A 71634-nucleotide genomic window follows, 5' to 3' on the forward strand; every position below is an offset into this window, starting at 1 on the left:
TTTATTACATTTAATCAAATGAGAAAAAAACTGTATGTTTTGTCATGAATAATATAATATTTAATAATAATTAGAAAATGAATGTGAAAACTTTTCATTAATATATAGGCCTATAGTTTATTTTATTTATTTATTTATTCAATTTCTGCCATAAACATAAGAAGACAAAACAATTATAAAAGGAGGCACAGAAAGACCAAACAGGTGCTAAACACCTATGCTATAGTAGGTCAACCCATGGAGATCTCAGTTCGTGTTTATATGAAATGTTTTATATGGTTATAAAATGTTGTTGCAATGTGACTGTAATTATAATTGCACCTCTGTTGATTGGTAGGCTGACGCTGCAAAAGATATTTGTAACACCACTAATAAATATACTCAGCAGATCACATGTACGTGTAATCAACAATAAACGCTTTAATTCTTGTGACTGTATTGCTATTGGATACATCTTCTTCTGTCCTTGTGATACGATGTTTGACTGCTTGTTAATATACACACAATCATGCACATTTCAGGCTTTGGAAAAGGATAACATTTTCCCACCAAAACCAAACACTGTGATTGGTTTAACCAGGGAAGAGTTAAATTACATTTTAATTTAACTCTTCCCTGGTTTCACTTACACTATTCATTGTATGCAGATCCAACCTGGAACACCCTAGCAATCGCGCCGAATCAGCAGATCGTGACGCGTTTAGTGGGAACCGACAAGAAAAACTAATAGACGCATGACAATTCAACTTCCAAAGCGATCCGTCAAATGACGCGTGACGCATGACGCTTCGCTGCTTCGCGTTCGGTGTGCACAGGCCTTTAGTTGGTTCCTACCCACCAAAGTTGTTCTGCGTTTAGGGCATGTGATGTACCGTAGGCCTATTCTCTACTAGTTTTACAACGCTACTCATGCCAGTGAGGGAAAGGTGATGATGTGGGTGGTTTAACTGCAATAATAAAGATTTGTACATAATATACGGCGAGTGAAAACGCTAGCTCATTATCCGTTTAAAAAAAATTATATCCAACCTCTGCAGCACAGATTGAAAACAAAAATGGATCGAATTTCGAGTATAGAGTACTGTACTTGCCTTTACGACGCCTGAGGGAATAGACACTTGTGAAACAGAGATTGGAATGTTCCATTCATCGCAAATCAATACATTTGTATAATCGTATATTAAATCTATCAAAGTATTATTTTTTAAAGAAAATCGGCCTGTCTTCAACATTATGATGCTGTACTCTAGCTGTTCAACCAGTTTTCAGCTATTAAAAACAATTATCGTAGGAGGAGATAGGAAAATGCGAAGCCTCCTCGTATTTTTGTGGCGGGTATTTTTCAAGATGGACATCCATTAGACAGTGTATACCACGATCGGAAAACACCCCTATTTGGGGCTAATCGTTGAACCTAAATTCGTTTTAATCGTCAATAACTAATTACCTAACTCAATTTAATTAGTAAACAGGGTTACATCAGATGGTTAAAATCAGTACCGAAAGTACGAACCAACTTTATATACCATCGAGTAAAAATTCTAGAAATAAACCGAGATTTACCGAATTTTGCCCTTACGTAAATTTATATATAGATGATTGGGCTATTGATTTGTATGCACTTAATTTAGGACAGACTAACTTTTTTCGACATCCTGCACAGAAGCCTTGTAGTAAATTTGTAGTAATTAGACTTACAAATGTTGATTGATGGCCATATCATCTTTTTTTGATAGTTGACAGACTTGCTAAACAGAACAAAAGGTGCGGAGATGGGATAATTTACTGTATAACAGCAATTATTTTTTACCCCCGGTGTGTCATTTTTCAATAATGGTTGCCCAGGTATGGCACCTTTTTTTCTAGGTATCACTACAGTATATCTATAAACATTAAATATTTGTATTTGAGAACTTTTATTTTGTTTGTGGATATAATTTTTTTTCTTAATAATTTATATATAAATCTGACCTATTTACCAAAAGAACATAGTTCATACTTTGATACACCACCTGATTATGCAAATTATGTACTGCATTCTCTTGATTGGCATAGATAAAGTCCTTGAAATACTATATTGCTATAATAACTGTTTTCCAAAGCTTGAGATGTACTTAACGCTTTTATTTATTAAAACTCATCAGAGACATTAAATTGTATTTGATGTTTTTGTAAACAAGCCCTATAGGACTATATGGTCTTGATTGGCATACAATAAAATTACACTATACTGCTGTCATAGTACTTGGCTAATTAAATATAGGAAAATCGGCAAAGGAAAAGGAACATTAGAAATGATTTTTAGTTGACATGGCATGACAATGTGTAGTCTTCAAACATTTCACTCTCGATGAAATGACAAGAATCTGAGTAACTGACCTGAACTGACAGGCACACAAAAAATGTCGCCATAAGCTCAGTTCCTTTCAGTTTTGTTCTATTCATTTGGGACTGAAAGAAACTGAGTGCAATGAGTTTGTTGTTTCCATATCAGCTTACGTTTAAGTGTGTTATAATCATAAAGATAGAATATTTTTATTGGTTATATTTAACCATTATGTCAAGAAATAAAATGGTCAAAATGCGGCCATTTAATAATAACAATGTCTAGTACTATAGTAACGTTTTCATGCAAATAGGAATGACGAATACAGAACGGCCAGAACGAACATACAATCTTGACTTACTGTATTTCCAATGGGGTTGGAAAGTTTTTTTTAAATAAGAGAAAAAAAGTAACACAAAGTTTAAATTTGCAAATTAAATCATATTCCTGAGAATAATTTTTATTTACTGAAATTAAATCGTTAGTTTTACATGATTTGTTTATAATAAAGATTAATATTTGGATAATTTCATATTTACTCATGCGTAAACACCAGCTGAAAGAGCTCCACAAAGACCCTGAATTCTTACAGTGTAATGGATCTTAAGTTTTGTAATTGTACTATTGTTTGTACTGTATTTTGAATACGCATGTAAAAAATTGAATTGTGTCAATATTCATTTTTCTTTCAACATATACAGTAAACAATTTGCGGCATTTGACACAACCTTGATACTGGTGGTAGTTATTAACATACTTAATCCAGACATAAACTGCATTATAGCCTAACTGGACCATGGTACAGCAAACCAAGTAACACAATACCAAAAGCTATATCAACTGCAGGAGTTGTTGTAACTTGCACAAACTTGTTAATGATGGTAGTAGTTCCTTGATTTACAGGCTCCTCTTCAACAAGTATACTATTCTGGTGCTCACTAACTATTAGTTTATGTGTACTACATTGTTCATCTGAGCTCTTCTTTTGAGATATTTCATCCCCATCTTTCTTTAGTTCAATGTTTACTATTCTATTTCCCTCACTTATACCACTATTACAGTTCAGGTTACCATTTTCATGAACTTGTGTTCTAGAATTGTTATTTACATTTTCTGGTTCTTCAATTTCATTGATGCTCTTATCGGTAAACTTATCTCTCTTATCTTGATCTTCAACTTCTTTACTGGTAAACTTATCTCTCTTGTCTTGATCTTCAACTCCTTTACTGGTAAACTTATCTCTCTTGTCTTGATCTTCAACTTCTTTACTGGTAAACTTATCTCTCTTGTCTTGATCTTCAACTTCTTTACTGGTAAACTTATCTCTCTTGTCTTGATCTTCAACTTCTTTGCTAACATTGCTTGAACTAATCACTGACAGGTTACTGTCATGAGGTTCATTATCCAGTGATACTGCTGACAGTATACCTTCTGTTAATATGCTATTGTTTTGTTGCGATTGTTCATCATTGCATTCTTGCACATCAGAATCAGCAAACTGGTAATAATATATGTTAAATTGTATTAAATTGTATCAAGAAAAAAAAATATTAGATTAAAAATCATAAACTGAATATTTATGATGTGAATACGGAGAATATTTCATGAAAATTAACTGATTGACCATTTAATGAGGCGGAACCAAGCACAGGCAATCTCTCAGTAAATGAAATATACTCTATTCAACATTATTAGTTTCATAACACAGTACATATGATGATGTGTTAATTTAACATCATTAAAGTAAGTACATGTAAATGAGGATGTGTTAGTGATGAAGGAACATACTTCACATTGTAAAGTTTGTTGGTGCAGCGAAGATTGAAAATTGCGAGTTTTAAGTAAAGGCCTACCTCGTCTGAATTCAATTCATTTAATTGTTCATCTAACTTGCGTTGGTGTAAACGAATTGAATATCCAATCATAGCATACTGTATGACACGTGCTGCCTCATGTCGTCTCTTTACATCTCCCCTCACCTTCCAGCCTCTAAAACCTACAACATATCAATTACTAATTAGTGACTCGGCATCATAGCATACTGTATGACACGTGCTGCCTCATGTTGTCTCTTTACATCTTCTCTCACCTTCCAGCCTCTAAAACCTACAACATATCAATTACTAATTAGTGACTCAGCATCATAGCATACTGTATGACACGTGCTGCCTCATGTCGTCTCTCTACATCTTCTCTCACCTTCCAGCCTCTAAAACCTACAACATATCAATTCTAATTAGTGACTCAGCATCATAGCATACTATATGACACGTGCTGCCTCATGTCGTCTCTTTACATCTTCTCTCACCTTCCAGCCTCTAAAACCTACAACATATCAATTATAATTAGTGACTCAGCCTCATAGCATACTATATGACACGTGCTGCCTCATGTCGTCTCTTTACATCTTCTCTCACCTTCCAGCCTCTAAAACCTACAACATATCAATTCTAATTAGTGACAATTAGTGGCTTGGTTTGGTAACAGCATGATGCCTGCAAGATATTTGTCAAAACACTATTACAATCAATACCTGCTTGAATGATGACCACAGCTGCCTCTTGTTTACTTTTGGTTGCCAGGATCTTCCTCCACCACATCTGTATTACACCAGCACTTAAATTGAATTCCTTCAATCTTGCAACTTCAAGTTTATCCAACTAAATGAAAAATAACGGAATATAATAAATATACAATGATGCAGATTCTTACTTACTTTTTACACTGACAAGCTAAAAACAAAAAGCTAAAAGTATTATAATTTTGTGCTACAACTTTTTAATAATGTTATAAGATAGCAATCTTACTGATTTTCAATGACTTACACACATTTAACTGGGTAATAATTTTTAATAAAATGGTATTTTTTAAATTGTGTCAAATTAATTGTTCTTTTCTTTTTTATATTTATATACTTTTTTTAAAAAGAAAAATGCCTCAATTTTACATAAATATTTAGTCAATTATGGTGAATTTCCTATCTTATACTACAAAAATATTCCTGTAGCACTACTTTTAAAAATAAAGGTTTATTTTACGACACTCATTCAGCTCTACTCCAAAGGTTTATATTATACAGATATTGCCTACTTAGAGGTGAAATCCCCGAGGGAATGATATTTTTCTAAGGAACTAAATATTACATCTGTTATATTAAAATATGTAGCAAAGTTTAAGTAGACTTGGCTGGGTCGGCTAGCCTAAGTAATAAGACTGCCTAGTTCACATTACCTTGCCTAAGTAATAAGACTGCCTAGTTCACCTTACCTTGCCCAAGTAATAAGACTGCCTAGTTCACCTTACCTTGCCTAAGTAATAAGACTGCCTAGTTCACCTTACCTTGCCTAAGTAATAAGACTGCCTAGTTCACCTTACCTTGCCTAAGTAATAAGACTGCCTAGTTCACCTTACCTTGGCGAAAAATGACCGTATAAAGTCAAATAATTGCTAATGATTCCTTTGCCATAAAATATTCACTTAAACTAATTAAAATTTAATTTATTCTACTGCAAATATAAAATAATTAAATTATTATTAAACTACTTTTAAGTACCTGTTCCTCTCTTAGGAATATCTTTGTTTTTCCAAACAAAAAGCTTTTCATTTTATTTTCTTTGTCTGCTTCAGCTAAAACCAGATTCGTAATAACAGCACATTTACTTTTTGTATCCAAATCTTTGATATCTTCTGAGTTTGACCTTATTAATAATTCATACCTCTTAAAGAAATCACTGTACAACATTCTATAAGAAAATTGTCATTATCGTTCAGAATCAAGTATAACAAACAACACACTGGCAAGTATGTTAGTAGGTGTTCAAAATGTACAGTATCCACAGGGATATATATAGTATATATTATAAACATCACAGGCACAGAATAAATTCTATATCGCCGGGTGATATACTAAAATTTAATTAATTAAACAATAAAGATGAGGAAATCTGTGAGAATGAGAAAAAATTGCCCTCACTGAGATTCAAACCCGGAAACCTTCTGCTTGATATGCAAATATCCTAACCATTAGACCACTGGGGCTTTCATGGTATTGTTCAAACTAGATTGGATAGCAATAACACTCTCGGTGTGGTACGGCGGAACAGCACTAGTCCCTCAGTTGTATGCACACGCACTAGAGATCAAATTGATAGACCCTCATCTTTCAGTATATATATATATATATATGTAAGTCCTAGAGCAAGCTATTTGATTAGTAATAGTAAAAAATACAATAAAATACAAATTACGACGCACAACGATTTTGGTTTTTGCTTAATTATTCAATATCAGCGTATCAAAGGAAAACAAATAGCTGTAAGCTGACCTGGTAGAGAAGCCTTGTACTGATCTGAATTGTTTCAAGTTAACTTAACAAGGGTATCAACCAGTCATAGATGGGTGCATTATTAGTATAAAAAGAACACAAAACAATAGCTGTAAGCTGACCTGGTAGGGAAGCCTGTTGCACTGATCTCAATTGTTTCAAGAACACCGCAAGCACGTAGTTGATTTATAACATGAAGATTATCAAAGTTGTCTGGTTGACATTCAAGACTTGGTTTGATACAGCGGATGTAGTGAGGTGTTGTTTCATGTAAAGTAGCCATAAGACTGTCCAATGAATTCTAAGATACAATTGTTAGATTGTTACCACAAAGATTACATGTAAAAACTAAATGGTATCAACCAAAATATGTAAGTAAGTAAATACAAAATGAATTGAGGAAATATGTCTGATAATCAAAAAATAAAATATATATATATTATGTTACATTTTCAATAGAAGTAAAAAAAAAAAATTGTGAAATAATAATAATTTGAGTGATCTTGCAAATGTTTATTTGATTTATTTCAGCATCATAACAAACAATCTATATAATATACAGGAAACAAAATATGAAACATCAACAATATACAAAAACAGGGATGCCGAGGATAACCCATAAAAGTCCTTGTTTCCCTGTTTCTCCCCATTTCAAGAAAAAAAAAGGGTCAAGAAAGCAAAAACAACAACAAAGTAAAAAACCTATCTAAATTCTAAAGCAAGAGCTCGGTCTTGAAGCTATTTTTTTTATTGATGTTCCATACTAAATTCATCAAGATTCTAAATTAAGTTTTGTATGAGTTTCAATTTTCAGGATTCTGTACCTTAAATTTTGATACCACTGTAGAAGTAGTCTTTTTGCCTTTTGTTTTACTTGGATTCTGAAAAAAAAAAAAAAAAATTAACATATTTTAGGTTGAACAAAACTATTAACATAACTGACAAGATGCAAAGGCATTATAAATATCACACATTTATTCTTTGTTTAAAAGTTTCATGATGTAACATTGATGAAGACAGAACTTAAAAAGCAATGGATTTGAACAATAGAGAAAATGGTGTTAGTATAGTTTTAGTATGGTGTTAGTATGGTGTTACTACAGTGTTTGTTTGGTGTTACTAGTGTTAGTTTGATGTTAGTATGGTGTTATTACAGTGTTAGTTTGATGTTAGTATGGTGTTACTACGATGTTTAAAAACTAATGACAAGATCAATCACCTGTAAACTGGTAACATCAGCATCAACTAGTTGTTGCACAAACTTCTTGCTGCTCATTCTAAGCAAATGTACAAGTTCTGCTGGAATACCATCCTAAAAACATCAAATGATACACAATAGATCACCTTTTGAACTGCGATAACATTGTAGTTTGACACCGAGCCTTCAGCTATATAATAATATTGTATAAAACAACTATAAACTATTTGACTGCTGACCATTGTTTTTATTATTAATGACAGGCTAACCTTTAATTTGTTCCTATACACTATGTTGTATTCTAAAGTTAATAGTAAAATTGTCTAGTCCTTCCTCCTTGATCTCACTACAATTGTTTTGAATAAATGAGCTAAAATAGTTTAGCAAAAGCAAAAGCTTTTCCCACTTAGGTCGTGTATCCTCTTCTTACACAGGTGATAGAGCATTACCTATAGCTACAAACAGCCATTGATACATTTTCCTGTGGCTTTTATTTTCAGTTATAAGATTATGAGAAATGAGTTTAAACAAAGCAGATGCAGTATCCCATAATTGTAATGCTTTGAGAAACTATTTATGACCTTCTATCCCCTTTTTTTGTGAATATACTGTAAAACTGGCTTTCAGTTTTAAGTAGATTACCTTATTCTTTTCAATTAGACCATCCACTTGGTACGTAACTTTCTCTGCATAATGATGCACAACAAAAGCTGGTGATGTCACTGACATGTGTGCACGAGATAAGTTTGCACTGCTGATAGTGTCATGAAGAAACTCACCAAATGAACTTGGATCTGAATGTCTGTTTAACTTGCATTGCTATAAACAAGATAAACTTGCAATTAGTTCATAGAAAGTAAATGACATAATAACATGATTGTGATCTTAGATGGACAGTCTCCACTAAGCACAACAACTTGTAGTTTGCAACTGGTTGTGGTGCTACTGTACTTTTGCACCTAACTTGAAATCACTGGGCATAGGTCACTCACCATCACTGATGTGCAGCAGGTGAATATTTTTAAATTGGGGTTAAGCTTGAGGTGCAAAAGTACATCACCAGGTTTTCTAGTGTAAACTAGGCTCAAAAGTTCATTGTTTATCTTCTTACAAACAACAGTTTATTTTTATGGAAAGACAAACTATGGTTTGTAAGACAAACTATGGTTTGTAAGACAAACTATGCCTGTATGGTAAAAACCACTGTTTCTCAAAATGTCAAATTCAAAATACGAAGGAGTTATTATTTTACGACTCACTGTACTACGATTGAGAAAGGCAAATTCTCAATACATCTTTTTTTACAGCAGTTTATCTTTCAATAAAAAGACAAACTACAGAATACAGGTCTTTTCCAACCATAATTGCCGAAAAACTATGACAAATTATTTGTTGTATTTTGCTGTAGAATAGCAACACTTACTTGATTCATAAGTGCAAATATACTGATGTTGCCTTCAATAACATCAAGACATGTTTTATTGTCAGTAAAGTCTTCAAATTTCCATGGAATTCCCTCAGATTGACAGTCATCCTAAAATAATATAAACATGGCTGTTTAATCAGCAGTATAATTATGTTTATAAAGGTTCATCATTATCACTGTTAGAGAAAAAAAGTGAATGATAATTCTCATAAACTTTAATTATTGTTGTTATCTTAATTATTTTATATTATATTATAATTATACTAGTATTTTGATATTTTTTTTACAAGATTCATTTGATATAAACTAAAAGAAGTGCCATATTATTTTTCTTCATTTTTTTTTTAAATAAAAGAACTGTTGTTATTATCACTCTTATATGGTGCTAATAAAACACTGTTGCACCAACTGTATATTAGCATACTCTATATATAGAAAATAAGTGTGTTGGAATACCTGTTCTGCTTTGAGGAAGTTGTTCACAAAATGTTGCTGAAGCTTCTCATTTGCATAATTTATGCATAATTGCTCCAAACTGTTAAATGAAAAACTTTCAAATCCGTAGACATCCAGTAGACCAATGTAAGACTGCCAACTCCTGGCCATGGTACAGCCATTGATGAATCCAACGAGCCAATCAAAAACTCTGAAACGTTAAACCATAATTTAGTCACAGTCTTCAAAGCTAGTTTTTTTTTGGTAAAACCAAAGTGGGGTTGAAAAAGTTTGCATGTAAACATTTTCTCCTGTTACATACTAACTACATGACAAAGAAAGAAATTAGGCAGAAAGAAGTCAGGCCATGACAGCAAGAGAGATTAGGCAGAAAGAAAGAAGTCAGGCCATGACAGAAAGAGAGATTAGGCAGAAAGAAGTCAGGCCATGACATAAAGAGAGATTAGGCAGAAAGAAAGAAGTCAGGCCATGACAGAAAGAGAGATTAGGCAGAAAGAAAGAAGTCAGGCCATGACAGAAAGAGAGATTAGGCAGAAAGAAGGAAGTCAGGCCATGACAGAAAGAGAGATTAGGCAGAAAGAAAGAAGTCAGGTCATGACAGAAAGAGAGATTAGACAGAAAGAAAGAAGTCAGGCCATGACAGAAAGAGAGATTAGGCAGAAAGAAGGAAGTCAGGCCATGACAGACAGAGAGATTAGGCAGAAAGAAAGAAGTCAGGCCATGACAGCAAGAGAGATTAGGCAGAAAGAAAGAAGTCAGGCCATGACAGAAAGAGAGATTAGGCAGAGAGAAGGAAGTCAGGCCATGACAGCAAGAGAGATTAGGCAGAAAGAAAGAAGTCAGGCCATGACAGCAAGAGAGATTAGGCAGAAAGAAGTCAGGCCATGACAGCAAGAGAGATTAGGCAGAAAGAAGTCAGGCCATGACAGCAAGAGAGATTAGGCAGAAAGAAGTCAGGCCATGACAGCAAGAGAGATTAGGCAGAAAGAAGTCAGGCCATGACAGCAAGAGAGATTAGGCAGAAAGAAGTCAGGCCATGACAGCAAGAGAGATTAGGCAGAATAAAAATTAAATTAAATTGACTAAGTATTAGAGTTTGCATGTATGTATGTTTATTTTATTTTTGTGAATGTTTAAAGGTGTATGTACGATTTGCTGTGGGCAATCCGCCTCAGTGCAGCCCAGCATGCATGGGGAAGCAAATAAAAGTTATTGGATATGTACAACATCTTCTGTGGGTTTGTTTTGAATGTATAACAGGTCAGTAAATAGGCAAATACTGCACAACAAGAATCATTTTCAAAAGAGTAAATAGGTTTCTTTCATTACAAACAAATATAGCTTTAATGTTTGTAAAATACCTGGCATAGAGTAACTTTGCAAGACAATCTCTCCTTGTATGACATTCATCTTTTAAGCAAGGTTTCATAAAGACACTCTTTCTATGCTTGTGAGATGCAGTGATTTGTCGGAATGCAAGACATCTAGTTAAGGCATCAACATCAAGACCAAGTAACTGTGCAGCAGCATTAACATATGTGGTGTCAACTCCTGATGAAGCAACACCAATAGTACAACAATATGATATATTGAATAATTAGTAAATTAGAAAATCTCTCTTTGGCTGAAATATTTTATCAACATTTTTTGAAGATGGAGAAGAATATTAATAAGATTATTTAAGATTTTAAAATGACATAATTATTAACGATATTTTTTGTATATATTTTTTGGGCAACCTATCGTAATATTAAGCTATTCCTTAGGTCTGTTTTTAGTTATTTTTCATATATTATATTATGGTAGAAATAAAAACAAATTAAAAAATACTAAAACGATATATAAACTGTTGATAGAATATTTTGAATCATAAAAAAATGCCAATTTACTTTAGATTTAAAATTCTAATAAAATTTAAAAAAACAGTATTATAAATATAAGCTATTAAAACTTTAAGGTCGGAACTACTTTAAGCTGAACTATAAATACTGTATGCAATCTTAAAGGTTGCAACTACTTTAAGCTGAACTATAAATACTGTATGCAATCTTAAAGGTTGCAACTACTTTAAGGTAAACTATAAATACTGTATGCAATCTTAAAGGTCGCAACTACTTTAAGCTAAACTATAAATACTGTATGCAATCTTAAAGGTCGCAACTACTTTAAGCTAAACTATAAATACTGTATGCAATCTTTTTATTGGTATAATACAGAAAATAATTAAACAGCATAACCTTTATATCATTTACCTTGTTTTTCAGAATCAATTTCACATGGTCCAGTGACATCATCATCACTAATAAACTCTACATTTCCAAGATGAAGTATACCACTTAGAACCTACAAATAAACACATTTCAAATACAATTCAATAATTCAAAAATAGAATTATAACATTACTATTAGATTTATGTATAAAAAACACCACAGTCTATTAAAACACATATTTATATACTGTACTACTAGGTAAAAGTTCACTGATGTTTACTGTCCACATGTGCTGGATTAGTTAAACCAAGGCATCTAAACACATTGCTTTGGTTCAGTTAGTTCACTGATGTTTACTGTCCACATGTGCTGGATTAGTTCAACCAAGGCATCTAAACACATTGCTTTGGTTCAGTTTAGTTCACTGATGTTTACTGTCCACATGTGCTGGATTAGTTCAACCAAGGCATCTAAACACATTGCTTTGGTTCAGTTAGTTCACTGATGTTTACTGTCCACATGTGCTGGATTAGTTGAACCAAGGCATCTAAACACATTGCTTTGGTTCAGTTAGTTCACTGATGTTTACTGTCCACATGTGCTGGATTAGTTCAACCAAGGCATCTAAACACATTGCTTTCGTTCAGTTAGTTCACTGATGTTTACTGTCCACATGTGCTGGATTAGTTCAACCAAGGCATCTAAACACATTGCTTTGGTTCAGTTAGTTCACTGATGTTTACTGTCCACATGTGCTGGATTAGTTCAACCAAGGCATCTAAACACATTGCTTTGGTTCAGTTAGTTCACTGATGTTTACTGTCCACATGTGCTGGATTAGTTCAACCAAGGCATCTAAACACATTGCTTTCGTTCAGTTAGTTCACTGATGTTTACTGTCCACATGTGCTGGATTAGTTCAACCAAGGCATCTAAACACATTGCTTTGGTTCAGTTAGTTCACTGATGTTTACTGTCCACATGTGCTGAATTAGTTCAACCAAGGCATCTAAACACATTGCTTTCGTTCAGTTAGTTCACTGATGTTTACTGTCCACATGTGCTGGATTAGTTCAACCAAGGCATCTAAACACATTGCTTTGGTTCAGTTAGTTCACTGATGTTTACTGTCCACATGTGCTGGATTAGTTCAACCAAGGCATCTAAACACATTGCTTTGGTTCAGTTAGTTCACTGATGTTTACTGTCCACATGTGCTGGATTAGTTCAACCAAGGCATCTAAACACATTGCTTTGGTTCAGTTAGTTCACTGATGTTTACTGTCCACATGTGCTGGATTAGTTCAACCAAGGCATCTAAACACATTGCTTTGGTTCAGTTAGTTCACTGATGTTTACTGTCCACATGTGCTGGATTAGTTCAACCAAGGCATCTAAACACATTGCTTTGGTTCAGTTAGTTCACTGATGTTTACTGTCCACATGTGCTGGATTAGTTCAACCAAGGCATCTAAACACATTGCTTTTGTTCAGTTACTAAGTTTAACCATGTTTTACCAGTGAATTCACTCTTTCCTGGTAAAACAATGTTTGTTAAGTAACCAGTTCTAATTAAGTAAAAGTTTCTTACTTTAAATAATTCTTGTTGCTGTGACCTGCTAAAGTCCAACATTAGCCATCGCTTACTAACTAATTAAGTAAAAGTTTCTTACTTTAAATAATTCTTGTTGCTGTGACCTGCTAAGTCCAACATTACACATTGCTTGCTTTGTAATTATAAAATCTTGTTTATCCTTTTGATTACATGCATCTTCTGAACGGTTTAGTTTCACATAGTTTAAGTTGTCTGAACTCAATACATTTGGTAGTAACCAGTTCCTCATTTCCCTTTCATTTCCGCCAAACAGCATCTATGATAATTTGAAAGAAGAAATGTTAATGATATTATTAAAAAGACTAATAATGAGAATATAAACTAATAATATATTTCATGCTTTGATAACATTAGTAGAGTGAGTGCTTTCTTGCCCTATATTACAAAATATTACAAAGTGACAATTTTGTTTCAAGATGTTTAATATCAGTACCAGAAAGATCCTTTTCACATCTGCCTACATTGATCTCCAGACTTATTACATGTTTTCATATTTACTCACGAACCTTGTGAAATCACGGGAGAAGTATTGTCATTGTACAGTTGGGGGTGCTATCATTAGCGCAACCTCAAGTTTGTGAAAAAAAAACGTCACGCTCCGATACTTTCAAACAGGTGTGCGGTCAGTTAAATACCAGGACAAAGCACAAATGCGCAGAACAAACAAAAAAACAAGCCCCTGTGAATATCAGTAGAATTTTAACAACCTGATTACAACCAAAGGGTATATGTTTGCTATTAGCCTACTCACTTTAGAAACATGGCAACAGAAATAAATTGCAGGGTTTTCTCTAACCTGCAGAAAATATGCAAATGTATCACAGTTCCAACAGTTAAGTTAAACAGTTGGTTATCCGGTTTAAAGGTACACAAAAATGAAACATAACTAATACTAACTTGGTAAAAGATGTGAAAATTCCTGGCACCATCACATTGATAAACAACTCTAGTTTTCTCAAGAAGATATGTCTGAATAGAAGCACCAACAACATGATTTCCACTGAAAACAAAATTGGAAAGTTAAAATAAGAATTCCTCTTGTGTGTAATTTCATTCTTCCCTGCTATGACACACAAAATGGCATATGTAGAAACACTTGAACATTGACAAATAAACATAATGTATGAAACTTACTGACTGAATTGTAGCTGAATGTACTTTCCAAAGCGGCTACTATTGTGATTCCTGGTTGTGCTAGCATTGCCTAAAAAAATGAAATAATAGTTGTCTAACAGAGATGGAGTTGTAGGGAGGTGTAGGGTACTGGGTGGCAAAAGATTAATATTACTGTATATATATATATACTGGTACAGGCCATCAAATATTGCCATCAATTGCAATTAATTCTACTAGTCTTAATGATACCAAATCTGCCAAAAATTTAATTTGAGTAGGGTACTGGCAATCCTCAGGGTGCTGCACCGCTGTGTTGTCATGTATGTTTGCCTGAAAATTAAATAAAATAAAAAATAAATAAAAATAAATAAAATCTCACGAAATTCATATTTAGAACATACTGTAAGTTGGCCACTGCTGATCAACAGTTTTAGCCTATATATTATATTAGGAGTTTAAAGGATTTTGGCACCATGACTGAAGGTTAAAGATTATGCTAGAATTACAAAATGTAAAATCAGTACACAAACTGCTTTAAATTAGCATTTTAAATTTCATTTTACATAAAGCGTTAATCAATTTTAGGTTAGGTGTAGCTTTATTTATTTATTTTTAAATCAGTATGATACTTATTGACTTTTATATTTCAGTTTTCTCAGGGAAGAGTTAAATTACAATTTAATTTAACTCTTCCCTGGTTTTCTTGTAATTGTAATGGTACACTATCATTATGCTCATTTTTATTTGGTTCTCATCTCTTTATCGACTGTTCTTATTCTATTTTTTTCTTTATCTGTTGATGATAATGATGATGAATATAGAAAATTTGATATATTGATATGATTTAAAAATGCTGATTTTGTATATTTAACAAAAATAAAGGTGCTTCTTCTAGCGATGTTTCTTAGGACCATAACAGTACATAGATGTTTTTACATTTGAGAATGACATGTGTATCTTACTGTACTTTATTAAAGATAAACATAATAATTACCAAATGCTTCAAGAATAGGATTTGAGTCTAATATTCTACGTTCAATGCAATCTGCTGGTGATGGTGTAAAACCACTATGAACAAAAAGACAACAAGTTATCACAAATAAGTAACAAAACAGAGACAAATCTATAATTATGATGAAATAAAAACTGTAATTTTACATACATGAGAGTGTTTAATGATATTAAATTAAATGTGTTTATTTTTATTACCCAGGGTTACATACTGCCACCATTGTCAGATATTTTAGTAAACATCTTGCATTCCATGTCTGTAATAAAACAATAATAAATAACAGAGAATAACAAACGTTTTTGTATTTTCACAAAAAATATTGACAAACTGCCTTTGTGAAAATGGGTTGCCAACATTCCCTCTTTGCACGTCTGGCAAGCATTTATGTGACATTCAATAAATGCTGATTTTGTAACAGTGTCCTTTGAAACAGTAAAAACAAATTATAGCACTCTCTATTACTTGTCCATGCTTTGAGCCTCTCTATTTTTATTCAAGTTTGGGCCTCTCTATTATTTTAAAATAAACAAGAAATGGTTTTAAAGGTAAAAAATTGACTCTGATTACATTGGTGAAAACAAACGTAAAACAGAAATTGTTGAATTACCTTTCCAGAACCACTTTCACCGCTGACAATTATTGACTGATTAATCTTGTCTAGTCTTCTAGTAAGATTACACAAAGCTGTTTCTGCAATTCCAAATACATGTGGTGGGTGTGCCTGAAAAAAAAAAAAATAAAGATGTATATTCCCCAAAAAACATGAAAATGAGGATTAATAAAATCAAGCCATTTTGCTGTTTTAAAAAAGTTATTCATTTTAAAGAAATAAAAACAAACAAATATAGTGTTTTTACTTTAAAAAAAGACAAAATTAATGGTTAAACTTAACCAAATGTTAAAAAATTACAGTTTTTCAGGTAAATAATGTTTTTTTTTCCAATTTTTGGTCAAAGTGAATAACTACAGTATTATGTGACATAAAATAGCATATTCAGCAAAACAATTATCTTTTCAGAGGAGCTCTGCATATATCTCTAAGTTCTCACTTCTAAGTGCAACTGAGGACATATTAATATTTTTGCCCAATATTGAAGATAAAGTGAAGTCAAGATTTTAATAGTGATGTCACCAACATATCAATTTTCCTAAAAATCAATAGTATACTAGCAAATTATTGTTTACCTTTTGATCACTATGGTAACGATGAATCATATGAACATCAAAATGTCCAGTTTCTTTGAAAGGATTTAAAGTAACAAGGGTGTTGCCAGTCTGAGTGTGGTATCTACCAGCTAAGTAGCGCTCACGTAAACAGTTCAGCACTATGAACAGAAAACATTAGAAGTAACAAGTGTGTTGCCAGTCTGAGTGTGGTATCTACCAGCTAAGTACCGCTCATGTAAACAGTTCAGCACTATGAACAGAAAACATTTTGTTAAGTAACAAGTGTGTTGCCAGTCTGAGTGTGGTATCTACCAGCTAAGTACCGCTCATGTAAACAGTTCAGCACTATGAACAGAAAACATTTTGTTAAGTAACAAGTGTGTTGCCAGTCTGAGTGTGGTATCTACCAGCTAAGTACCGCTCATGTAAACAGTTCAGCACTATGAACAGAAAACATTTTGTTAAGTAACAAGTGTGTTGCCAGTCTGAGTGTGGTATCTACCAGCTAAGTACCGCTCACATAAACAGTTCAGCACTATGAACAGAAAACATTAGAAGTAACAAGTGTGTTGCCAGTCTAAGTGTGGTATCTACCAGCTAAGTACTGCTCAAGTGTGTTGCCCATATTTTGTCAAATTTTCTTCAAATTATTTGCTGTTCTACTCTAAAAATGTATTACTGAACTATAAATTTTATTTTAAAGTGAGTATTTAATTTGGAAAAATTTGAAGGAAAATGTTGGATTCATCCAAATTGTGGTCTTTGATCTCTAATTAGTTAGAGGGAGGCAACAGCTAATGGTAAAAAATAGGTGATCATCTGGCTTTAAATTAGATTGAGCTTTTAATTAAAGGGGTCTTTAATAGAAGGAAGACCTGTATAGTAGTAACAACCATTGAAACATGTGTCTACTATTAATTCGCTTACCAGCAGGTTCTGAGAGAGGATTAATCAAGACAAGATCATCTGTATTGATCCAATCTGTTTGAGTACACAGCACTGGATAGCCAGCATGACCACGTATCACAACCTCCTAGACAATGAAGTTACAAGCAATATTTAAAATACATTATATAGAATACTTAGTAGCAAGGTTGGGTTGTTGACATAGATGGTATGCTTCCCTCCCCTCCTTACCTCACAATTATATTTTGTGTCTATAATCTTGCCATCACTAAAACATGAATCAACACACGCTGGAACCCAAACCTCTTACCTGGCCATTAGATTTAGTGACTATAATCTTGCCATCACTAAAACATGAATCAACACATGCTGGAACCCAAACCTCTTACCTGGCCATTAGATTTAGTGACTATAATCTTGCCATCACTAAAACATGAATTGACACATGCTGGAACCCAAACCTCTTACCTGGCCATTCGATTTAGTGACTATAATTTTGCCATCACTAAAACATGAATTAACACACGCTGGAACCCAAACCTCTTACCTGGCCATTAGATTTAGTGACTATAATCTTGCCATCACTAAACATGAATTAACACACGCTGGAACCCAAACCTCTTACCTGGCCATTAGATTTAGTCACTATAATCTTTCCATCACTAAAACATGAATCAACACATGCTGGAACCCAAACCTCTTACCTGGCCATTAGATTTAGTGACTATAATCTTGCCATCACTAAAACATGAATTAACACATGCTGGAACCCAAACCTCTTACCTGGCCATTCGATTTAGTGACTATAATCTTGCCATCACTAAAACATGAATTAACACACGCTGGAACCCAAACCTCTTACCTGGCCATTAGATTTAGTGACTATAATCTTGCCATCACTAAACATGAATTAACACACGCTGGAACCCAAACCTCTTACCTGGCCATTAGATTTAGTCACTATAATCTTGCCATCACTAAAACATGAATCAACACACACTGGAACCCAAACCTCTTACCTGGCCATTAGATTTAGTGACTGTAATCTTGCCATCACTAAAACATGAATTAACACATGCTGGAACCCAAACCTCTTACCTGGTCATTAGATTTAGTGATTATAATCTTGCCATCACTAAAACATGAATCAACACACACTGGAACCAAAACCTCTTACCTGGCCATTATATTTAGTGACTATAATCTTGTCATCACTAAAACATGAATTAACACACGCTGGAACCCAAACCTCTTACCTGGCCATTAGATTTAGTGACTATAAACTTGCCATCACTAAAACATGAATTAACACACGCTGGAACCCAAACCTCTTACCTGGCCATTAGATTTAGTGACTATAATCTTGCCATCACTAAAACATGAACTAACAGTTAACACACGCTGGAACCCAAACCTCTTACCTGGCCATTATATTTAGTGACTATAATCTTGCCATCACTAAAACATGAATTAACACACGCTGGAACCCAAACCTCTTTTTCCTCATGTATCCACACCATTAACCCCTGAAAGTACAGTAAACAGTTCATTATTCAATTCAATCAACTTTTATTATCCACAATCTGATTCTTTTGGTTGTGGCAGACTCACAAATGTAAACAAACATTTAAAACAAACATTTAAAATACACATCTATACAAATTATTGCTAAAGAGTAATTTTTGTAAAGTCTAACAGCTTTCATAATAAATTATTCATTTGGAGCTTTGAGGACTAAAATATGTATTGAAAAGAGGATGTGTTTCATTTTGAAGGATCTAATAGTAATTATTCTGTATATAATTCTTTATGTTAAAACCATTCATGAATACGTACATGTGTGACGTTTCAACTTGTTTTTAACAAGTCAGGCAATGACTATTTGTAATTTGTAATAGTCTGTGATTTTCCGAAGTTCTTTGCCTTTTTAGGGGGCGCTAATCTACAACTAGCAAAGCTACAGTACTCCTAGCAACTACTAACATCTAGTCAGTTGCCAGATGAAGACTTATTAAAAACAAGTTGAAACGTTGCACATGTACGTATTATTTTTAAACAATCTACTGACTTAAAGAAGGGCTAGACAGATGGAATTAGTAAATTAACCAGCCATGTGTGGGCAACCATTTCATTCCATGTTTTAATACCCTAATGACTAACTGTGCCAAGTGTCAGAATTTTCACTTCAGGTCTACTAAAGTAGGCCTACTATGCATGACAGAGAGAATATCAACAGCATTTTCCTTTACCTTTTTGAAACGACATGCTGGTTTCTTTTTAACTTGTGGTGGAATGCATCTAGGCCTATTTTTGGTAATAATCTGAAAAAAATAGCGAAATGCTAAATTTTTACAAACAAATTTTTATGAACATATAACCACTTGTGACCTAGCCTAGCTAGGAATTTAAATGGTTATTTGGCCCTATACTACTATTATAGCCTAGACAGGCCTGCCTACAGTACTAATAGGAACAGGCTTTTGCAGAAAAGTGTAGTCGGTCTGATTTGATTTGAATTGATTAGAAAATCATCATAAAAAATACATACAAAAGAAAGTGATAACATAAATTACTGACATTACAAATAATACAATTATAAAAGATTTTGCAGGATAGCCCAAAAAGCTTAGGCCTAAATAAACATTCATCCCTTATATATAGTACCAAACAAATATTGACCAGAACCAGCAATCAACAACGCTCCATACCGAACACCCGATTTTATCGGAACCAAAATAAAACATCGATTTGACCATATATCAAACATAAAACTACCACATTGGGCCCTGCGCTAATACGATCGGGCCCAGCAAATGAGACGATAGAGACCAAACTGGTTCCTAACACATGAGACGATCGGGCCAACGCATGAGACGATCGGGACCACATTTTCTGGGCCCAAGACGATCGGGCAGCAAATAAAAAAATTTTACTGTGATAACCGGCCTAGACTTAGGTTAGGCCTAATATAGTAATAATACGATTTCGATCCAAGTCGGCCCTAAACCGTCTCGGCCAAAGTCAAGTCGGCCCCAAGTAAACCCCAAGTCAAGTCGGCCCCACGTCAAGTCGGCCTCAAGTCAACTCGGCCTCACGTCAACTCAGCCAAAAAATAATCGGTCAACTCGGCCCCATTAAAGTATGGAACGCAAAAAGTGCAAATGAAGAGGATTGATAAAATAATATTTCTTCACAATTTTTTAACTATGAATAATTCTGACTTTTAATGAATATTAATATTTAGACAATAATATATTTAGCAACAAAAACAGGAATGATTTCACCAACTTTCCTTTATTTACGTTTAATAAAATTTCAAATTGCACAATTGAAAACAATTCGTAGCTGCGCCTCCCTGTGCGTTTGGCAGCTTTTTCGATATCTACAGTACAACTGCTATGTGTTTTCGCTGACCGGGGGATTCCCCTTTTTTTAAAACGCAAAGTATGGACAAAAACGATGTACGATCATTTTTTCTATGGCCAAATGTGATGGAACGTAGGCCTCCGTCTTCGATTTACTAAATGCAATAGGCCTACCTGCACATGTTTTTGTAACACGCGGGTACTTCTATTCATATCGGCAATGAGTTCATTTTTTTATATGATATTATTATATTATATTTTTCATTTCTTCATTTTTTAGAGTGGATAGGCCTAGGCCTAGTAATAATCATAATAACATTAAGTATTTTTTGCGTTCCATACTTTATTGTGGCCGAGTTGACCGATTAGTTTTTGGCCGAGTTGACGTGAGGCCGAGTTGACTTGAGGCCGAGTTGAGTTGAAGCCGACTTGACGTGGGGCTGACTTGACCTGCACCCAATAATACCCTACCCAGGCCTACCTACCTAGCCTAGGCCTAGTAGGCTACTAGCTAGGCTATGATTGATAGCCTAGAGGAGGAGTATAGGCTAGCCTGGCTGGCCCTAGTTTAGGCCTAGATTTATTGCACCTGACCTGCATTATCCTACATAATTGCCTGTACCTAGCCTAGCTAGGCGCCGCCTAGTAATTGCATTAATTTAGTAACTTACTTTTTTGCCTACTGGAATGTAATTATTGCTGTTTTCCATCAAAATAGTTGTCATTTTGATAGGCGCGCCTCCTCTCTCACTTCCCCAAAACCAACAGTTCCTTTTTTTTTTTTCAAAAACACCGCCGCGCGCGCCACCTATAATAAAGTATCTAAGGGTATGTTCAGACTCACGGAGTTACGGTGGAGTTATCTACGCAAGGCGTACGGTAATCCGTGGCGTTAAAAGTCAAGGTGTTCAGACACAACGATTAGCATTCCAAACGTCTTGCGTTTAAAGCGGAAGTTCCGTCATACCGAAACGGCCGATGGGATACATACACACAATAACAACAACAGAGCTGAGAGTGACACGCGCGAAAGTTTACAACACAATGTTACCTTCAAATGTAATGGTTTTTTTGCCGATTTTTTTGCAAATCCTTACAGAAGATAGTAATTTCGAACATAATTATTACACGGACAATGACTTTGCCATTATTTGTATGATTTTAATTAATTTTGTGAAATCATGTCGCCGACGCCAACTTCGTCAGGAAGAATTGAGAAGAAACATTTTGTGGCATATGATTCAAGAGGAACAGGCTGGAATGGAGCTTATTTTCGCCTCCCACTATGAAGTGGAAAACCGGCCGAGTTTTCGTCGATGGTGGGTGAAACCAGGAAATAGAAGCTCCTTTTGGTGGGATAACATTGTCATTGCTCACTGGGATGATGAAGATTGGCTTGCTAACTTTAGGTGGGTTTTTGATATTTTCAAAATACAGTAGGCCTACCACCCAAAAACGTACATCGCAAAGCAAGGCACCCCAAGCAAGTAACGGGATCCGCAAGTAACTAGTACTAGTAGGGCCTAGGTCTAGCCTATATGCTCTGGCTAGTTTGCTAGTAACTAGGCCTAGCTAGGCTTTCTACAATAGAAATAATAATAATAACTTATATTTAGGCTTATAAAATGAAAAGGACACCGGCGTTAATCACCTAATCATGGAGCTATAAAATTAGAGCTCCATGACCTAATCAAGTAGGGGCTAAGCCCATCTCTGGACGCTTGACCCCTAGCTAGCTTTACAAGCCTTGTCTTTTGTATTTGTTTGGCCAACCAGATAGCGAGGCTAGTCTCAGGACTGTTTGTTACAAATCTCCAATGTACTATACTAGATATGATAGTATTTTTTTTTCAGGATGGACAAGGGAACATTTATGTACCTAGTAGAAGAACTTCGGCCATATATCAAGTATGAAAACACCAGAATGCGAGCAGCATTTACTTTGGAGATTAGGCTTGCTCTCACTCTTTATAGACTGGCTACAGGGTCATCTTTTCGTTGTATTTCGAATCAATTTGGTGTTGGGCGGTCGACAGCTTGCGAAATTTTTCATGAGGTATGTAGAGAGGTGGAAAGAATTTTAATGCCGAAGTTTATTTATGTGCCTGAAGGACAAGAACTATTAGTAAGTTTCCATCCAGTATACAGTATATTAAATTACAAAAGACTCAAAAATATTAAGTACATTGGCCATTGCAATTCAATGATTTTCTTGACCCAACAATTTTTAAAATATAGTAATGTAAAATAAAAAAATTACATTTTCAAAACAAAAGTTACATATATTGTAGACTTGCATTAATGAATAGATTTTCTTTCTGTAGAAACAAATTTAACTTTACTTTTTGTTGCAATACTATTAGTTGATACATCTTTAAAAGAAAATTTATCTTATAGGGCATGGTAGAAAATTTCAAAATGAAAAAAGGATTTCCGCAAGTTGCTGGAGCTATAGATGGCACGCATATTAAGATCTTTGCACCAAAGGAGAATGCTCAGGATTATTTTAACCATAAATGGTCATACTCTGTTCTCCTTCAAGGGTTAGTAGACGCAGACGGAAAATTTATGAACACTTTTTTTGGATTGCCCGGAAGTGTGCATGATGCCAGAATGTTCAATTTGTCGACGTTAAGTCAAAAGCTAGCTGAAAATACATTATTTAAACCCAATCCTACTGTAAATATTGAAGGGAGTGATGTGCAACTTTTAATAATAGGCGACCCAGCATATCCATTGCTCCCTAATTTAATAAGGCCGTACATTGGTAGAGGAAATCTTGACAGAAGAAAATCATCATTTAATTTTAAGCACTCTTCGACAAGGATGACTGTAGAAAAAGCTTTTGGCCGATTAAAGGGTCGATGGAGAATATTACTCAAAGAAAATGAGCACGAAATAAGCAATCTACGCCCGATTGTACAGACATGCTGTATTTTGCACAATGTTTGCGAAAAAAACAATGTGCCGTTTATGAGACATTTATACGACGAAGTTTACTTGGAAGATCCTGATGAACAATTATGTAGGCATCCACCTTTACCATCTGGAGAAATTGTGAGAGACTCAATCACTACCTATTTAGAAGATTAATAGCAGTAACTGAGTAGTTTAAACCAACATAATAATAACTTTATTCTAAACTCTATATGCATGAAACGTCATTAATAAGGCAACAATTATTAAACGGTTTATATGAAATGTATAAAAAAAGAAAGTTTCTTTGACTTTTAAAATAAAAATATGAAATTCTGAAAGACTCCACTATATTTCTAATCGTAGCTAATACAGAATAAAACATGGCAGATGTAAAACAAATAATCTATACAAACTGTTATAACTTATAAACTACAGTATACTAGGCAAGTTCCACATGCAAACTAAAGTATACCAACAAAAAGACTTACTACATTTAATTGCATATTGAAAGTGTCATTCACATGTAACTGTTTTTTAGATACAAAATGCAACCAAATTGTTACTGCTGCGTGATAAAAAGATGTTTACAATAATGAAATATTTCACATTTACAAGAATACAAATTTGCAATTCTTTAGAGTAGCACCAATATTTCTCATCTAAAAAAAAAAACAAGCAAATAAATGACCTACAAACTGTGAGTCCCACATGCAAACAAAAATATATTTCACTATAAAAAACATGCAACTAAATGTATTGTCATTCACCCGTATTGTCATTCACCCGTATTGTTTTGTTGAGGCACTTTATGATAAAAAGATGTAAAGAAAAGATATATAATGAATACATTTTACAATAATGACATTTCATTGATTGATGTGACAACTGATCTAGTTATTTTCTAACTGTTCAAGGCGTTAATATTAAAATCTCTTTCATAAAATGTATAGAAGTATTTATAAAAGTATACATATATAATATAAAAAAAGCACCAATGAGAAAAAAAAATGAAATGATTGCACTAGTTTCGCACACTTATTAGTATTGATTATATTGATGAGGGTATTGTGGCGCAGTGTATTGTTGTGAAAAAACTGAAAGGAGCTGGGTCATAGTAGAATTTCTTATTCGTCTGTCCTCCAACATGTCCTCTCTACTCTGCCTTCTTTCTGCTTCCCTGTCCGCCATTCCTCTTTCTAAAACTGCAGTCAATGAATTGATGGCTTGAAGCTCGCCTGCTCTGTCTTGGCGATCTTCCTGTCTAGAACGCTCGAACATTGATGACATGCGTTTCCAATTCGCATCAGAATTTTCTTTAATTTTTTTACTGAGTGCATCCACAGTCCTATCTTTCTTTGACCCACTTGGTGCTCGCCTTTTGGTTCCTAAAAAACAAAATATCATTATGGGCAGCTGGACTACATTTTCAACAGTTGAATCACGACATTCAGGTACAAATTTTGTATTCCTATCCATAAACAATAACTTAAAAAAATAAGTATTTGCAATATACACTTAAGGAAGTGAATACCTTTTTTTGCAACTGGTGTTTCTGCGTTATTGGCTGAAACCTCTTCTTGTAGTTCTATGCTTGTGTCTGATGATTCTATTTCTGTTACAGGTTCACGGAACCCAACATCACTACCTAAAAACAATATAAGAATCTTCTTAAATTAAAAACCTGATTTAGATGAAGTTTTAATGCAAGTGTAAGAGTTTAGCTGGACTGAAGACAAACATCAATTTATTAGTATCAGTACACTAACCATCTGAATTTATAGTGTTTATAAATGCTTCCTGAGCCTGGTCATCCTTCAGGTACCAATCATGTAAGCCTAAGTAAAACAAAATATTTTTTTTACGGACATTTTACATAATACTGTATATATATAATGAGTATTTTATCACACAACATAAGAAACTGAATAATATTTTCTTGTTTTTATGAGTATCACAAATAGTATTGCAACTGGATAAATAAAAAATTTCATAAACATTATTTTGTTTATCTACTTACCATAAACCATTTGTTTACTTGGGTTGACTACACGTGGAACATTTTCGTCTAAAAAAGGCAAACATTGAAATGCATTAAATATTAATAACCCACACAGTTGGTAAGCACAAAAAAAAATGAAATTGATCAAACTTACCACTTGTGTCGCTTGCTGGTGAAAGTGGAATCATTGCATTAAGCGTCACATACTCATTGCAATCTAATAGAATAACAATATTTGGTGTTTCAGATATTCATTTATATACTGATTACTGTACATAGTTAATTAATTTGTTTATAAAAATAGCATTACAATGAAAAAAATTGTATTATTTTAAATCTACCAGTTCGAACGTCAGCGCTGCTGCTGCTGCTTGCTGCTGATGAACATGGAGTTGCTGATGAACAAGATGGCGTTGATGTCATTTGTGGACGTCTAGAGTGGACTTGATCTTGTAGGCCTAGTATTTGTAGTATATTTGTAATTAGTACATTCAATAATACATTTTTGTTTTGTTTGCCTAGTACTACTAGCTAGGATCCACAAACCAGAAAAGGAGGCTAGGCCTGGCCTAGTACTAGTAGTAAGCCTAGCCTAGTAAGTAGGCCTAGGCTTAAATCGTTATGAAAAAAACATTTTTATTTTTCTAACAATATTAATTATATTATATATATTATAGGCCTAGGCTAGGTCTAGTCTACACAGTATAGGCCTAGGCTAGGCCTTGTATACATACCGGATTGTCTGTTGGTGGTCTTAGCTGGCCTACTAGGTCTAGGCATCGGCCGCCGATTACCAGCCATCCCCACCTCATTCGGGGAAAACGAGTCCCCAATAGAGACTGGGGCTGGGTTTATGCTGGGACGCCTCCCCAGTATGGCATTCAATGCATCGTAATGCTCGAATTCTATATCTTCAGTCCCAGCACCGGACTTGTTTGTTTTGTCCTTAGCTGCCTTGAATGCAGCTCTGAGGCCTTTTATTTTGATCTGGACGTGGTGTCCCTCTTTTTGGCTGTGACCAAGATTTTGCAGTTTAGATGCAATTTCTTTAAAAACGGCCATCTTGTTGCCGGCGCTAGCTTTCCAATTTCTAATTTCTATCTTATCTATAAATCATTAGGCGCAGGAGCCCCGGATAGCGTTACGAAGTCGTTAACTCTGTCAGCCCATGGTCAACCCAACTAATGTGTTTTTCCCAAGGACAACTTATCAATAACTAAACTTTGTCACCACCCATAAGTGTGCTGTTCATTTCCTATTGACCAATGAACACCAATGTAACTGGACCTGAGTTTCTTGCTATTCGACCTTGGGTGCAAATTATACAATATAATTGATGTTAAGGCCACTGACTACTCTTTTCTGTATAGAAACACTGAATTGACTGAATAATAAGAAAACCCTACAATAATTTCTACTACTACTTGATATGGTGTTATACAAGAACTATATTAAAAGAATTGAATGTATGGAGAATGAAAAGTTAAACGTTATAACTTATGTAAAACATCACTTAGATGATATCTATCAGATATATCATTTTCTAAAAATTGTTTCATTAGTTAGAATAGATCACGGAAAACCAATACCAATACTGATCTGGACTCGGAAATTCAAAATGTAGCAGGCAACGTTTCACCAATGAAAACTTTCAAGACAAACAAAGTATCATAATTATCATGATATCCATTTTTATTTAATAACGATAAATGGATATAAATATTTCGTCTTTTTTGTTATTTTGTGATGGAAAATATATTGAGTGAACATTGGCACTGAGCTTAAATGTTCCCCGTCCCCTTAATGTCCGCTTTATAGGAGTGTCCCCTCAGTAAAGATTTGCTGTTTTTCCCCTTAATAATAAATTATGATGTCCATCTTATCTCAATTTTAATGTGCTACACCCGATAATAGAATACACATCTAGCTCGTGTGTACTTTAAAGAACCTAGTACATCTTTCGAGACGAGTGGAGGGTTACCCCGGGTGTATTAGTACATCACAGCCACTGATCACCAACTGGGCCCTCTGGGAGACCAGTCTTTGACTGAAGAGGTTACCCAGTATAAATATATATTTCAATTCAATTCAATAGAATAACTGTACAGTAGGCTCCCATTTGATGCAATGTGTTACCCAATGTGCTCAATTTGATTGTGCTACCCAAATCCATGCTATCCATTTGAAATAATTTGCTATCCATTTGAAAGAATGTGCTACCCGATAATCCGTATAGAATAATGTACAGTACAATTATATCCATTTGATTGTGCTACCTAATGTGCTATCCATTTGAAAGAATGTGCTATCCATTTGAAAGAATGTGCTACCCGATAATCCGTATAAAATAATGTACAGTACTATATCCATTTGATTGTGCTACCTAATGTGCTATCCATTTGAAAGAATGTGCTACCCGATAATCCTTATAGAATAATGTACAGTACTATATCCATTTGGCTGTGCTACCTAATGTGCTATCCATTTGAAAGAATGTGCTACCCGATAATCCGTAGGCTATAGAATAATGTACAGTACAATTATATCCATTTGATTGTGCCAAATAATGTGCTATCCATTTGAAATAATGTGCTACCCGATAATCCTTATAGAATAATGTACAGTACTATATTCATTTGATTGTGCTACCCAATGTGCTATCCATTTGAAATAATGTGCTATCCATTTGAAATAATATGCTATTTGAAAGAATGTGCTACCCGATAATCCGTATAGAATAATGTACAGTACAATTACATCCATTTGATTGTGCTACCTAATGTGCTATCCATTTGAAATAATGTGCTATCCATTTGAAAGAATGTGCTATCCATTTGAAAGAATGTGCTACCCGATAATCCGTATAGAATAATGTACAGTACAGTACTATATCCATTTGAATGTGCTACCCAATGTGCTATCCATTTGAAAGAATGTGCTATCCATTTGAAAGAATGTGCTACCCGATAATCCGTATAAAATAATGTACAGTACTATATCCATTTGATTGTGCTACCTAATGTGCTATCCATTTGAAAGAATGTGCTACCCGATAATCCTTATAGAATAATGTACAGTACTATATCCATTTGGCTGTGCTACCTAATGTGCTATCCATTTGAAAGAATGTGCTACCCGATAATCCGTAGGCTATAGAATAATGTACAGTACAATTATATCCATTTGATTGTGCTACCTAATGTGCTATCCATTTGAAGTAATGTGCTACCCGATAATCCTTATAGAATAATGTACAGTACTATATCGATTTGATTGTGCTACCCAATGTGCTATCCATTTGAAATAATGTGCTATCCATTTGAAATAATGTGCTATTTGAAAGAATGTGCTACCCGATAATCCGTATAGAATAATGTACAGTGCAATTACATCCATTTGATTGTGCTACCTAATGTGCTATCCATTTGAAATAATGTGCTATCCATTTGAAATAATGTGCTATCCATTTGAAAGAATGTGCTATCCATTTGAAATAATTTTCTATCCATTTGAAAGAATGTGCTACCCGATAATCCGTATAGAACAATGTACAGTAGGCCTACTATATCCATTTGACTGTGCTACCTAATGTGCTATCCATTTGAAATAATGTGCTACCCGATAATCCTTATAGAATAATGTACAGTACTATATCTATTTGATTGTGCTACCCAATGTGCTATCCATTTGAAATAATGTGCTATCCATTTTGAAATAATGTGCTATCCATTTGAAAGAATGTGCTATCCATTTGAAATAGGCCTAATGTGCTATCCATTTGGAAGAATGTGCTACCCGATAATCATAGAATAATGTACAGTACTATATCCATTTGATTGTGCTACCTAATGTGCTATCCATTTGAAAGAATGTGCTACCCGATAATCCTTATAGAATAATGTACAGTACTATATCTATTTGATTGTGCTACCCAATGTGCTATCCATTTTGAAATAATGTGCTATCCATTTGAAAGAATGTGCTATCCATTTGAAATAGGCCTAATGTGCTATCCATTTGAAAGAATGTGCTACCCGATAATCATAGAATAATGTACAGTACTATATCCATTTGATTGTGCTACCTAATGTGCTATCCATTTGAAAGAATGTGCTACCCGATAATCCTTATAGAATAATGTACAGTACTATATCTATTTGATTGTGCTACCCAATGTGCTATCCATTTGAAATAATGTGCTATCCATTTTGAAATAATGTGCTATCCATTTGAAAGAATGTGCTATCCATTTGAAATAGGCCTAATGTGCTATCCATTTGAAAGAATGTGCTACCCGATAATCATAGAATAATGTACAGTACTATATCCATTTGATTGTGCTACCTAATGTGCTATCCATTTGAAAGAATGTGCTATCCATTTGAAAGAATGTGCTATCCATTTGAAAGAATGTGCTACCCGATAATCCGTATAGAATGCACAGTACAGTTATATCATAGTTATATCCATTTGATTGAACTATCTATTGTGCTATCCGTTTGAACTAATGTGCTGTCTGTTTGAAATAATTCAGGTTTTTTTTTTTAATATGTTTTGCTATCCATTTTAAACGTGCTAAACAAGTTACATATTTGTTGATATAAATTTGCGGTACACCACGTAGGCCTATATTAGTTCTGAAAAGAACTGTTGAGTTGCTTGACGTTTCGATTTAGGCCTACTCCAAAGTCAAAGTCTCCAAAGCTATTCCATCATGTCGTATTCGGGGAATCGCCCACAAGTGTTTTCTCAGAGAAGGGTATGTTCTGTATGGGGTTCTGTATGCTATTTGTTAATAATGTACAAAAAATGAAATAAAAAATCCTATAATTATCGGTATGTACGGAGGAAGCTCAGAACAAGACGAAGCGCGAAACAAATAAAAGCGCAGCGCGAAACATCTGAAATGATATACAATTTCTCAAAACATGAAAACACAGAATATATTATATTAATATAACTTTTTAATATTTCTAAAGGCTCGGACAAGGAAGAAGGGCCTTAAAAAACTGAATTGCTATATGTTAGACCACATTTCCATAACTTTTCAAAACTCATCGAACCCTCTGCTAGTAGGCCTAATTAATATAGGAGCGTATCGCCAAATCATTAGAGAAAAAAAAACATGGCATGAAGATGTAATTAATCAAACAACGGCCAAAGAATACCAACAATTTTAATTTAGGTTTCGATTCGTAATTACTAATGTGGTGGACTAAGCCTAGTTTGAAACTATAGTGACCATTTATTTTAGAAAGAAAGATAGACAAATTTGTTTCCATCTCCATGTTATTGTTAATACCAAGGCACTTTTCAATTACAAATTCTGGCCTAGTATTCTTGCAAGGTCGTCACAGCTCCAGTTACAAAGGTCGTCACAGCTCCAGTTACAAACGGTGATACAAAGTGTCAATCATTTGACCATTGAACAGCCCACTGGTAGGATAGTCCTTGAAACCGTCCGTAAAACACATTAATCACTCACATCAGTCATGCCGCTAATGGTTGAAAACCTCACTTTTTGGGGTTTTCAAACGTAACGCTATCCGGGGCTCCTGCGCCTAATGATTCAGGGCTGCCCCATAATGAAATCAAATCAGACACTTCTGTACTTTTCCATGTAACACGTTTCATTTTAATTCGAATGTTCTTGATCTAGGCTAGCTCGAGAAATAGGCTATATTGTTTTGCTATTAAAAAAAACCGCGCGAATAGACTGCTGCTAATTGCGGTCGTGTCTTTTCATTGGCTGACGTTGACCGGAGGTTGAAATCACTGATGCATCAATGGATTAGCCTTATGAAATCTACCCTCTCCCGCTGGAGTTATTAACGCCACTGGCGCGGAGTAACAGCTCCCTAACGCTAATCCGCGGCATGGTTCAGACACAAAAATATGTACGCCGCGTACATAACTCCACCGTAACTCCGTGAGTCTGAACATACCCTAATAAAAAAATAAAAAAACCGCTGTGTACCGCCCTCTCTGTTATGACTCGGTGACCTTAAAATAAACAACAGCTATTTAATTACACAATGTTTTTTGCTATGATTTTTGCGATCAATCAATCAACAAGATAGAAGCCAAGCTTTAGCTAGGCTACAGAACAGTAAGCATACAGTTACGTAGGCCTAGAAAATAAAATGAGTCTTGATGATAGAAAGAGCTTCTATGTTTGTAGCTGTTACTACACCCATAACATATTTTTACCTAAGTTTAAACTGCATGTGACGTATATAGATGATAAAATATTTGCTGATATTTGGAAACCGGTAAAACCTGTTGCTGCCAAATCTTTGTACTAGGCCTAGGCTAGTAGTACTAGCAAAGAACTTATAAAAGTTCTTTGGTACTAGGCCTAGCTAGGGTAGGCCTAGACAGCAGAACCTGGTCTGGTCCTAGTTAATTAAGTAGAACTAGCCTAGCCTAGTAGTGGCCTGTCTAAACTAACCCTAGCCTACCATAGACGTCCTAGGCCTTTATTTTGGAAATTAGATTTTTGCCGCTGTAGCCATACTGAAAACTTTACATATATGAATTTATGATATAGGCCTTTAGTTAGTCTATTAGGGATCCAGTCAAGTCGCCCCATCGCAAAGTCGCCCCATACAAAGTCGCCCCATCGCAAAGTCGCCCCAAAACAAAGTCGCCCCGGCACGCGATTTTTTTTTTCGTACATAAGTTGGGGACCCCTCATGAAACGTCACAAAATAAACATGAATAATTCATCAGTTAATTTTTTTGTTCCGTGTCTACCCAAGCGTCGTATAGCTAAAAGTGATTACAACTGCGATACGATTCTTTCTAGGCCTAGGATTCTAGGTCAATTCATGTGATTGCCTTCTCGCACTCTTCTTCACACACACACCAACCTATGCAAAATGTGTCGAGGCTAATCGACAGCTAGACAAGACACATTCAACTAAGTAGTAATTAGACATAGCCCATAGAAAGCTTAGACCCACAAGAAGAATGTTTATAATTTGTGTACTGTAATTTTTTTAATTCTGCTATTTTATTATCAAACAATATGCATGTACTCAAAGGAACTTTAAAAATGCGCGTATATGAACACATGAGATGGAAAGATTAGAACCACGAGAATAAAAAATGTATTTTTGTGTAATGTAATTGTTTAATTTTGCTGACTTATTACTCGGACTGTGTCATACCTAACAGTAACACACACGTCACACCCACACAGACTACTACTAGAATAGACATGGACTTTAGAGACTAATAATTAGGCCTAATAGTATTAATAGAAACTATAATTTTAACACGTAATTCTTTAATAATACAATAATTATATTAAAAACTCTATCATAAACTAAAGGCTGATTATTTCGACAATCCACACAAAACGCCGCTATTCTTTTATGAAATCGCACACCGCAACCACAGCGGAGATGGCCTAGAATCGTATCGCAGTTGTGTCGTGTAATCACTTCTTGTTGTTATACGCTTGTGGGTGCACACGGAACAAGAAAATTAAACTGATGACTTATTCATGTTTATTTTGTGACGTTTCATTAAGGGGTCCCCAACTTATGTACGAAAAAAAAAATCGCCCCCGGCACAGTCGCCGGATTATCCCTGATTTATAGTTTCGAAAATGTTAATTTAATATGATTTTAAAATTAGTTACCAGAGCCACAATTACGAATCTTTCTTCAACCTACGCGTGGATACCAGCTCATTTTTTAGGATAATAATAGGCCTAAATGTATAAATGTGTAGTACTAGTAGGCCTTCGTATAGATTTACAGTAGTTAAAACAATTGAATAACTGTGTTGTAAGACAATGAGTGTTATAGGCTACTTATTGATCATTTTACATTTATTGACAAGTTATGTACGTGTCTTAATTTTATAATGACTTTTCAAAATGAAGAAAAAAAAAAAGGATTTCATCGCCGATATGATTGTTTTACATGCAGGTATTTTAGTAAAATTTAAAACGCTACATTTTGACCATGGAAAAACCATCGTACAGTATCGTGTGCGTGTTTTTTAAAAAGGGGAATCCCCGACGGTCAGCAGAAAGACGTAGCAGCTGTGTGAGGAAACAGATACCAGAAGGCGCAGCTCCGATTGGTTTCAGAGAATGTTTCAGATGGCGAGTCGCCTTTTATTCAACAGCACAATGATCATTTTACTGAAGAAATTCTTTTCAACCCTTTTGGTTATAGAACATTCTAATTATCATGCCTAATAAATATCCTCATATCGGGTGTTTATTTAATTTTAAATTAAACAAGACAGTGAAGAGGCACGGAATAATACGTACACGGACGTACGACGAATAGGCCTACACACACGCACGTCATTATTTACGACATATAGTGGTGATATGATGCAATTTTATAATGGATATAATGATGGGATTGCCTTTCCAGGCTTACAATCAATTGTTCATTGTAATACTATGTATATAATAGTAAACTGAATGTTTATAAATAAATTGTTTTACGTAATTTGTTGCATATAAAATAAAAGACACAGACGCAGCCGGGGACGCAGCCTACGTTTCCTATAAAATATTTCACATTTAAATAATTATGTACTGTTAAATGACATTATGCTGGATAATACTATAATCTTAAACTATGTTTACAAATTGTCATTTTTTAAGGCACACATCTTTTTCATCATACTGACCTGTAAAATAAAAACAAAAATAAATTATTAATATAGCCCTAATAGTAATAATAATAATAAATATTCATCGACCAAAGTAAAATAATCTAGATCGTATAACATCATTTTATCGCGACCAAAATTAAACGCGACCGAAAATTTCAAACGCGACTGCTGATATCATCGTAAAACTCCGGCGGGGTTTCCCGTTGTAGTGCGACAACGGCGGTGTAATTACGGGGGTTTCCCTCTGGTAAGCTAGCTAGCGTGCCGATCGTGTGACCTGAGACTACATAGCGGGGCTTCCCCTTTTATGCCTACACGCTCATTGTTTTGTGTATCATTTTTAACGTTTTGGGGCGACTTTGTGATGGGGCGACTTTGCGATGGGGCGACTTTGCGATGGGGCGACTGTGTCGGGGCGACTTTGTGATGGGGCGACTATGTAAGGGGCGACTTTGCGATGGGGCGACTTGATTAGCTATATGTTACTATATATAGGAGTATTTTTATAATTTACATGCACAGGTCAAAATTAACAAGTTATGCATTATGATGGTACGGTAGTACTGTAGTTTCCATCATAAGTGCTCCGTTTAAGCACTGAGTGAGTACATATTATATGGTATGTAATTTAAATGTGAATGGGAAATAGAGAGAAACAAGCTTCAAATTGGAGCTACTGTATAGTACATATAATATTAATAATAAAATGTGAATTGTTTGTGTATTATTTTGTAGATTATTAAAAACAAAGGGTGTGACAATGAAGAAGGATTCACAGACGTTCTGAGAGTCGTAAGGAATTGATGTTTTAATTTATGTAATTATGTTAAGTTATCTGGCTGATAATGGTACAAGTAGCAAAATACAGTTCATGTGTGTGTTGTAGCAGAATACGGTACCTGTGTTCAGAATATGGTACATGTGTAGCAGAATACGGTACCTATGTAGCAGAATAGTGTACATGTGTAGCAGAATACGGTACATGTGTGTAGCAGAATACGGTACATGTGTGTAGCAGAATACGGTACATGTGTAGCAGAATACGGTACATGTGTAGCATAATACGGTACCTGTGTAGCAGAATACGGTACCTGTGTATCAGAATACGGTACCTGTGTATCAGAATACGGTACCTGTGTAGCAGAATACAGTACCTGTCTAGCAGAAAATTTTTCCCATAGTGGGACATTCAAATGCAAAACTATATTTTCTTTATTTTATTTCATACTATTAAACACATGTTATCTCACTAACAATTCATTTCAGGTTAAAACAGAAGTAGAACGTAGAAAATCACTTGGCCGAGATTATTTAAAGAGAAAAGAGACAATTTTAAAACATTACACACCACTCCATCAAGAGATATACAAACTACAGGTATGGAATTAAGTAGTAAAAAAATTAAAAGAATATTTTACCTGTTAACTACCTTGCTGACGAAACACAACTATAAATGCATGTCTGATTTTGTGAAGAACAACTATTACAACAAATGTTTAGCTTGACTATTTGCCTGACTACAACTGACAAGGACAACTTCCCCCTTTAGTTATATATTTAGTCAAGATATTTAACTAAAAAATTTGAAATAGTTGGAAAATTTTTCTTCTTTATGGTATTATTTTCTCATTGAAATTGTTGTAGATTTCATTTCTGAGCCTAACATTTCTGAAGTTGGTTGAACATAGCAAGCAGAAAAATGCATCAATGCAAAGTTTGATAAAACTCATGAGTACTGAAAAAGGTTTGTTGATAGTTGACCTATTGTAATCAAATTCTATAAAAAAAATAGTAAAGGATTCTAACTTAAATAACTGTACATTGTGAAGCTCATTCTGCCATGGAACAGTAATCGTAAAAGATAAAAATCAAAGCTATACACTAGTATAGCAGGCTTTCCTATATGATTAAAACTATTTGACGAAAAGGCATATTTCAAACACATTAAAGGAAAAGTTAAGCACACAAAAAATGGCAAAATTACATGTTTTTGCATTGTTATTTTGTGAACAATGGATGTTCTATAACTCATTAAAATGGCATTCAAAAACTTGCATATTTACTGTAATTACGTTTTATGTTTCACATTTAACTGTTTTTTTTTTATGTAGGAGAGCGTATTTACTCTTTTCCAATATTTACTGAAGAGTTTTGTAATTCATTTAAAGAAGAAATAGAACATTTTGAAAACACAGATTTACCAAAAGGAAGACCAAATACAATGAACAATTATGGCGTAAGTGTGGCTACCGTAAATGCCCTGCTTTGCATAAACTAATCAAAAACCCCACCTCAAATATTAACTCCCCTACCCCATAGAACATCATTTGGTATAAATGCCCCTCATAAACATGACATGACTTCCATAATCTACAATTGACCAAGCATTGTGATTTTTACTGTATTTTATGACTTCTTGATATCGATTTTGTTTTTAAAGAATTTATTTGATTTCTTTGTTATGTAGAAGGATTGAAAATAAATAAAAATAAAATAAAAGCCACTACTATTAGTAAGGCATAGACCTGCTTAAAATTCTCAAAATGTATTATGTTGTAGGTATTAATGAATGAATTGGGATTTGATGACTACTTCATCACACCTTTACGTCAGAATTACATAACTCCACTCGCTAGGCTCTTGTATCCAGACTGTGGTGGAGACTTGTTAGACTCTCACAAAGCTTTTGTTGTAAAGTACAAGATTGGAGAAGATTTGGATCTTAACTATCATTATGATAATGCAGAGGTCACTCTTAATATATCACTTACAAGTGATTTCACTGAGGGCTCATTGTATTTTGGAGGCATGCGTCATGTAAGTAAAAACAATGCCTGAATGTATCTGGTTATAAAAAACAAAGCAACGATTTGTATAATTTTGGCACTGAATACCATAATTAAATGGTTTACATTGTATTTTAGGTAATACTTTATGACCAATATGATTTTGTTATTATGACCCGAATACAATATTTTAAAGTAAAAATGTATCTATATTGGTGACAATCATATTGTATATATTCTCCCAACCACCCTCAGATGCTTTGTTTTCAGTACCTGAACTTTTCTGTTCATACACATGATAAAGAATCAAGACAAGGTGTTCTTAATGTCATTTCCTGGTGGCAGTCTGAAGCCAATCTAACATTAGTCATATAAAATATTGTACACTAGGCTTCCATTTTGGCTTTTGTATACCTCTGTTGAATCTACAAGTGACATGGTTGTCTTTTATATAGCAACATAGCAGGTTTGTTAATTTTGTGTTGTTTTTAACAGCAACGAGGAATAGAAGAACCACAGCGTACTGAATATTGCCACAAGCCAACGTATGGTTTAATTCATCGAGGACAACACATGCACGGTGCTCTTCCAATAGCAGATGGTGAACGGTACAATCTAATTATTTGGATGCGATCTTCCAAAATAAGGAATAAATTGTGTCCAATGTGTGATAATAAACCTCAACTTATTAAGACTGTTGGATTCGGAGATGGATTCACTCAACCAGAAAATACAACTGTCGATGTTTGTTGTACTTTATAATGCATAGGTCAACAATTTTACAACTCAAATAATATATTTAAAAGATTCTTCCAATGTACATGTGTCTTTATGACCTCTCTGCGACCTAACTATGTGATATGTGACATGTAAAGATGTCAAGAATGGTTGAGCCCCATGTTAAGGCATAAAGATGTAGCAGAGACATGGGTTTGAAACGTTTTTTGTTTGAAAAAGTGTGTCGACTGTGAGGTTTAAGAGGAGATAGAATATGGGAAAACATAGTCTCCATTAAAGTATTATAGTACTGTATATACATTATTATATTATTATAAATATATATTATATAATACAAAGAATAATAAACTTTTATAAAGCGCTATTTACTGATGTTTTACAGCACTAAAAGACCAACAAGAATTATTGAAAAGGTGAGATTTTAGAAGTTACTTGATTTACTTAAGAGATTTACATTGACGGGTATGGAGTGGAAGCTGGTTCCAAACTAGTGACACTTGTGCAAAAAACTCCTTGAAAATAAGCTTAATTATTGTTTGATAATTGTAAAAAGTAATTAATATATTGTTGATGGAAAATGTTTTAATAAACAAACGAAAATAAAGAACTGATTGTAAAATAGTTGGAAAAATGTTTTAATAAAACGAAAGAAGAACTAATTGTAACATATTGTTGGAAATGTTTAATAAACAACAATAAAAGAAACTGCTTTAGTTGTTGGAAAATGATAGAAAGAACATAAACGGCCATCTCTTGCAGAAGCCGATTTAGTTCATTGTTGAAAATGATAGAAAGAACATAAACGGCCATCTCTTGCATAGGCCTATATAGTTCATTGTTGAAAATGATAGAAAGAACATAAACGGCCATCTCTTGAATAGGCCTATTTAGTTCATTGTTGAAAATGATAGAAAGAACATAAACGGCCATCTCTTGAATAGGCCTATTTAGTTCATTGTTGAAAATGATAGAAAGAACATAAACGGCCATCTCTTACAGAGGGCTATTTAGTTCATTGTTGAAAATGATAGAAAGAACATAAACGGCCATCTCTTGCAGAGGCCTATTTAGTTCATTGTTGAAAATGATAGAAAGAACATAAACGGCCATCTCTTACAGAGGCCTATTTAGTTCATTGTTGGCAAACTGCTTTCAGTGGTTTATTCAATTCATCGTAATCTGGATTCAATTTGTCTTCTACACGTTTCATCCAGTCAGCAATTTCCGGCTGGTTCTTCAGTAAACCTTTACCAGATGGACAGGCCAACGGTTGAACAACCTGAAAGAATTTAAAAAATACTACTATTATAATGAAATATTTTAATTGGAACGAATGAAATTTGTTCTTACTAATGCATGCACTAATCATGTAACATAAACTCCAAATATTTAGAATTTCGTTTTTTTTTATCGATATATGTTTCGGGTTGATGAATAAACAACGATATGCATCTTATAAAATCAAACAATGCTCCTCAGAAGGTTGTCCGTTAATCGTTGATGAATAAAGAGCAATAGGATTATTTGGACAATGGGAATGTATCGCATAAATCAAACATTGCTCCTTTAAAAGTTTGTCTGTTGAACGTTGATGAATTAAGAGCGATAGCATGATTTGGACAACGGGAATGTCTTTATCGTATAAAATTAACTATAGCTCCGTTGGAAGGTTGTCCGTTGATGGTTAATGAATAAAGAGCAATAGGATGATTTGGACAATGGGAATGTATCGTATAAAATTAACTATAGCTCAGTCGGAAGGTTGTCCGTTGATGGTTTATGAATAAAGAGCGATAGGATGATTTGGACAATGGGAATGTATCGTATAAAATCAACTATCTCCGTCGGAAGGTCGTCCGTTGATGGTTAATGAATAGCCTAATGAACGATACTTGGTTCAGACAGTGGAATGTATGGTACATTATGTACAACCATGGAGTTTTTAAAATAAGTTATTTTACAACTCCCTGGTACAACTATGGAGGAAAATGATTAAAATTTCGAATTACTTATTTTTGTATTGAGGTAACATGCACATTATCTGATTCTGCGCATGCCAAACCAAAATATTAACCACAACCTAAACTTCTTTTAAATCTAGTGATTACCTCACAAATAGCAAACAAGTCGGCAACAGATATCTCGTCTCCACACAAGAACCTCTTTCCTTTGAGAAATAACCTATTTATCTTGCCGATGGACTCTTCAGCTTCTTTGACAAACTTGTCGACTGCCTCCTGATCTTTTAGTTTCCCGGTACGTTTTGGAACAAATATCTGTATACAAATATAACAGTGGTCTTATTTTGACTAGTTGTGTAGGTTTTAAGTTGCTCCCGTATATCTCATTAATCTGGCCGTCGTTTTTGTAACTGGCGTTTTTATAGTTGCATGAGTTATGTATTTTTTAAACTTTACTTTTAAATTATGATATCGGATATCAAACTTTTCTAGAGACTTCTTCTTCTAAAAACTCAGATATCTTCTTTAGATCTACAAAAGTCGGATATCTTTTTTGATAGATCTGAAAAACTCGGATATCTGGCTTTTCTGACTTAGGTTTCGCCTTATTCCAGCCCATTCTCCCTTTAATTACAACTTCCCGAATTTAGCCATATGACCGTAATGTTAGTTTTGCGCCTTCATACCACACATTCTTAGCAGCATAACATTGAAATGAAACATTACATTGTTATTTACCTCATTCACCATCACGTTAATTCCCGCTTTCCTAATACCTGTATGCTGCCAGGCTAAGTAGGCAGCAATCTGAGCCCGAGTCTCAATATTTTTAGGATACCAATGATCTGCTACGTTGTATTTTGCCGCCAGATATCTCACTATTGCAGTACTACAAAGAAACAAACCAGAATTCAAAAGGGCCTTATTATTTATAGACTGTCGTTACCAAGTTTTAAATGTTTAGGCCTATAGATATAGGAAAGTGTTCGTTAGTGACCAATATGTTGTCAACTTGTAATTTCTGTGTTGTATCACCTGCAATTAGGGGATATTGGAGAAAATGATTAATGAAATTGAAAAAAAAAACTTCTTCACACTTGCATTCTTTACAATGTAGCCTACATGGTTGGACAAGGGGAGTAAGGCATACATTTCTCCAAGTGTGAAATCACCATATTTAATTGCTGGTACTGACTGAGCTGGCTGGATTGCAGTGTATTCTGGCATTCTATGCTCACCTGTCAAACAACATTATACCTTATTATTTTCTACAGTATATACAAAATGTCTAATACAATTTTTGAAAATAATTAAACAACTTTAAGACAGTGGACTACATTCAGTCAATAAAGGCTAATTATACTAGGACGATTACAAAGGTAAATATACATTTTCCTATTTTTCTATTTTCGTCCAATTAAATGACGTCATGATTTGTAATAGCAATACTATCGTGACGATACCACAATTTTATTGTTCTTATTGATCATGACGTCATTTTCATTTGATTTAAAAAAAAAATCTTATTTTAGGCCAAAGACAGCAGCATAAGTGTTATAGTTTCAAAAATTTTCTAATTTTGTTTTTTAAATAAATATCTTTGTTTTATATAATTATCGTCGTTCGTTATCGTTCGTAGTATAACCGGACCTTATATTATCGTCGTTCGTTATCGTTCGTAGTATAACCGGACCTTATATTATCGTCGTTCATTATCGTTCGTAGTATAACCGGACCTTAAATCACGAAGAATTATATTTTGGACAACCTACTGTACTGTAGTAAATGTATGAAAAATTATACAATGAAATGAATGTTTAAAATTATAATATTCTTTTTGCTGATTCTTTCCGCAATTTTGATTATCCTTGAGATAACAAATATTTAGTGGCTCTGAAATGTTGACTATTATTAAAAACCACAGCAAAGGGACCTGTAACATCGGTAATTAGACCTATAATATTTGTAGACCTGATTATCAAACCAGGCACACTATAGTGTTTTCATTGTAAACCTTGTTCCTATGAATGAATGAAAATCACTGACAAAAGCATGATTAAGCAAATTTGTCTGGGTATTTTTAGAAACTCCATATAAATATTTCATGTGCACATGTTTATTCACATAATGGAGGTGAGGAGATCTTGGTCTTGGTCTTGGACGCAAAGTGAAGGGGTTGTTATTTTTTCCCCTCTCCGTCATCACTCTGATTCAGGATTTTTAAGGTGGTCAACTCATTTTTTATTCCCTTTTTTTTGAGCTGAGAAATGCTACGATAACTTGGAATGTGATCTATTAGAGTGCTGTTTCTAAAAAATATGTTTCACTTGCAAAGGCAGCATACATGGGATGGGGGAGGGGGGTAGTTGTGCTAGGGGATAGTTGTGCTAGGGGGTAATTGTCCGGGTGGTAGTTGTCCTTAGGGGGTAGTTGTCCTATAGGGTAGTTGTCCTATGGGTAATTGTCCGGTTGGTAGTTGTCCTATGGGGGTAATTGTCCGGGTGGTAGTTGTTCGGGTGGTAATTGTCTAGGTAGTTGTCTGGATACCTTTAAAACAACAGCATATTTTAATAGTGACTAAAATAAAAAAGCATACCTTTTGCCAAGTCGATGACTTTTTCATGGTAGGGTATCTTGTTATATTTGCAAAACAATACTACGGCACGACTAGGTTGAGATAATGGATTATAGTACACTGTTAAAGCCATCTTTAGCTTTAGTAGAACAATTTAATTGTACAGTATTATCAGGGAGTAGCAACTCTCTGGTATTATCAAGTGACTGGAGCGGCTGCAATGCTAATGTCAACAAAGTTCGTGCAAAGAGTCAATTGAATATCATTCATGAGCGTGATCTGATCAGGGAGTTGTTATTAGTAACAACTCCCTGATCTGATTATTCAACCATATCAACGTCTTTTGTACATTTGACCTTGTCATCTCCTTCCGTTTTTCACAAATAAGAGAGCCTAAATAATGCTATAGAAGTTTGTTTGAATTAACAGTTACGGTTGTGTAATTGTAAAAAGAAATTGTCGTCATAATTATTTATATTTGTTTTATACATTATTACCGTATCGTTATAGTGGAGGTCATGCATTGTTAAATGTGGGCTCTTATTAGGCTCTGTTTTCGCTGCAAAAAAAACAACAAAAAAACAAAAAACAAAAACTAATGGTTAAAAACGTGTGATTGTAAATAATTACCATCACATTTCTTTCCTGGCAACGTTGAGAGATTTTAAAAGACTTGCACTCCCATCGGACTATAAACATGCCCCATAATAACAATCACCCATTAAGGTAACACTTTAACCACTAACGTAACCAACTTCATTAACCACGTAACAAACTTAACCATTAACTTAACAAAGGGTAACTACTAACGTAACAACAGTAGAAAATTCGTGTAAGTTAAACATCCTATTTTTAACTTCAGTTTCCGTCCGTGTGTGTATGTCTATTCTCTATAAAAAAAGTGTCCAGCCATTGAAGTTTAAAGTCACTGGACAGACAGACATGATACAAATGGAAATGGAACGGCTTCATCACAATAAGGTTTCCATACGAAAATAATGGGTTTCTTACGGATATAACATTTATTGCCCGCCGGACTAAGACAGATAATTCATAACAGGCTGAAGTTTTATGATTGAAATTTAATTTTCAGCTGTAAATCAACACACCATACGTCTAAAGATCAACACATTGAAGGATCGATACACCAACGTTGTCAGTATGATATAAACAAGGCCATATACATGGCTGCAGTCGCGTGCTCAAGTTAGTGTTTACCGACCAACCGACCGACCAACCGACCGACATAGTGAGCTGTAGAGTGGCTTTGCACGCGACTAAAAAAAAGAAATTTAGTTAAAATTAACACTATTATTTATCATCTGGTAGGATGATATTTGTTTCCAAAAAGATAGAATTGATGTAATGTGTATGGCCTTGCTGATGCAATTGATGGTTAACATTGTTTGTGTTTTTTTTAGTTTAGTAATTTCATTTGGAACTCAGACTGAAATCTATGCTGTTTGTCCTTGTTACCAGTGTTAGTGGATTCTTGCTGGTTGTTTGGACCGATGGATTATTTCTGGTTTCAGCTTTACTATGGAATAGAGCAGAGCATGGTCTGTGTCACAGTTTGCGCTGTGGAAACAGCGAGTAAGGGATACGTTGCTGAGGAAGGATCTCGCTAGGATATGGTCCAGTGATGCCAGTCCTTGGATCATGGATAGCACCATGAGACTCTCCTCTTGAAAGATATTCCATAAAAGGTGTTAGTGACGGTGAAGTGCAGTGAATTCAAGGAGTCTACGTCCATTACTGTTTAATTTTCAAACACCAAAACATCTTTTGTGAGGGGACCAAGGCAGAAAATCTGCCCCAACACGTGCATTGAAATCTCCAAAGATAAGTATTGTTCTCTTTTCAGGATCTTCAAGACAGCTTGATCTTATTGAGTATAGAACCCATCAATCACTTCCGTCGGAGCTTGCATAGTCGGAGCATAGATATTAATTAGGCTAACGACTCCAAGATTGGTGTGAAGCTTCATTGAGATCGTCCGTTCATTTCCATCAGTAGGTGGTTCTATAAATGGCAGGATAGATCTACTCGTTTCTCTCCATTATTTTCACCTTTCCAAAAAAGGTTATAGTTCTTTTCTGCAAATGAACCTAAGCCAGGAATTCTTGTTTCCTGGAGTGCTGCTATGTCGATATTTAATCGCTGTAATTCTTGATCGATGATTTTCTCAGTTCAGCATTCGGTGTTAGAAAACTCGGGATCCATATTAACCAGAGGGTATATGTCTAATCGAAAGTGTACAAGGAAAATCATGCATATATCTTTATGAAACGAATTAATGGTAATGTTTAAATTAGAACAATCAATAGTTATTATATTGTAACGATTTCTAACTATACCATAGGTAAATTAAATTAAGTGTCATGGTTCGTACATTCCATGACGCTAGACAAAGTTTAATGTAATTTGTGTCTATGTATTCGTTGGTAAGCAATTGCGGTCTACTTGTCAAGTTTGCAGGCTCAATCTCTAACCACCCAATCAGAGAAAGCAGACGATGACGGATCAGAACCTAAATGGCCAAAAGCTGCTCAGCTTAAGGCAGGCGGTAACTAATAACTGGGATTAAATAACCCCCCTCCCCCACCCTACCGTCAGAAGTAGCCTAATCCGTAGCGTCCACATTTCACGCCAATACAATCTAGACTTATAACTCGTAACTATTACTTCTCGATTTGTTTTCATCCTCAGATGCCAGAGTTTTCTTCTCCGGTGTGTGTGTGTGTGTGTTTGCCTGTGTGATGTTAAGGATCCATGGGTTACCCAAGCGTCACGAATCCTCTCTCTGCCTTCCCTGCGAATTCCAAAAAAGACCGATGCTATACATTTTGTACAGGGTTGGTTGCAGCATCAATTTGCTATCATTAGTTGACTTCAATAGAAGGATGATATGATCCTGTTTCAGTTTTCTGTTGTGGTTAACTCCCTTAGCTTTTAGCTTTACCTAGCCTAATCCACAAGGCAGTGGGTGCTAATGACCCATAGGTGTGCATTTTTACTCATATGTGGGCTTATTTTACCCATAGGAAGGCTTATTTGCCCATACAGTAGGTGGGACAGGAATTGATATAAGGCAAGGGCGTGTCTACCCTCCGGTGGGCCAGATACCTTCTATCGGGTTCCTATTCTTCTGTAGCCCTCTCCACATCAGTTTCACTAGTCGCAATAGTAGCTGCTTACAGCGGGTTCCGTACCGACGAGAAGGTTGTGAAATAGGACTTGTAAAAAGAAAGGATATAAATTCCCAATGGACTGTAATATATCCGCCATATACCAGTACAGGAGAGTAACCGGATAAAAAATGGTTGTAGTAGAATAAATGAAATAATGAGAAAAATGAAAGAGACTGATGGGAACCACAGGCTAGGCCTCGTAACGCATCATTAGACTTCACCCACCTTCATCCAACAAAAAAACATAACTGAACTTGAAAATTGTCAACTTTCTTAACAAAAAATATGACGAAACAGTTTTTAAAGTCCAAGATTTCTTAACCTTTTTTTTACGGTTACGTTGGTGGTTAATGGAGTTTGTTACGCACGTTGGTTGTTGATTTTTGTTACGTCAGAGGTTAATGTTACATTGGTAGTAGATTGTTACATTAGTGGGTGTTTGTATACATGCGTCCGCATGAACCGCATTAGTTTTACCCTCACCAAGTTCTTTTCTGTTTTGTGAAAATGATGAGAATGTAAATGATTACATGTTATGTCGCCATAGGTTATAATATATACATTGTTCATTCTGATTAAAATATCCATATAAAGATGCATACAGTACAGAAAACAAACAAAAAACATCCATTCTGAAAGTATCATAATACTAATGCAGCAGTACTAGGCCTGGCCCACACTTTGAATGAAGAATAGATTAATTTTTTTTACCTATGGTATAGTTAGAAATCGTTTACAATATAATAACTATTGATTGTTCTAATTAAAACATTACCATTAATTCGTTTCTTTAAAATTTATGCATGATTTTCCTTGTATACTTAGGAACTTTCGATTAGACATATACCCTCTGGTTAATATAGATCCCGAGTTTCCGAATTCTAGAAAATGGAAACAATCTCAGAAAATCTGAGTATTCTTAATTAAATCTAGAAAAACACAGATGTTGGCCTATGGGTTTTCTAGATAAATCTAGAAACTCATATATATCCGAGATCTGAGATATATATCCAAGATCTGAGTTTATAGACACCCTTCTTAGGTTATAAATAAAGATTAACCCTTTGAAGACGCGAGGTTTCTACCCCAAGTCACTGAGGCTAAAATAAGGTATTTTTAATAGGTTTAGGAAAAATGCAAAATACATTTTTAACTGTAACTTTCTGCAACTACTTTACTTTCTGCCTTCCGAAAAATGTCATTTTTTTACCTAGGTCAAAGTCAAATGCTCAAAAAGTGCAATTTCAGTGACCCCCAAAAGTCAACCCGTACATATACGAGCCTCGCGTCCTGGGAGAGTAAATTACCCCGTGTGGGAAACGGATCACGTCTTCAAAGGGTTAAATAAGGATATAACCTCTAGTCAATGGAAAAAAATAACATTAACGATTTAGTTCTTTGGAAGGAGACGCCTGTTTAGTTCATGTTTCATCATGAAATTAGAATTTAGCCTGTGGCTAACGAGACAGAATAGGCCTATAGGCCTAATTCAAATAATTATTTTATATACAAATGAAGCAAAGTTAGTACCGTATACCAAAACATTTAATACTTCTAGAATATCAAATGGCCATCTTCAAAAAGTTCTACATTTGTCTGTGGCATACCATTCAGAAGATTATCAATTTCGTCTTCTCCAATGAAGTCCCCTATGTCTTCCTCTCTGCTGTAATAATCGCATGTAGAGACTGGAATAAACTCCGTTAAACCAGCGTGTGCGTTGTCTCTTTTACACGTAGAACCTCATCTAATTTCCAGTAAGGATCTGTAACGTTCTCTCGTTCACATTTTTCTGACTTCTGAGGTTTATCCGAGGAAACTGACTTCATTGGCGTGTAAGGATTTGAGTCCTGCTTATTTCTTGTGCTTTCCACGAGTAATGGAGACAATTGCAGTGCATCATCATCACCTGTTTGTTGCAGGCGGAAGTATGCCGTGCTTTCCTCTTTAACTGCCATTTTGTCAGTGGTAACTGGTGATGAGTTTATAAAACCACTTTTCGTAACTGGTGAAACTTGGTCGATAGACGGTACAACCATGTAAATGTTTTTCCCTTCTATCTGAGAATCAGGACTAAACTCTTGAAATCCTTGATCAGAACTTGTTGAACTGCGGTACGATGTAGGTAAGTCCGACTTCTTCGTCTTCAAATCATCAAAAACTTCCTTTTCTACTGATCGTGGACGAACGGGGCTAATTTCCTAAATAAAAGAGATATCTTTATTAAACATGTTATTTCACGTCTGTTAGGACAAATACAGTGAATGCGTGGTTCTAAACAACATTTCATTACCACGCAAAGTGGATTGAATTTCGTGAAATACACACCTACATCATTTAGCTAGAGGACCCTAATATTATTTTTAATGAAAGGATCTACACGGGTTATCCTTATTAAAGATGACAAATAAATAATAAATCATCTAGGCTGCCTAGCTCTTAAAGATGTATTGTCCCCCCAAAAACCTGAAAAATGAAGATTAATTAAATCAGAATTTGGATAGGTTATAATAAAGTTTATCACTTCCATAGAAAAAAACGAAAAAAAAATGTTTTTACTTACAAAATGACAAAATAAATGGTTAAATTTAACCAAAACCCACTGGCTGGCAGCCAATATGACTATTGTTTACTTTAAATTACTGATTTTTCAGGTAAATACATTCAACAAAAAAAGGATGTATTGTCTTTAACTTGAAAGCAATAAAGACATGATATTTACCACTTTGAAGAATTTTGGTTCAGGCCATTCAATGAAAATTCGCTTACGTATATACGCATTAAAAGCTCCAAAAAACAGCATAACAAATAAGATAATAATTCCCACCACAAGAAACGGAATGATAAATTCATCTGAAAGTACAACATATCATGAATTGTTGCAAATTTTCTGAAAACATGAACATTGTAAAAGAAAAACAAGAGAAACAATCATTTTTTTCTCTATATGGATTATGAACAATATACGATCACATCTAAAACAATAGAGGCACTTCTTTAATTTGATCACACAAATGCACCCAAAATATTATTCAAGCAGGTAGTAAAATTACGCTATTTTCAGATTAACGTATGGCTATTGGTAAATTTGCCATGAGAAGATATTATATGCAATAGTGAAGCTATTTCTAAGCATTCAGTAGTAGAGAAACAACAACAAGTAGGCCTAACATTGTCGCAATTAAACTCGACATGTGTGCTATTCTAAAGTGTAATAATTGTTAATAGGCTTATTCACATACTAGGCTCATCTTGCACTGCAACTGTATTCAGAGTTACGGTTCTCTCGGTCACCAAACCTAAAAAAAAATGAAATTGGTAAATATGAGGCTCTAATGTCTATCTCTAGTTATACATTATGTGATGAAGTAAAATAGATTATGCAAATTTGTCAACATTAAAGTAAAGTAAGTGTTGAGCACTTTTCACATACTAGGCTCATCTTGCACTGCAACTGTAGGCCTATTCAGAGTCACGGTTCTCTCGGTCACCAAACCTAAAAAAAAATGAAATTGGTAAATATGAGGCTCTAATATCTATCTCTAGTTATACATTATGTCATGAAGTAAAATAGATTATGCAAATTTGCCAACATTAAAGTAAAATAAGTGTTGAGCAATTTTCAGAATATTACCGTAGCTTTTGAGAAGAAGACAAATGATTTCCTTACTTTACTCAATGATACAGAAAATTGGTGCATACTTTTGATTCTGATTTAACCATATTATAATGAAACCATTGTTTACTATTAGTTGTTTAAAGATGTATTGTCCCTTTGACTAATTCCAAAAAAAATAAAAAATAACAGATTTCGAAAAAAAATGGGTCAATTTGAAGTATCATAATAGTAATTTAACTTTCAATAAAAATTAGTCGAAAAAAAAATCATTCAACTGAATTACAAACGGTTTTTTGTTACAAAAATAACTGTGACTTCCAGTCAAAGTTTTCGATCAAAACATATCCCATAATGCAACGCGCTTGCTAATGAATTATGCATACGACTCCTTTTTTGGCTTGTTTATTTCGGTACGTACCGCAAGAGAACACACGTGTGAGTTGATTATCATCGTTCATCGCGAGAGAGACGAACCCGTGGTAAAGGATGGGTAAACGAGGCCCTTATTCTGGATTGAGATCATCGGAAAAGAAAAGGCGCAAACTTACACGTAATGTAGCGTCAAATGCTCGCAGAATTTTGCTAAACTTCGATACATTTCAGAGATGGACCGTAGTAAAAGAAGCAAATAATTTAGCAAGTAATTCTGATGTTGCAAATTTTTTGCTTGACAGGTAACTTCTCTCTTTAGTACAGTGTCCATCGGCTCTAGGGATTAGTTAGGGCCTTTTATTTAGTAAAATAGGCAATACTAGGCCTAGTAAGTAATGATAATTATTATTATTGGTACTATAGTTCCACAGAGTTATAGATAGCCTAATTATTTTGAATTTAGTATAATACTAATAATAATAAATAGGTTAGGTTAGACCTCCAGGCTAGGCCTAGCCTATCTATACTAACTACTATATAGCCTATACTACTACTACTACTACTAGGCCTGCCTACCTTTGCAATTAGATGAATCGTTCGAAAACAGGCGGATTGATAGGCCTAGCTAGATAGAGTAATACAACACACCTTTCGTAGTACAGCAGGTATTTTGAGACAGAAAGTATACTTTTATTTAGTGTTAGTGTTATATATAATCTAGCATAGAATAGCTAGCCGCTAGGCCTATGCCTAATTAAAATCATAGATCCGGTTACCTAGCTGAACATACACACAGCACAGGTCCTACCATTTTTTTTAATAAAAAAATTGGCCACCCATGACGAAAAGGTTTACCTCCTAACCATTTGACTTGGAATTTTAAGTAGATAATTGATTACAATACCATCTGTTTGGTAGTGAGGGCCTTCACAAACAGGGCTGGTAAAATAATTATTTTCCTAGCTAGAGTGGGAATTAACTTTGGTACCTCCTCTGTTGTTACATTACTAGGGCTAGCCAGTGTCAATTTTAGTACAGTATTAATTTGATGATTTGGTATATTAATTTTTTTTTAAATTTAAATTGTAAAATTGTTTTCCCTTATTCTATACCTCTTCACACTGTGCTTTATTGTTTTACGTTTAGTCATGCAGAAAGACATAGCACAGCTTCTGGGCCGACCAGGACAACAGTTTCTACTCACCTTCCTACAACATCGACGCCTATAGAAGGTGCTTATTTAAGAACTACACTATCTGGTGGTTCAGATACAAGGTATGAAAATTTAGATATAATACAAATTTTGTTATGAAATATATTACTAATAATATTAATACCGTACTTAAATTAGATCACATGGGATTCACATAGTGAACGGTTGCTTTCTACACTCACGATTACATGGCTTCAACACTCACTACTAACTGACTTCTCAATAGGAACTCTACAAATATAACTATAAAATATAGAAATTGTCATTGATCATAAATTGTTCTTTAGAATTTCTTCAATATCTGGAATTGATAGATTTAGCAGTAACTCAAGTACTGTAACCGCTTTTCCAAGTGCTTCTGAAGATGGAAGGTAAGTTTAAACTAAAATTGCAGCGCTTTAACTTTTCTGTTTCACTTAATTCCAATGGAATGAACACAGCAAAATCCTTGTCTGTGGCTTGATAATACCCTGCACTCTTTATACACTATGCCAATCTGATTACTGTTATTGAGAATTAAAATGGCATTAAAACTGTTATTTTTTTAGTATAAGCAACATTAAAGAAGAGGACAGACCCAGATGCTCTGCTGAAATATTAAAGTAAATGAATTCTGTATACTTTTCATTTTATATGTTACAATGTATTAATTTTAATTACATAGTTTAAAATCCTTTCCCCCTCGATTGCTAGTGTTTCTAATCACACAATTAAGAGGTTGACATCATTGCACAAGTATTACTATTATTCTTTCAGTATGACCATTGACATTAACTTGTCAAGTGAATCTGAGTCAGAGAGCACTTGTGATGAAGATGAAGATTATGATTTATATGAACCATCATTTGACATAAGCCTTTGGTAAGTCATCATCTATTCCTTTAACCTAAACTTCATTGTGATGCAGTAAAGCATCATTTAAAAAAAATTAATGTTTGAAATTAAGTCATACATACATTTTTCAGTCCCAACAATGCACTTAACCTCAGAGAAACCTCATTCGTTGAAGAGGAATTTGAAATTGAGGCAGAAAATGATGATCCATCCAGTCAGATTGAGGAGGACATTGAAGGGGTGGAAGTTGAAAGCCCTTATGTTAAACACATTGATATTATGGAAGAGTCTGACTTTCTTATAAAAGATGAAACCTGCATAGTGTACTTAAACTGTTTGAAAACCTTGGCAGAAATCAAAATCAACAAATCTTGTACTAGAAAATCCTGTAGTAGTCCTGTTGATCTGCATTCAAAGTTTGTTGGTTCTGCTGTGTATTTCAAATGGGTAAAAAGTCTTACTTTCAATTTTTGTAAACATTTTATCTTAATTTAATAATTCATAATTCTAATTAATTCCTGAAACCAATTTATGAACAAGTCTATGGTACCATCAAACAATGATGGTTGCTATGTAATGTGTTTCAGCTTGTCAAATGACTTATTTTATGAAATTGGTTTAATGGTTTATTTAATAAATATATTATTGTGATCTACTTAGATTTGTACAAATGGCCACCTGAACAACAAATGGTGTTCTCAACCAATTCTAAAGAACAAATTGCATGGAGGGGATTTGTTAATGTCTACGGCACTTTTAGCTTCTGGAAACAACTATGCAAAGATTGCTCTTCTGGCCAAGTTTTTAAAACTTCATATTCTGAATGTCAACACCTACTATAGAATTCAGAGAAAATATCTTGTGCCTGCAGTTACTGAATTATGGGAAGATACCCAGAAAGAAATCTTGACAGCACATGAAGGAAAAGATGTTGTACTGCTTGGTAGGTATTATAATATAAAATGGAGGTGTATGGAAAAAAAATAAATGTGACTAAACTAAAGTTCATAGGTCAAGGCTTCATTGTGCAAATGAAAATGCAGGATGGAACTAAATTACTGAAAAACGCTAATATTGTTTTTGACGAGTTATAGTGAAGAGAAATTCTATTAAAAACTGTTGTTAGTGGTGGTCAGGTACAAATCTACTTATATACAATACAAGAACGTTATTACTGTAAATATTTTTTTTTCATAGGAGATGGAAGGATGGACAGTCCAGAACACTCTGCCCAATTTTGCACATATACTATGATGGACAATGCTGACAAAAGTATTTTGTCAATTATGACAATTGATAAGCGGGAGACAGAGGGCAAAAGTAGGATTTCAGAAGAGTGTTTCATTTCTCAAACAACAAAATGTGAATGTCGTTGAATGTGTAACCGATGCACACTTACAGATTGGCGCATTGATGAGTATGTTTTATTTTTACATCGTAATTCTAGATGATCACCAAAATCTAAAATAAATTTTTGATTAACATGTTTTTATTCTGTAAAATATGGTTTATTTTTATATTTGTTTTTCTTCATCACTCTAGAAAACGAATATCCAGACATCAAACACTCACACGATATTTGGCATGCTGCCAAGAATCTAGCAAAAGCATTGGTTGCAGTAAGTTTTTTGGTAATTTGCAGACAATGTAAATTATTTTATTATAGTTATACCCTAATTTCATAATATGTAAAATAGGATATTTATTATACAAATTAATACTAATCTTTTGTTTCATTGGTATTTTTTATACAATTTAACAGGCTGGTCAGAAGAAAGACTGCAAAGTCTTATTAAGTTGGAGCAAAGATATTGTAAACCATTTCTGGCATACCTGCGAGACTTCAAAGACATATGATGAATTTCTTGTATGTACATGTTTTAATTTAATGGTGCACATACTGTATATACACTCTCAAAGACAAGTTATATTGTTCTTGAACATAAACTTTAGCACAAGATCTTCTTTATTGTGGAATTAATTTCTTTATTCTGGTTCTACTATGTTCATCAATTTTAAAGGCTCACAGCTATCTTCAGATACTGACATTGTCATATTATCTCTGTGTGTATCTGATATTGTATCCATTTTTTCCATATTTAAAAAAAGAAATCTGTATTTGAGATATGTATTTTACTGATTTTCTTGTTCAATGATAGGGAATATGGTGTGGAATTCTTCACCATGTGGTGGATGAACACCAGTGGGCTTTATCATATAGTGATGTTGGTACAGCCTCCTGTAGTCATGGACCTCTTGAGAGCGAGAGACAAAAGGGATGGATGACAAAGGGTCATCCAGCGCACGATGCACTACGAAAGATCGTCCTAAACAACAGATTCCTAAAGAAAATCCCATATTGGCTTAATTTTCGGTGAGCAAATTGATTAAAAATAGAGGAATGGTTTAGACTGTACAAGCATTTCTGTGCATATTCTGTAGTATTGATTAAAGCTAAAAAAAAAAAAAACAGGTGCTCTAAACAATAAATATACATTTCAACAGAACAATATACACATAATAAACACATTTATTAGTATTACTTTAAAACTTGCATATTTTATTGCATTTGACAACAGTATTGACTTAGCTATTTATATATACATATTGTGTATTTTTAGTGGAACTGCTGAACTGGAAAATTTCCACCAATGTATTTTGATGTATGCGGCCAAAAGATTCCATTACAGTCCACCAATGTACAAAGTAAGGAATCTTCTGGCAGCATTGGATTACACAGCAAACCATCAACGAGAGATCAAGAAAAATAAAGATGGGACCACAAGGTACATTCCATAGTTTTTTACAGTTGAATATTAATTGGCTATATTAATTACTAAATACCGTACTACATATGAAACCGACAAGTCTATTCTTAAATCAATTGTATCTTTATGCCATGTACAACGGAACTAGCTACAGGTATATGGGCAAAAGAAATTTGACAATTAATTTTAAAATCGGTTTTCCCGAATTGCAATCTAAGCAAAATATTCCAAATTGCTGTCAAAAATTATAAACAATTATTTTCTGTTGTGTAGATATCAACGCTTATTTAACAAAAAAAGTAAGAGGTGGACAGTGGTGCCTGTTAAAGAAGAAAAGGATTACAGCTACATCCAGAAATTGGTGGAAATGGTTGTATACAAAAGACTACTTGATGAAACTAGCATGTAAACAGTAACAGGCTTAGGAGAAGATGACCCAAGAAGGCTCAGCAGAAACATTGCTTCAGTACCAGCACCACCAACTCATCAACTAGTTGAAGAGAAATTGTCAAGATTTTAAACAAAACTATGATGTATCAGTTACCTTTCTATTCGTGCAAACAGTACTGGGCAATTCCTGTTAAGTTTTTAATGTATTCAGTTAAAAATGATTTATTTTTTTCTGTTATGGTACTAAAATGAGCAATTAAATTTGGAAATCTATTTGTGGGAATTGTACAAAGGGACAATACATCTTTAAATTCGTCCTGGTTGAAAACCAACATACTGGCCAAATGCATCGGGGTATTTGTCCCGTACTGCCCATACACAACTGGGTATTATATTCTGATGCCAATACCGAGACGACCATGTGGTCACAAAACATACTGCCGGTAGGCTGTATGTTTATGACCCCTATTCCATTTGTTGTCCATAGGCGCTGCTAATATATCTTGATGATAGGCTCGTGCCAATTGCAACATTGCTTCATTTAGAATGAGCAACTAAAAGTCCTAAAATGAAAAAAAAAATGTTTATTTAGTATTTTTTGTTTAGTTTATGTTATGCACTATTTTTCAAAATAATATAAGCTGGTAACAGGTCTGTATTTTAACAACAGTACTTATTAAAAATAAAGCAGAACTTTTAAAATTAGTTTGACAAAAAGACAATTCTTTTTGTGTTTTTTTAGATACACTATATCGACACTTTATCATTGTAATGCATTTTATCAATAAGTATGTTAAATTAATATACTGTAATGTTTCACACGTGCAATTACCTGAAATTTGTTGTGTTTTCGTGTGTATAGCCACAGCCCACTCTTTCATTTTCAGTTTGAATTTGCCAGCAGTTGTTGCAAACACACCAACTTGGTGTAGTTGCTGGTGGTACAGGATGATGACCTCCCTCTGGTACTTTTTCTCTGCTGCTTCCTTTAGTTAGTAGGTCTTTAGCCTCTACCTCTGTCAATGCATTAATTTTAACCTAAAGTAAAATAAAATTGTTATAAATTGTTTACTGCTAAATATGGAAATATGAAATATTTATCGTGAGGAATCTTTGCCATTTGCCACCAGAATTTCAAATGTTGAACCAGGTTTCACAATATCTTTTTACCTTTATGTATTACTGGTCCATTGACAAGTAACATTAACAGTGAAGCTAATTAGTTGCGAATATTTCTAAAAGTATTGTCACAAAAATAGTAAATAACCACAGATCCTATAGATTTTTATATATATTGTATATGGAAATTATAGTATTAATTATTAGTAACATATTTCTAATTAAAAAATCCCAAGGATATGATTAGTGTATTTCTTTTTATATACAGTACAATTCAATAGTTAGGCTACTACTACTAGTAATAGGCTAGTCTTTAAAAATAGAACTGGCATCTCTCGTCAAAATCACGAATCAGTTGCCAGTACAGTGGGCTAACTTGGGCACATTTTACTAGCCTATACTCGATAATTAGTAATGATGAACTGATCGGACCTGGCAAAAATTAATACGGGTAGCCAACGAATACTTAAAAATGAGTTTAAAGCATAGGCCTAATATTAATAAAAAGACAACGTGAACCTGAAAGGTAGACCTACCTACCTAGAGTAGCCTAGGCTAGAGTAGAAGGCTAGGCCTACTATCCTAGGTAGGTACTGTGCAAGTTACAGCTTAGAGCTAGGCTTAGTAGTAGTAGTAGCCTAGAGAATCTGAACTAGGCCACAAGTATACATTTTATTTGAGAGAAACTAAGTAAAAAATAGTAATATATTTACCGATAAATCTATGGGTTTCTTGAATACATTAAAACAAAATTCGTTCCGCAACTAGGCCTAGGCATACACTGCCGGCCGCGCCGGCGGCGCGCGTTACGTACAGTTTGGCTATATTATATGCATAATCATAAAACTTCCTCTCTCGCGCGATATGTGTAAAAACATCTCCTCAACCGTGACAAGTTGTAAACAATCTTAATTAGCATATCATGCATAATTCATACCCGTGGTTTGAAATCTTTGTTTACTTTCGCTCGGAATGATTTTCCAGACGAAATTTAATCAAACTAATTTACCTGTTAATTACGTAAACTTGTTGTTTTTGGCTCGAATTTTTAACTTAAAGTGAATAACTTTAATATTACTTTGATATGGCCAATTTAAATTTAGAATATTTTGACCTTCATTTTTTGTGTTCAAAGGGACAATACAACTTTAAGGATTAATTGACGATTAAAACAAAGTTTACCCCGAATATGGGTGTTTTCCAAATACATGCACAAGCGAACCCTCTAGGTTTAATAAAGAGACATAGGCCAACACACCTTGTTTCAAGCATTTGAACTCATATAATATCCTGGTTGGAGGACCTTCGACTTCGACTTTAAACGTGTCTACCTGAACACTCCTTAGCTCTAGATTATAGACAATGGTGTTCTCTGTGATGTTGTTGCACGGCACATTTATGTCAATGTTATTCAATGTTAATTCTTCCTCAACTCAATTCTTCTTCATTCAGTGATTGTCCATTATAGGTTCCCGTAATGCGGTATAAGTACTGAGTTTCATCATTTGGTGTTTCCCATTGGAGTGACAAGACGTTTTCGTTTTCTGACGATGTGGCGTTCACGTCTATGATCATAGAAACTACAAAAACCAATTTTTCATTATTTTTAGACAATAAAAAAGAAAATATTCTAGTCACGTATGGTATATATTGGTCGAGAAGGTAAACTGTTCTTTTTATATACATTATGAGGATTTTGATATTTAATTTCATTTGGTCATTATTAATGCAAATATGATTAGTGAGCACATAAAGACAACTTTATTTTGCAGCTGTCACCAGATACTATCTAGCCTACTATTGTAAGTCAGTTAGATACAAATCGAGGTGGATTAAATACACTATAGTGACAGCTGTAAAATTGGATGTAATGACCCTAATCATTACAAATGGTTATTTGAACATTGAATGCAATTTACAATCTTGTAGAAACGATCTAGGGACTAGGTATACGTATTCCAAATGACTTTAAAACTCACTGGGTAGTGTGACAATTGGACTCCAATCACTGAACTGGTGATATAGGCCTAATGAAAACCTTGATCGCACTTGAAATTCATATTCAGCTACCGCTGTCGTAATCTCCTCAATAATTATCTGCTTTTTATGCTGTTTTTCAATCTAATAAAACAATTCGCTTTTAGTCACCTTGTCAATCATTGGGAGCTACATGACCTTATTTTCTTTTGAAGCGTTTTGTTACGTTTAAGAATCGTTCAATTTTCTAACGAAACTGTATGATCACGAGCGTCAAATGTTTCAGATGTGTTGTAGAAGATGACTGAATTATTTTTGTCATGTCATGACAGTAGCTTACCACAAAATCAGTGCAAGTATTTTCACTTGCACTGCTGATGGAGGGCAATAAGTACTACCTGAAATTTTGATTTAGATCTTTGCTTATTATATTTTTCATCTCCATTTGAGATCTAGCCACTGATACCTACAGTCTTGTCATTTTTTAGTAATTTGCCTTTAGGTTAATAAATAAATTAAAATAAATAAATCCTGCATAACGGAATAACAATCTTTTAAAAAGCGTGCTTTATTATTTTGAAGATTTGTTTAATGAAGCCAAACAACGTAATCTTTTTGAAGAAAGTGAGTCGGAAATATTCTACAAATATGTTGTTTAACGATTTGAAATATATATTATACACAAACGTAATAAACATATATTTATTGCCGATTCTACTACATTCAAATTGAATGAGTTGGTACATTCGTGATATACGATAGTTATTCCACAATTTGTTGTCTCCTGATGATAAAAATATGACAAAACAAATAGTGAAATTGATTGTAACTTCATACCTCTTCTGTCCATGTTTCATTTAAACGTCTGTAACGAAGTTGAAACCATAGCGAGTTACAATAATAGCAATCTTCTTGTAATTTCCAGAATACTATGACGTTTGATTCCCCCACTGAAACTCTATCAATTAATGGTGACAAAGGTACGGCTGAAAATACAACAAAATTAAACGATTAGATCGTGCGTACAGCCATGAGAGTTACTTCAGTGAATCTTTAATTTAGATAAGTAACGTCTGCCGTACATCAAAAGACGGTTGTAGCATAACAACAGAATCATTGAGACATTCTAAGGTTACTGAACATTAGTTCATTTAGGAGACACAAAAGCAAACCTAACTTTACTAGTGTTTATTCGTCATGCTAATCTTCAAACAATTTAGATATTATTTAAGATTAAAAATTATGATTTTTGTTATGTTATACTTCAAAAGCTCATTGAACGAAACCCCGTATCCCCGCCGGATAAATCACACAAGTCACGTAAAAGGGATTAGACATTTGATCTTCTGTGGTGCTTGTATATTTTTTGAAATAATTCGATGGTAATGATCTATATTTTCCAAACCTGTGCTAAATATTGGCCTACAGACCTTCATTCTTAGAATCAAATGTGGATGTTGTATTTGCAGTACCAAACATATTTTCAACAACTACTCGTACTAGATGTGCTCTCATCGGATTACCATCATTTTCCGAAACTTTGCACGTGCTGTCGTTTAGCTTATTAGAACAGTTGATCCACACATTAGAACTGTTTCTAGGGGGATTAAAACAATTCATAATTCAATATTAACTGTTAGTAATCAAAATTCTATAAACAGTAATCAGTAATCTGTAATCAATAATCCGTAAATCAATAATCTGTAATCGGTAATCTGTAAACAGTAATCAATAATCTGTAATCGGTAATCTGTAATCATTAATCAGCAATAAATAATTGGTATTCATTAATTTGGTAATCAGTAATTTGTAATCAGTAATTTCTAATCAATAATCTGTAACCAATAATCTGTAATCAGTAATACTCAATAATATTTAATCAATAATCTGTAATCATTTAACATAATGGTATTATTTTGTTACTTTGTCCTCTTTGCATAATATTTGATTATGCACCTGCAGCTGTTGAATTTAAATAAAAGAGCGATGAACAGACAGACAAATGGTTGGTGTCACATTACGAGACACTGTGATAAGAGAAGAGAAGAATGGCAGCCGAGAACCGGCAACATATTGAAGGGAAGACAAAAACGCAGATGGAGGGACGACACTATTTCTAATACAGTAAAAAAACTTTGGCTAGGCCAGCAAAGAACAGAAACGAATGGCAAAGGCTTGAGGAGGGCTACATCCGACAGTGTTATGATGGAGCCGAGGTAAGGTCATGCATTCTGTATTAGAAATGAAACATTTCTTTAGGTATGATAAGACATTTATTATTTGTGAGAAAAGCAATGATTCTAATTATTTGTGTTATTTATCAATAATACAAATGACTTACTGAAATTGAAATGTATAGACAGATTTAACTCCGGTGGATTTCTGTGCCCATGTACACCAATAATCAACAATATTTGTCGATCTGCAGTTTAATGTTGGAGACGATGGTACGACTAAAGGATACAAAATATAGTAAGGTATATAACTATCTGTTATGTGGATTCTTATTACATGTAAGGAGTGGTTTTCAATAATAACAACTCTTATCTCAGTCTCCAACCATACAATAACAGACGAAAACAAATGTTTTAAATATATCATTAATCTGGGACGGTGCGGCCATACACGCCAATTGCCACATGCACCGCCGCAACATCTCTTTTTTATTAACGGTGATTTAATTAGATTCTAGGACTTCATAAAGGTAACATTCAAGATACACCTCGGTCCCGTTCATGATTACCCGTCAGTTCGCTTCATGGATCAATTATCGTTAACTTTGGCGGGATCAAATCATGTTTTCAAAACTATGTATGCCATTGACTAACTTACTACCAACTGTAAATGACGATTCTGATTTATTTGTCGTTACTCTTCCATTTTGTTTTTCTACAAGTAAAAAGCATTCGATCCAATGTTGATAACCTGTCATGTTTAGGTTTGTTAAGGTAAGAATGGCTTCTGTATTTGAGATTACAGCAGTATTTTTTCCTGAATTAATAGGTACTTCGTCAACTTTCCATTCAATATCCGAGGCATTGTACGATGTTTTTGTTTGATCTAACGTACATGTGAAGTTCAGGGTGGAACCGGCCAACGAATATGGATCAACGGGCGTCAGTTTAAGTGCTGCAATAAAATAAAAAAATTTTATATTGCATATAAGTTGTGTCCGCACCCAACAATATTACTGTACAACAAAGAAAATAATGGTAACATTGTAAAGAACAACAGTGAAATAGTTATTTAAAAATTATTTATTAAAGAAAAAAATTGAAAAAAGAAAGTTGTTAATTGTTTAACATTATAAAGAAGATTTATTAACCTATCATGCAAATATTTCTATTTTGAAACATATGTGTATTATAAGAAGTAAGTTCCATCGTTTCCTCAGAATATAATTCTTAAGTTAAATAGTTAAAATAAACAAAATGATGGTGTCTACTTACATGATGTAGCTTTGAAAGCGCAGACAGTGGTCAAAATAATCCAAATCCGGAACGTACACAATGAAATGTTTAATGTGTAAGAGAGTTCTGCCATCGTCTTTGGAACAATAAAAAGCTAATGATAATTATACATAGTATTAACGTGATTGATCGAAATGAATTATCGGAATGATCGTTCTAAATGATAATCGTATGACGTCATCGAAGTACACAAAATAAAATGAGAGGGTTAATTTAGTGTCAAAATCAAAACATTAAATCTAAGTGACCGGAAACATTCTTATTGAAAAGCAAATGTAACCTTTTTTATGTAATATAACGGATATTGCCTTATTTTAAAGATATTTTATAACATTTGAGATCCTCGTTTAGTAGTCAATATATTTTCTCACCAGACTATAATTTCCATAAGCGCTACGCAATTCGAGGAAATAAAATACGATTTCCTCGAAGGAGGATTTCATATATTTTCCGGAGCTACAGCACTGGCACAAACACAATAAAATCATTCACAGAGACAGTTCTTGGTTTACACTTCAGAAGTTTCTTGAAATCCTGCGATTACTACTCGAAGGTTCAATCCCACCCAACACAAGGTGACGTACCAACATAACACATGCCATACACATGGCAAACAAGTATGTTTAAAAAAAACATGATCAAAAAGATACATTATACCGTAAAGGTAACGAAATTAAATAAACTATTGAGATTAAAATTAAAATCAAGTAAAATTGTCTTCTCTCAGACATAATTATATTAAAAAAACAAGTTAAGTGTCAAGCAAAATCAATACAGTTTAAACAATCAAACATCTAAACAACCCACATGGGATGTTAGTGTAGGGGTTCCCAAGAGCCACTTAGAAATAAAGCCGTTACGGTCTGGCGGTTTAATTACACGTTTTGAACGTCGGGGACTTAAGGTTGGTTCTGAAGGTGTTTCTCCTGAGGAGTTATCATCATCAGTATGATCCATGGCAACTGCGACAGGACTGATATCATGCTCAGTTGAAGGAGAAGTTTCTGACGGTTCCACAGATGCATGGACAGAAGCAGGGTTGATAGATGGTGTTTCTTGTTGTTCTATGGATATTGCATCAACGGATTCTGGTACTGCAGTTTCAGGGACATAAGGTTGAATAAGATCCACATCTTTCCAAATAACTGGTTAAAACTTAAGAAAAGACTAATCAGCACTTATCGTAGTCTTTCTTGAGAGTGATCCCTTCCTGGCTGAACAGCAAATCCTGGTCACGGCACCAAATGTAACAGGTTCGTACTACTAGCGTCGTAGCTTTATCGCGTAGTATTTTCCGGAGCTGCAGCACTGGCACAAACACACTAAAATCATTCACAGAGACAGTTCTTGGTTTGGAAAAGTTACATTCTTTTATTGAAGCTAGTCCCCAGATGGAAAGAGATATAACAAAAACAGTGTTACTATATTTAAAATAACATCAGTGATCGTATCATTAACGACAGTATGTATAGGCTACTATTGCGTTGTGTCTAGTATAACATCAAATAACTAATCAACTATGTTAACTGTAGTAAAACCATTCTCAAATTGTTGCTAACGTTTTCCGTCTTCCGACATTACGCTTTCCACAATTTGTTTCCATTTTTTCCTGTTTATGGCAGGATGGTTTGTTATTGAGTTAGTGTCTACTAGTCCTTGTAAGTCTTTCTTTATTTGATTCATCCAGTTATTTCTTGGTCTTCCTACGGGTCGTTTTACTTTCCTGTTAGTTTCCTTCATTGTTTGTTTGATTGGGGTATCATCCGGTAATCTAATTATGTATCCATACCATTTTAGTCTCTTTCGTTTAATTCTTTTACTCCATTCTTTTTGTTTTGTTATCTCGTATATTTTCGTGTTACACACTCTATCTGTTAATTTAATATCTATCATCTTTCGCCACATTTTCCTGTGATATATATCTATACTCTCTTGTAATTTTTTGTTTAGTACCCAGAGTTCACTGTTATATAAGAAAATACTTGCTATGTATGCGTCAAACAAACGGGATTTCACGTCTATAGACATCGTTTTTTGTTCTAGCGACGGCTTCAGCTTGTTATATGCCATAGCTGCTAGTGATTTTCTTCTTTTAATGTCTTTTTCTGTGTCCAAGTTACTACCGAGGTATTTGCATTCTTCCCATTTACTATCGGTGTTTCTTCCTATTAGGTATTCTTCTGTTTTACTTTCGTTTATCTTTAGATTGAATTCTGCTAATTTCTCTGTTACATTTTTCTTTATTTTAGTTATGTGTTCTTTTGAGTCGCTAATAAATGAAATGTCATCTGCATACTGCATCTGGATATTAAGCTGTTGTAGGGGTAGTGGTCTTGTGTTTGCTGATTCGAGTGCCTTTGCTAGGTATAGTGTGAACAGTATCGGAGACATACAGTCACCTTGTGGTACTCCTAGTGTAGTAGTAGACAATTTTCCTGTCTGTTTTCTAATTCGAACGCTTAATTTTACATTGTTTATCAAAACTTTCAAAATGTGAAAAAAAAAAATATAGATGCTTACCTAGTAACCAGTCGGAAGGAGATGAAAACCTTCACTTTGGGCTAGGCACTAGTAAGTGTCATCCATTCCCAGTTGGGTACTATGACAATTTTTAACCGATGGTACTGTATATACATTTACCATAACGTTATTTCGTAGTTTACAGACCGATTATATTGTAGGCCTAACTCGAGTCATACACATGTAATTATCAATTTAAATTCGGTTACACAAGATAAGAAACTATTAAAAATGCAAATCAATTAACAAAATCCCTTGTCCATTTATGAACTGACCCATACTGAAACATTATACACTAAATATTCATGACCATTTTCCCGCCACTTGGATGAGGTGACTCATCTATTTATAGCATGGTCACTTATCATTCCAGCTTTAATGGGTCCCACAAGGTTTCTAAGATTCAAGTCAGATTCAGCAGATAAATCATTCAAGTATTTGGGTATAAGCATACCTGTTACCCTGTTACATATATAAATAAAGAATAATCGTACGCCTCTTTAAGTTTAATTAGGTGTTTTTAGTTTGAACTTTCTAACCAATACTATGACAATCTAATGCGAGTGATCGCTTGTGATTGGTCAAATCACCTTCGTTTCGCTTACGTACTTACGTTACGTCCAACAGGAGAACCAAGCTTTATTTTCACTGACGTATATTAAAATGTATATCCTGTTCATAATGCAATCATGGTAATATGCTAGATAACTTTAACCCAATGTAAACACACTTCTAATTAAGATGTAAATTATCGTAAAAGGCGACAGAACCATTAGGATAATATTGTGTCATTTCGTTATCCGTGTACGTGAAGACCGTAAGCTTATTATAAATATGAACAAATATATAGTATTTTAAAACCTGCTGTATGAGTAGTACCGTATCCGTGCCCTGCGTCTTGTTATGATCCACCACAATCCACGATTTTTGTATTGTCATGGATCAGTTGTTGTTGTTCGTGTGCGTTCTGCGTATTTGCATATAAGTGTCTTGCTGCTAGTTGTTTTTTGAGCATTGTGTTTGGCGCATTTGCATATAGGTGATGTTTTGTTTAACTACCTGGTTTTTCTGTCTGCGCGTCAGAAAAGCTTTTGTTGCAAACACAGGAAGATGTGATTTTCGTTACGGTGTTGTATATATTAGTATTAAGCCGTTGTTGAAGTTACTATTCTAAGTAGTAAAAAGAATTATATTACACGATAGACGGATCATTGCCTGATAATTTATTATAGGAAATTGCATGCATACTAAATAAAGCTGGCTTGACTGTGTGATAATGGCCGTTTTGATTTTTTGGGTGTTACATTTGACTTAGAAATAAGCAAAATGACTAAAATAAATGTTGAAGAGAAAACGGGTAAAATTAGGTCTACTATCAATGTGTGGCGTAAGAGAAATCTTACTGTGTTGGGAAGATTAACTGTGTTAAAATCTCTAATATTATCAAAACTTAATTATATTTTTACAATGTTGCCAAACCCTACTACAGCTTGTCTAAGTGAACTTAATATGATGTTTTTTTTTAATTTTATCTGGAAGGGAAAGGATAAAGTCAAAAGATATAAGCTAATTAGAGAGTATAAGGATGGCGGAATTAACATGATTAATATCTTCAGTTTAAGTAAAGGCAGTAAAGATTAGTTGGATGCGAAGAATTCGTAACACTGGAATTCTCAATGTAGTTTTCAACAAAATATGCCATGGTAAAAAAAACTGAATCAATCTTTGAATACGGCTCATGCATGATTTCAGAGACTGTCGAAAAATATGAACAATTTGTTCTGGAGAGATGTTCTCCATTCATGGTCCGAGTTTATTGCTATTCATAATTCAACAGCATCTGCAAACTATAACGTACTAAAAGAACCAATATGGTTGAATGATTTGATTCTAATCAATAACTTTCCAATTTTTTACACCAATTATTATGAGTGTGGCGTAAGGTTCATAAATGATTTAATCTCGGATAGAGGAACCTAGCTTAGTTATGAAAACTTCAAAACAACCTACCTATAAGGTGAAAAAACATTATTTCCTTAAATACTATGGATTAATTGATGCAATTATAACTTAATACCCTTCTTTGGGTACAGAAATAAATACTAAATTACAAAACCCCATAAATTTAACCCATACTTGAAACCATAACCAAACCCCAAACAGGATGTAAGCTTTTTATAGTAAGTTTATTCAAAACAAAGACTTTAACTGTAAAGCTAAACAAAAGTGGGGTAAAATCTTAAATGTTGAATTCTCGGAACATGAATGGGAAGAAATTAATGTTTAATTAACTTTTAATATGACCGACAACGTAAAATTACGATGATTATTAAGTACATCGACGAAGACAACTGCTCCCTTTGTAACATTAGAAGAGAAACAGTTTATCATTTATTCTGTAAATGTAATATCAGTAGATGAATAAGCAATTTCTTTTTTCAATGGTGTTCTCGAAATCGTTATATTCGTATACGTGTATCGGAAAGTGAACTGCTTTTTACTAATACACCATCCAATAGGATTAATTTACTTATTGTCAATACTAAAGTTGTATATATATGAGTAAGTTTTCGGGCCTCCTCACACCCACCGGCCTCATAAGCTTTGTAAAATATTACTTTACAATTAAAAAGTTTAGATGTTTGATTAATAATAGAGCTGAATAATGGGAAGAGTGGAGTGCCTGGGATAATATTCTGTAACATAGATTTTTATCGCTCTATTCTAACTTTTTTATAAGGTGTTTATATAGGAGAATTGATTTTGTATAATTTTTCTATTTTTACTCTTGTCTGCTTTTTTTTGTATTTCAATGTATTAAAGAAAGATTGAAAATAAAATAATAAAAAAAAAACTTAAATAAAGCAAATAATGTTCTCAAATCTTTACTTCAATTTATAGAGAAATGGTTGATTGCTGTACGATCTTTCGTTCTTAGTTAGTAAATACATCATTCAAGTTGATCCAGGTATTAATCATTTCTAATGACGTTTAGTTGATTGTATTGTTCTTAATGATAACCAGTTTGTACACAGTGTGTAAGTATAGTGGTAATACAGTGGTAAAGTGAAGTTATAAACTGACTGTTATTGAAACTATGTAACGCTTGTTTGTATATTTGCAGGGCTTTTTCCTTCGTTCTCTTTATTTTCCGAGTAACGTTGATTCGTACACAATAAATGGTAGCCTATGGTAGCGGCAATCAACAACTTGTTGTCTTTCTGTTGGTCTTGATATTGCATTCATTAATCAGCGGGGTTGGTGAAATCTGTCCATAATAGGTTACTTTTCTGTCCATAATAGGTTACTTTCTGTCCATAATATGGACTAGAGGGCGCTGTTGTTTGTCCATAATAGGTGACTTTCATAATTGGCTGTCCAAAATAGGTGACTTTTTGTCCACAATAGGCGAGTTTATTGGAGTAGTGCGCCATCCATTGTGTTGTCCATAATAGGTGATTTTTTGGCGTACTCGTACGTACGTAGTTTATTTCGCGAGTAGAAGTAATAAATACTAATAGGAGGCCTAATTAGTATAAACATTTAAGTCTTTCTAGCCTAGGCCTAGGCTAGTCCTGTTAGTTAGGCTACCTCTATAGATAGGCCTACTAGTACTACTAGCCTAGGCCTAGTCCATTTGTTATTGTCCACTAATAATAATGAAAATTTATTCAGCAACAAATAATTTAATTTGAACCTCATTTTAGGTTTGTACGGAAGCGTTAAAGTGCCATTCACTTGGCGACTTGTCGAGATATTTTATCTTGCCAAGTCGACATAAATATGACTATTATGTCGACATAGTAACCATTATATGTCTACATGGCGAGATAGTTTATCTTGCCAAGTTGACTTCCTAATAACTACATGTCGACTAGACTAGATAGATTAACTTGCCAAGTTGACTATACTTCGACACTTGGAGCGTCCAAGTGCCATCCATTTGGCGACTTGTCGAGATAATTTATCTTGTCAAGTCGACATAAATATGGCTATTATGTCGACATAATAACCATATGTGGACATGACGAGATACATTATCTTGCCAAGTTGATTTTCTCATAAATACATGTCGACATGACGACATCTAGATTATCTTGCCAAGTTGACTTTTCCAAAGAGTTTATGTCGACATGACATGCTAGACTATCTTGCTAAGTTGACTTCACACAAGAGTGTATAACGACATAGGTATAGAAACAACAGCAGAATAAAGATACGTTGCCGCCAAGCAGAACATGTCTTGGCAAGTTGATGCTCAACGCGCGACACACGTGGGAAAATCTTTTTACTCGCCACCACATAGACAACAAACCATGATAGAAGGTGAAGACATCCCGGTCCTTGTGCATTTTGGCCAGCATGCCAAAAAAATGTTTGTAAAAAAAAGTAGTGGGAAAATGGAGATATTGGAGAAATGTGCTGAGGTACGTAAGGAAAAATTTAAGCGTCTTTTGTTGCTTATTCTTGATTATGTTTTGTTTTGTTATTTGCAATTTCTCACTTAACTAGGCCTAGGCTATACTCTATCTCTCCTGGGTGACCCTATCCTCCCAAGTCTAACTGAAAACAACTTTAAACAACCGTAGGCCACCTTCTGTGTACCATGGCTAGCTTGCCCTGTACTTTATTGTTTGTACTGATTTCCTATTATTAATAAAGATACTGTATTATTCATTTTTTTCTTCTTCTGGTTACCCAAATTAAATGTTCATGGTAACATAAACAATCATACAGTCAATCAAGGGGAAGAGGGCTAATACATTAGTAAATTGATGCAATTCATTCATTTAAATCACAACTGGCAGTTACTGAGTTAGTAAAACTGAATTGCATATGATGTACAATTGATAACATGTAAACAGGGTTATATAGATAAATGGGGAAAGAAATCAAATTAACAGCCAAATCAAAAGTTGTTGGGTAACAATTATTTAATTATTAATATTATTTTCATTTATTTTATGTTTTTATTTCAGTTATTTCCTGAGACAGAAAGCTTTTTTCTTCACATTTTTGATGATGAGTTTGAAGAATGGGTTGATATAGGTGACACAACCTTAATTGTCAAAAAGACAGTCCTGAAAATGTTTGAACACAGCTGTTTCAAACATACGAATTAAGTCATGCGCCCTCAACGTTACAAGTCGTATCGCTGGAGTAACAATACATAAACAATTACTTACAAATCCACGTGTGCAGAGTGGAGTCAAACGTCATTTAAAGACATGTTTTAAACAGCCAATGAGAATGAGATAAAAAAAATAAAGGGTCGCTAAAAATATGAATATTCATTAAAGAGTCCCTGGATGAAACAAGCATGTTGTCGTTTTGTTTTTAACAAGGAATGTAACACTGAAAATTAATGGAAGGGTGGACCATAAATTACAAGCATAGACCAATTTACGCACGTGAGTGACATTTCCAAATTAGGTTTATGTTTGTTTGTCCGTATCTTTAAAAAATGTAATTTTCACTCTAATTCTTTGGTACTGCATGATAATTTAGTTATCTGTGAATGTTATAACATAGTAATGGTCGAGAGGTGATGGTTGAATTTTTAGCTATGGCCGTTTCAAATTGTGTCATTTTTAGGCTTAGGCTTGTGTCTACTCTAGTTGCAACACTGCCTTTCATGTGACAGCTGACCCAAATGAGTTTGGAAATGTTACATTATTTTAATTATTTAGGCCTGGCTGGGTAAGGTAGGCATACACCAATATTATAGGCCCTATTTTTATTTTAATACTAGGCCTAGGCCCTTGCTAGACCTGTGTTCTCTAGCAGCCTACTACAGAGAAGCAGCTTTCCGGCTTAGTTAGCCTGGCCTTGAGTAGGCTAGCCTACTAGCCTAATAGGTATTAGTAGGCTACCTAATTAAAATTAGGCCCAGGATCTACGCCTAGGCCTATATATTTTTAATATTATTTAATCATTATAATTAATTTTAGTTTTATTAAATTTACAGTATTCATTACAAAAACTGTAAATTTAATATTATGAGGATTATATATACCCTATGTAACATGTATGCAATAGGGAATATTATACACAATAAACAATAAATGGTAGCCTATGGTAGCGGCAATCAACAACTTGTTGTCTTTCTGTTGGTCTTGATATTGCATTCATTAATCAGCGGGGTTGGTGAAATCTGTCCATAATAGGTTACTTTTCTGTCCATAATAGGTTACTTTCTGTCCATAATATGGACTAGAGGGCGCTGTTGTTTGTCCATAATAGGTGACTTTCATAATTGGCTGTCCAAAATAGGTGACTTTTTGTCCACAATAGGCGAGTTTATTGGAGTAGTGCGCCATCCATTGTGTTGTCCATAATAGGTGATTTTTTGGCGTACTCGTACGTACGTAGTTTATTTCGCGAGTAGAAGTAATAAATACTAATAGGAGGCCTAATTAGTATAAACATTTAAGTCTTTCTAGCCTAGGCCTAGGCTAGTCCTGTTAGTTAGGCTACCTCTATAGATAGGCCTACTAGTACTACTAGCCTAGGCCTAGTCCATTTGTTATTGTCCACTAATAATAATGAAAATTTATTCAGCAACAAATAATTTAATTTGAACCTCATTTTAGGTTTGTACGGAAGCGTTAAAGTGCCATTCACTTGGCGACTTGTCGAGATATTTTATCTTGCCAAGTCGACATAAATATGACTATTATGTCGACATAGTAACCATTATATGTCTACATGGCGAGATAGTTTATCTTGCCAAGTTGACTTCCTAATAACTACATGTCGACTAGACTAGATAGATTAACTTGCCAAGTTGACTATACTTCGACACTTGGAGCGTCCAAGTGCCATCCATTTGGCGACTTGTCGAGATAATTTATCTTGTCAAGTCGACATAAATATGGCTATTATGTCGACATAATAACCATATGTGGACATGACGAGATACATTATCTTGCCAAGTTGATTTCCTCATAAATACATGTCGACATGACGACATCTAGATTATCTTGCCAAGTTGACTTTTCCAAAGAGTTTATGTCGACATGACATGCTAGACTATCTTGCTAAGTTGACTTCACACAAGAGTGTATATCGACATAGGTATAGAAACAACAGCAGAATAAAGATACGTTGCCGCCAAGCAGAACATGTCTTGGCAAGTTGATGCTCAACGCGCGACACACGTGGGAAAATCTTTTTACTCGCCACCACATAGACAGCAAACCATGATGGAAGGTGAAGACATCCCGGTCCTTGTGCATTTTGGCCAGCATGCCAAAAAAATGTTTGTAAAAAAAAGTAGTGGGAAAATGGAGATATTGGAGAAATGTGCTGAGGTACGTAAGGAAAAATTTAAGCGTCTTTTGTTGCTTATTCTTGATTATGTTTTGTTTTGTTATTTGCAATTTCTCACTTAACTAGGCCTAGGCTATACTCTA

The 71634-nt window shown here is 34.3% G+C and overlaps 7 protein-coding genes and 3 long non-coding RNA genes across 11 annotated transcripts; 4 read left to right on the plus strand and 6 right to left on the minus strand.

Annotated features, from left to right (window-relative positions):
• Positions 1–1938: 1938 nt before the first annotated feature.
• LOC140045052 (uncharacterized) lies at positions 1939–8013 on the minus strand. The gene is made up of 8 exons (XM_072089781.1): positions 7870–8013; positions 7475–7531; positions 6773–6951; positions 6300–6458; positions 5880–6069; positions 4860–4986; positions 4180–4322; positions 1939–3824 (listed from the first exon to the last, which is right to left on the minus strand). Exons 5-8 carry the CDS (start codon positions 6066–6068, stop codon positions 3105–3107), a joined length of 1179 nt encoding a protein of 392 aa, XP_071945882.1. The 5' UTR covers position 6069; positions 6300–6458; positions 6773–6951; positions 7475–7531; positions 7870–8013; the 3' UTR covers positions 1939–3104.
• Positions 8014–10939: 2926 nt separating this feature from the next.
• LOC140044179 (unconventional myosin-XIX-like) lies at positions 10940–15738 on the minus strand. Its single transcript, XM_072088657.1, has 7 exons — positions 15667–15738; positions 14691–15002; positions 14454–14556; positions 13615–13812; positions 11983–12073; positions 11092–11281; positions 10940–11009 (listed from the first exon to the last, which is right to left on the minus strand). The coding sequence occupies exons 2-7, from the start codon at positions 14885–14887 to the stop codon at positions 10940–10942; spliced, it is 849 nt and encodes a 282-aa protein (XP_071944758.1). The 5' UTR covers positions 14888–15002; positions 15667–15738.
• Positions 15739–19212: 3474 nt separating this feature from the next.
• LOC140045069 (uncharacterized) lies at positions 19213–22152 on the minus strand. The gene is made up of 3 exons (XR_011844538.1): positions 21794–22152; positions 20007–20078; positions 19213–19283 (listed from the first exon to the last, which is right to left on the minus strand). It is a non-coding gene; the product is annotated as an uncharacterized lncRNA (long non-coding RNA).
• A 188-nt stretch (positions 22153–22340) lies between these two features.
• Positions 22341–24293, plus strand: LOC140045059 (uncharacterized). The gene is made up of 3 exons (XM_072089790.1): positions 22341–22531; positions 22977–23247; positions 23520–24293. The coding sequence occupies exons 1-3, from the start codon at positions 22359–22361 to the stop codon at positions 24213–24215; spliced, it is 1140 nt and encodes a 379-aa protein (XP_071945891.1). The 5' UTR covers positions 22341–22358; the 3' UTR covers positions 24216–24293.
• A 7842-nt stretch (positions 24294–32135) lies between these two features.
• Positions 32136–38825, plus strand: LOC140045060 (2-oxoglutarate and iron-dependent oxygenase domain-containing protein 2-like). 2 transcript variants are annotated; one of them, XM_072089791.1, is made up of 7 exons: positions 32136–32312; positions 35422–35478; positions 35953–36063; positions 36331–36430; positions 36798–36922; positions 37246–37503; positions 37968–38825. In XM_072089791.1, exons 1-7 carry the CDS (start codon positions 32184–32186, stop codon positions 38232–38234), a joined length of 1047 nt encoding a protein of 348 aa, XP_071945892.1. In that variant the 5' UTR covers positions 32136–32183; the 3' UTR covers positions 38235–38825. The 2 variants fall into 2 exon arrangements, with proteins under 2 accessions (XP_071945892.1, XP_071945893.1); XM_072089792.1 differs by lacking the exon at positions 35422–35478.
• A 352-nt stretch (positions 38826–39177) lies between these two features.
• On the minus strand, positions 39178–41249 carry LOC140045065 (glutathione S-transferase theta-4-like). The gene is made up of 3 exons (XM_072089802.1): positions 40910–41249; positions 40319–40486; positions 39178–39489 (listed from the first exon to the last, which is right to left on the minus strand). The coding sequence occupies exons 1-3, from the start codon at positions 40919–40921 to the stop codon at positions 39343–39345; spliced, it is 327 nt and encodes a 108-aa protein (XP_071945903.1). The 5' UTR covers positions 40922–41249; the 3' UTR covers positions 39178–39342.
• Positions 41250–48725: 7476 nt separating this feature from the next.
• Positions 48726–49399, minus strand: LOC140044971 (uncharacterized). The gene is made up of 3 exons (XR_011844515.1): positions 49371–49399; positions 49180–49236; positions 48726–48790 (listed from the first exon to the last, which is right to left on the minus strand). It is a non-coding gene; the product is annotated as an uncharacterized lncRNA (long non-coding RNA).
• Positions 49400–50819: 1420 nt separating this feature from the next.
• On the plus strand, positions 50820–53161 carry LOC140043726 (uncharacterized). The gene is made up of 6 exons (XM_072088217.1): positions 50820–51203; positions 51429–51512; positions 51690–51743; positions 51898–52002; positions 52107–52422; positions 52636–53161. The coding sequence occupies exons 1-6, from the start codon at positions 50977–50979 to the stop codon at positions 52960–52962; spliced, it is 1113 nt and encodes a 370-aa protein (XP_071944318.1). The 5' UTR covers positions 50820–50976; the 3' UTR covers positions 52963–53161.
• A 114-nt stretch (positions 53162–53275) lies between these two features.
• LOC140045053 (uncharacterized) lies at positions 53276–56402 on the plus strand. The gene is made up of 6 exons (XM_072089782.1): positions 53276–53392; positions 53518–53594; positions 53738–53842; positions 54135–54349; positions 54597–54761; positions 55017–56402. The coding sequence occupies exons 1-6, from the start codon at positions 53389–53391 to the stop codon at positions 55150–55152; spliced, it is 702 nt and encodes a 233-aa protein (XP_071945883.1). The 5' UTR covers positions 53276–53388; the 3' UTR covers positions 55153–56402.
• A 1926-nt stretch (positions 56403–58328) lies between these two features.
• Positions 58329–59819, minus strand: LOC140043727 (uncharacterized). Its single transcript, XR_011844370.1, has 3 exons — positions 59660–59819; positions 59067–59215; positions 58329–58373 (listed from the first exon to the last, which is right to left on the minus strand). It is a non-coding gene; the product is annotated as an uncharacterized lncRNA (long non-coding RNA).
• Positions 59820–71634: the final 11815 nt, after the last annotated feature.

The sequence above is a fragment of the Antedon mediterranea genome, chromosome 3, assembly GCF_964355755.1.
Source record: "Antedon mediterranea chromosome 3, ecAntMedi1.1, whole genome shotgun sequence".
NCBI classification, from domain to species: domain Eukaryota; kingdom Metazoa; phylum Echinodermata; class Crinoidea; order Comatulida; family Antedonidae; genus Antedon; species Antedon mediterranea.

Coding starts and splice junctions, on each gene's coding strand:
- LOC140045052 (XM_072089781.1), bottom strand. CDS start 6,068: ATGTTGTACAGTGATTTCTTTAAGAGGTATGAATTATTAATAAGGTCA. Junction 4,987..5,879: donor TATTCCTAAGAGAGGAACAG/GTACTTAAAAGT, acceptor TTTTTCATTTAG/TTGGATAAACTTGAAGTTGC. Junction 4,323..4,859: donor TGTGGTCATCATTCAAGCAG/GTATTGATTGTA, acceptor GATATGTTGTAG/GTTTTAGAGGCTGGAAGGTG.
- LOC140044179 (XM_072088657.1), bottom strand. CDS start 14,887: ATGGCAATATTTGATGGCCTGTACCAGTATATATATATATACAGTAAT. Junction 13,813..14,453: donor ATTTTCACATCTTTTACCAA/GTTAGTATTAGT, acceptor AAATTATCATAG/ATGCTGTTTGGCGGAAATGA. Junction 11,010..11,091: donor GCAAAGTTACTCTATGCCAG/GTATTTTACAAA, acceptor CTTGTTGTGCAG/TATTTGCCTATTTACTGACC.
- LOC140045059 (XM_072089790.1), top strand. CDS start 22,359: ATGATTCAAGAGGAACAGGCTGGAATGGAGCTTATTTTCGCCTCCCAC. Junction 22,532..22,976: donor GATTGGCTTGCTAACTTTAG/GTGGGTTTTTGA, acceptor TTTTTTTTTCAG/GATGGACAAGGGAACATTTA. Junction 23,248..23,519: donor CTGAAGGACAAGAACTATTA/GTAAGTTTCCAT, acceptor TTTATCTTATAG/GGCATGGTAGAAAATTTCAA.
- LOC140045060 (XM_072089791.1), top strand. CDS start 32,184: ATGAGTCTTGATGATAGAAAGAGCTTCTATGTTTGTAGCTGTTACTAC. Junction 36,064..36,330: donor AAGAGATATACAAACTACAG/GTATGGAATTAA, acceptor AAATTGTTGTAG/ATTTCATTTCTGAGCCTAAC. Junction 36,431..36,797: donor ACTCATGAGTACTGAAAAAG/GTTTGTTGATAG, acceptor TTTTTTATGTAG/GAGAGCGTATTTACTCTTTT.
- LOC140045065 (XM_072089802.1), bottom strand. Junction 39,490..40,318: donor ACTTGTTTGCTATTTGTGAG/GTAATCACTAGA, acceptor AAATTCTTTCAG/GTTGTTCAACCGTTGGCCTG.
- LOC140043726 (XM_072088217.1), top strand. CDS start 50,977: ATGATTTGGTATATTAATTTTTTTTTAAATTTAAATTGTAAAATTGTT. Junction 51,744..51,897: donor TGCTCTGCTGAAATATTAAA/GTAAATGAATTC, acceptor TTATTCTTTCAG/TATGACCATTGACATTAACT. Junction 52,003..52,106: donor TCATTTGACATAAGCCTTTG/GTAAGTCATCAT, acceptor TACATTTTTCAG/TCCCAACAATGCACTTAACC.
- LOC140045053 (XM_072089782.1), top strand. Junction 53,595..53,737: donor TAGCAAAAGCATTGGTTGCA/GTAAGTTTTTTG, acceptor ACAATTTAACAG/GCTGGTCAGAAGAAAGACTG. Junction 54,350..54,596: donor CCATATTGGCTTAATTTTCG/GTGAGCAAATTG, acceptor GTGTATTTTTAG/TGGAACTGCTGAACTGGAAA.